Source organism: Juglans regia, chromosome 15 (assembly GCF_001411555.2).
Source record: "Juglans regia cultivar Chandler chromosome 15, Walnut 2.0, whole genome shotgun sequence".
NCBI classification, from domain to species: domain Eukaryota; kingdom Viridiplantae; phylum Streptophyta; class Magnoliopsida; order Fagales; family Juglandaceae; genus Juglans; species Juglans regia.
In genome coordinates this window covers 491,979-561,280 of record NC_049915.1, presented here as the reverse complement: position 1 = coordinate 561,280, position 69,302 = coordinate 491,979, and the positions used below count along the sequence as shown (strand labels likewise).

Sequence of the window (69,302 nt, the reverse complement as noted above, 5' to 3'; positions counted from 1 at the left end):
GATATCTGCAGATTTTTCTGTAGGCTCTTATATATTCAGTGGACAAAGATATTTATATATGTGATTCCTTCCACTTGCAGCATCAATTAAACCTTGAGCACAACAGAGATTTTACCCAACAAGGTTACAAACCAAGAAAATAATGGAAAAATGAATCACCCAAATCAAATTCAGGCATAAAGTCCACAAAAAAGTGAGGGGAGGCCAGGGTGTCTCCGGCCTCCACTCATGTCCCCACTAGGTTTTTATCGAGCCCATATTTTTATATAATAAGATAAAAATGAGACGGGAATATCATATATTTAATAACATAACTATTTTTGTATACTTTAGAATGAATTATATATAATGTCTTGGATGATAAGTTTAATAATAAGTCAATGTAGCACAACATATTACACTTTCAATACAAGACATTATTTACTTTTATGAGAATTGCTATGCGGGAAATGCTTCGGGACCTAAAGTGTGTCCCGAATGTAATTTTTTTTAAAAATATTTTTTAATGATATTATGATTTTTTTATTTTTTTAAAAAATGTTTATGATGATTAAAAAAATACATAAAAAAAAGAACAAAATAAAAAGCCTATTCGGGACACAAAATGGGTCCCGAATTCGGGACCCATAGTAGTTCCCTTGCTATGCATCAGTAACTATTTTCCATCACACACTGCACACGACCTTTTTTATTGTTTTAAATGTAAGGCCTCATCACCCAATCCAACCCCTCTCTCATTTACGTCTCCCTCTTCAATTTCTCTCTCCAATCTCTCTCTCATCAAGTTCTTTCTCTTATATCTCTCTTTCCTCAAGCGCTCTCTCTCTCATCAAGCTGTCTGTTGATTGAATGAGAAGGAAAAAATCAAAATGCAAAATTGATTGACACGTGGAGTGTGGGATCTAATACTGTGACTGATGAAAAAATTTTCTCTCTTATAAAATGCTAGATTATACAAATTCTAAATAAAAAAAATTCTATGTAAATCTTTTGTTAAAAAAAAATAGATTTCCTAAAATGAAGATGGAATCAACTTTAAAAATTTATCTATTTAAAATTTATAAAAAATCATATATTTTTCTTGTGTAGGTCTAATCAAGGAGTAAGCAGAAAGAACACAGCAAAAGAACTTGCACATGATCAAGAAGCTATTATCGAAGAAAACAAGGTGCAAGCAGCACAATTCTAGACCTTTCGTACTTAAGTCGATCAGTGATCAATAAATACAGCCAAAACCGCAGGCCACAACACTGTCAAATCAAAAACTCTATAAGAAAAAGAAAAAAAACTCAACGGACCCGTCAATTCCAACCCTTTTTTATCATGTTTCTTGTCAAAATCCTCAATCCGGTCGTTTTCCTGACTAACTAGCTAGCATGCAGCATACGTATAATTTGGTACGATAATTATTTCTAATTTTTGTAAATTTCTCGAAATAAGAATATTTATTTTATTAAATTTTTTAAATATTATGTTTATTTATTTATTATTATATATTTTTAAAATACACAAAAAATTGCTTTAAAAAGAAAAAAATAAAAAAATAAAAACGTTTAACACAAAAAAAAAAATTGAGATTTGTATTAAGATATAAAAAAAATCATACTAGATATATAATTTTGTATTAAGATTTGTAGAAGTCATGAGTAAATAAAATTAAACTCCCTGCTTGCCAAGAACAAAATAAAAAAATTAAATTAAATTAAACTCCTGTACGCATTAAGTATTAGTAGTGGTAGTACAGTTTCTACTTTATGTTGTGGCGGTGACCTATGCTAAATAAATTATTTCTAGGAGGAGAGAGAGTCAATATATCCTACAATAATTTTTTAAATGTTTTAGAATTTTAATTTTTTATTAAAAAATTTAATTATATGGGAAGATTCATATGTACGTACGTAAGTTGATTTTGATGTAGATGTTGGGTTACATTCATTCAATTACATGGAATAATTTGAAAGAAATAACATGACAATATAAATGTTATAGTCGTAAAGAGATTTTATAAAAATAAATCTATAAATTGATATGATTTATATAATACGTTAGACTTATTTTATAATAAAAATAATTTTATAATTTACCATACAACATCAAATTATATCAATTTATGCGATATTTTTATAATTAAAGCATATTATCTCATCTCATCTAATCTCATTTTATTTAATTTTAATTAATAATTTTATTGTTATTCATAAATCATCTCATCTCATCTTACTATCCAAACGGACTGATAGGCATTCAATGGTTCTTTGAATTCAACTTAGTTAATGATGAGTTCTAATGAAAATAGGAAATAAAGAAACTACGTTTGAAAAAAGTTAATTAAGTTTAGCCGTTTCAATAAAAAGTTAAGTTTTTTCAAATAATTGTTAATTCCAAGATTCAATCAAAGTTTTCAAGAAAGAAGCTCTTCAATTCCTTGTAACGTCTTTCAAATTTCGATAGTCATGTACTATTTAGAAATAAAAAAAAAGGGAAAAAATGAACACAACAACAAAGGAATCATGTGGCCAAAATAAGTGGACACTTGTAAAGATGCCAAGTGCCAAATTTTCTCCATTCACAAAAGGCAATTACCTTTTGGATGGGAAACCCCACACCAATGTTAGAAGATTACGACTTCCCCATTTCAACTTTTAAGTAAGGGAAGAAGGACTTTTAAAAACATTGGCATTATTATTGTTGAGAAATATAACCAACATTTTCTCAAGAAAATGCGGCTTAAGCGAGAAAGATCGGATAGTTGCATGAAGTGAGTTTTACAATATTTATTATTTATCGTCTATATAAATTTATTAAACAGTATTAAAACTGGCTCGATAAATACTGTAAGATCTACTTTACGTATTTATCAATCTTCTACATTTTAATCTTTTAAATAATTTGGAAAAAAGTTTTAAGAAGAGATAATATATATATATGATATGGTCTTTCCACCTTTCTCAATTAGCAAGCACTAGTGCACGTACGTACGTCCTCAACCATATATATATATATAAACTAAAACCCCACTTTGTACCTCTTGTTTGGCACTTCAAATGAGTGAAAGACACCATCATTTTATCCAAAGAAATGGATGTCCGAGAAGGACGGGTTGGACTCAACTTTTGTGACAAAGGTTGCTGCATTTTCAACCATGAAAACATGAAATATCAGTAAAGTACTCTTGTATGTGGGAAGAGATTGTCCCAAAACAACATTTATATATATATATATATATATAAACAACATTTAACAATGCACTAAGTGTGAAAGATAGATTAAGAAGAGTGGGCATTTCCCTTGTATCTAGGTGTGATTACTGTGCAAAAGGGGCTTATGAAGATCTGAACCATGTACTAGTTTCAGGGGAGGTGGCTAAGTCCATTTGGAGGAGATGTGCTAGTCAATTAGGGATGTTGAGATCTGGATTTGGGTCTTGGGTTGAGACGGTGAATGCATGGTATCACAGAGCAACAAAGAGGTCAACCTGAGGCCTATTATTTGGCATAATTCTTGCTATTGTAACCTGGATTCTATGGACTAGGAGGTGTAGTGCTAGGATTGAAGGTAGAATAGAGTCGGTTGAAGAGATGTGGCGTAAAATCAAATTTTGGATTGTAAAAATAAGTCAGAAGGCTCGTGGCCACCAGATGTCCTCTTGTCAAGATGAGATGCTGCTAGTTGATTTAAATATCCAACTGAGATCTGTATATAGAAAGCGAATGAAACCTGTTTATTGGCGTCGACCATAGCAAGACTGGATTAAACTAAGCACTAATGGAAGTAGTAGGGGCAACCTAGGGATAGCTGGGGCAAGGGGTATTTTAAGGGATGAAAATGATAATTTGATAAAAGCTTTCTCCTTTCCACTTGGTCATGGCAGAATTTATGGGTTTACTCATTGGGGTGAGAACTTTCTGTTTACTTGGGTTGAATTATGTGGAAATAGAGTTGGACTCAATGATAGCAATAAAATGGCTTCGTTTGGCTAAGTGCCATGTGTGGTATCTCGAGGACTATTGGGATGAACTTATGGAATTGCTTAGAGGTAAATGCTTTACCAGGTCACATCTATAGCCAAGATAATGTTCCGGCAGATTATCTGGCTCGACTTGCGTCGGATGATGGTGTTATAATGTCTTCATGGAGTAATTTGGAATTGGTTCCTCCTCTGCTGAGAGGACTTCTAAGAACCGATAAAACTGGTCTTTCTTATATTAGACAGTACGAATTTTCTATAGTAGGTTGTGGTTTGCATTGTTGGTTTGGTTGGAAGTCGTTTTGTTTTTTTACTTAGTTGGTCATGTAACCACGATTTTCCTCCGCTACAAAGTGAGGACTTTTTGAATATATTCGGGGACGGGTGACTATTGAACATGTAATCCGGACTATTATAAAAATATATATATATATACACACACACATACAAATATATATAATGCTTGGTAGCCAGATAGATTTTTGGCAAGGAAAAAAAATGAGCAAAATTGGTTTGGAATAATACTGCATTAATTAGAGCTAAATTACTAACGTCGACATTACAACAAAAATAATTATTTGTGATGCATTATTTATAATAAAAATTGACTCATTTTAATAAAAAAATGATTATTTTTATATCAAATAATAACAATATATCAATTAAGCATTTTTCTTATAACGTGCGAAATTACTCTATTCTTTCCACATTTTTTTATTTAATTATATATACCCAAAGCCTTATAATGAGTATAAAGTAGAAAGTGGATTCTCAAATTCTTGTTACTATTTTGGTCTAAAGCCATTCTTTTTGAAAGAGTAAAAAATAAAATCTAAACTCTAAAGCCATGAACTATTTTTTATTTTCCATTTTCCCTAATAAAATAGAGATACGTAGAGACGATATTGGTGGACCTTGACACAATCAATCCAGAATAATAAATCATAACTAGTCTTATAGATGATGATTCTCTCAATCTCATATAAATCCGAGATGATAAAACCTATGAAAGATATTAAATTTTAAATAATAAAATAGAAACGATCAAGTATATATATACATGTTGTCACTTATTTATTGTAGAGTTAATTCAACATATATGTAGAGAGTGTAGCTAATTGCTAACTTCCAAGTCCCTTCTCTCTAAAACCTTACCCAAAAACGAAACCAATTTGAGGGGGGTGGGAGCTTCGGCTCCTCCCTCTCTCTCTGCCCAGATGTTGTTTTCTTGTTTTTTATTTATGTTTTGTGTGTTTTTTCAAGTCAAAAAAGGGAGAAATGCCGATATGGCATTTTCCAGCGATCAAAAGACTACACACACTCCATCAAGGTGTTCCTCAGTTGTTGATCTTCCAGTCTATTGAACGCAATGCCAAAAGGAACGGTGCGTAGCACGCACATGCGGGTTGAAGGTGCGCGCATGGCTTCCATGCACCACTGCGAGAAGCTTTCTGCCGACGCCACGCACGGTTTTTCTGGGGCCAGTGATGCTGGATTTTCAAGATCGACAGTCGGGCTAACTGCTAGAGTGGCGCGTGTCCGTCACGTGCCATTATAGCCCTTTGCCCAGTGTTTTTGTTCAGTCCAATGTTTTTGTTTGAAGATCTATTTTTTTCAATTTTTTCATTTGTATTTTATGTTCTGTCTTTTGTTGTTAGTTAAAAATAAAAAGAAATAGACTATTTGACTTGGTGTCCATAGCAGAAGAGTACCTCACCTCTTTTGGAGGATGAAGGGTGATAGTTACCTCGCCTCATTTGGAGGAAGAGAATTGTTTAGTTCTATTTTTACAGAGTTTTTTTTTTTTTTTTTCACGTTTGTCAGGAGAGAGTTTATAAAAGTTAAGACAATGTCTGCCATAAAGAAATTTGTGGGCGGGGAGTCCCAACAGATGAGTAGTTTGGTTGGTAATCTGGGTTTTTCTTATATTGATTAGTCACAATTGTAACTTCGAATTCATTGAAAGAAATAAAATCTATTTCTATAAAAAAAAAAAATTCAACATATATGTCGGTTTATAATATATTTTCTATTTTTATAATTCACTTAATAGGCTAAGTATTTATCTGAAATAACCAAATTTTAACTAAACAGAAAGTGAGATATAAATAAAATAAGTCTTGCGATATTCATAACTTTTTTGTGCATTTTTCTACGCAACCCATTTTATGTATTTATTTATATTTCCTTAAATCTTAAAATTCAAAAGAGAAATGCTATAGTTATAAAAATATTTTATAAAAATAAATCTATAAACTGACATAATTTTATATGATATTTTAGATTTACTTTATATTAAAAATAATTTTCTAATTTAACATATCATATAAAAATATGTTAATTTATCAGTTTACTATTATGAGACCTGTATTTGACTAAAACATTTATTAATGAGAAGTGTTACTTTCATAAAAAGATCTTATAAAAGTAAACATTTTCATTTCTTAATTCGAAAATAAGTTCTAGTAAAGAGGAATGCTATGTATCAATTATTATTTATTTTTATATTTTATATTTATAATTTTTTTTTTATAAGATATGATGTGTTTTTTATAAGATGTAGAGAATAGAATGATGAATAATAACTTGATGAGAAGAATTATTTTTAGTAAATGATGATCATAGCAGAATGGAATAAAAGAAAGAAATAAGGGCGATACAGCAGAGAAAGCAATGTGAACTCAAGTCCAAGTCCAACCATACCATAAAAGCCGTTTAAGAAAAAAGAAAAAGAAAAGATCCGATTTTGACGAATTGAGAAGAAAGGAGACCGAATCTGACGTGGCAAGACTGTGGGGCCACATAACATTTTTTTATTTTTATTTTTTATTTTGGTTTTGACCAACAAAAAAAACATTTTCTTTGAAAGAGAGGAACGGGGAGTGGTGGTCCCTTGCTAGTCACGTCATTTTCCACGATATAGCGCGCAAGTAGTTTTGACTGCGTTCGGGCAACGGTCAGCACCGTTTCGGGCAGCTCCCCCCGTCTCTGTGTTTGTGCACGCTTCACTCTAAAAAAAAAACTTATAAAAAGAATATGGAAAAAAAATAGAAAAAAAAAAAAAACAGATAGATTGGCAATCCCACACACTTGACACTCTCGCACAGAGTGAGAGTGAGAGAGAGACAGAGAGAGAGAGGGGGGGAGAGACCGAGAGAGCTAAAAGGGAAAGTTCTTTTCTTTCAAAAAGGGAGAGCATAAAATGTTTTGAAAATGATTTTTTATTTTATAAATTTTTTATAGTGTGGTAATGTTAATGGGTTGCTGGCTTTCGGGGCACTCTGTTGAGCGTTCCGGATGAGATCGGGCTTTTGATTGAGATTCTTTGTGGGCGTAACTTTGTTGTGTATTTTGTCTTTGGGAAAATTACAATGTTGGACGTCGTTATGTGAGATTTGGGTGCAAGGTTTTTTGTTGAGGTTGTTTCTGATGGTGGGTTTTGTGGGTGTGGCATATTTTTTGGATCTGACATAGATTTACTGACAGATGGAGGTGAAGGATATTTGGGTGTCTGTTTTGCTCTGGTTGATCTTGGTGGTTCGTCCATTATGCTTAATTTCAGCTAACATGGAAGGTTTGTTTGAATATACTTGCTCTCTTGTTCTTTCAGTGGATTTTTTAACACTTTTGATCTTTTTTTTTGTGTGCAATATTTATCGAGTTTTGTAATTTTGGAGAAAGAGAGAATTTTTAATACAATTATGCTGGTGGGGGGGTGGGTATGTTTGAATAAGTTTAGTTATTCATATTATAATTGATATTGATGTTGTTTCTAAAGTTTGATTATTTTTTCTTTTTATTGATTGCTTTGTGTTAATCGGTTTCCATTGAAAGTTCGAGTGGATGGGTGCTGATCTTTAAGTGCTGCCGAGGGTATTATGCCGGATATGATCTGCAGTGTGGTATTTACTGTTAAAACAGTTTTATTGATACTTGAAAATTAATTTCTAAAGGCAATTCGTTCTTTTCTGGATGCCCTTACCAGCTGCTTCTGATATGCTTCATGGTAGCCGCATGCAGTAGTGTTCATTGAGTAATGAGAGTGGATGATACTGTGAGCAGTAGCACTGTTAGACAACTTGAGTAGCCAGCAAACCAAATATTTGCTGCAAAGGGATCCATTTGTCCCTATTATTGATCAAATGGGGATCCACTAATTTAACCGAGGCACACATTATTTCTTTTTAACATTCAGTTTTAGTTCTCTTCAAGTTGAGAAGCATATGTCTCCTGAAATCTGCAAGTTTCAATGTATTACATTGACCAACATTATGCTAAATCCTGAATTATTTAAGAGATGTAGTGCTGTCTATGGCAATTTGCGATGAGTTTACTTTCTCATTATGTCTTTTCAGGTTCAAGGTCTCTAATTGTGTTTTCTTGCAACTCGAAACAGGTGATGCTTTACACAGCCTAAGAATCAGCTTATCAGATCCTAACAATGTCCTGCAGAGTTGGGATCCTACCCTTGTTAACCCATGCACATGGTTTCATGTCACCTGCAACAATGATAATAGTGTCATAAGAGTGTAAGCTGTCTGCCTCTTTGTGGCTTTTTTATTTATTTATAAATAATTCAAATTTCATTAGTAGTGTAAAGCTGCAACTCAAGTACACATTGTGTATACAATGGAAAACACACGATTAGGAAGGAGAAAAACAATAACTATGAGGGCCAGAACCACTCTCAGCCAATATCCTTACTGGAGTGATTTTAGAACTAAGGAATTAAGCTCGTCCATTGTCTTCTTGCAATATTCAAAATCTTGTACATTGTGCGCATTTCATTAATAGTCTTCTTGCTGTATTCAATTTGAGAAAGGTGTAATAGATGTTTCCTTGGTCGGTGGAAATTGACGTGGTGGACTTCTCTGGACTTTGCTGAATGATTTTAACATCATTTGCTTTCTGTCTTCTAAGTGCATGCATATGATGTTACTTTACTTTTTCGTTTTAATGTAACTTATATAAAGTGCTTTGTATCACATTTTGCATAGACATATTTTTATGCTAATTTTAATGTGTTATTGCAGTGATCTTGGAAATGCAGCTTTGTCTGGTCAACTTGTCCCACAGCTTGGCCTACTCAGGAATCTACAGTATTTGTATGTCATTCTTGGTTGCTTCAAAATCATTTAGCTGTTTTTGTCATTTGAAATTGTGTATTAATATATCTAAAAAACCGAAACACAATACTTATAAAAAAAATCAGAAACACTCTCCTTTAAACTCTCTTTGTTCCTATGCTAAATGATATTGTCAGTAATCTAAAAAGCTGAAACACAATACTTATAAAGAAAAAATCAGAAACACTATCCTTTAAATTTTCTTCCTATGCTAAATTATATTTTCAGTAGGATGTAAACTTTTCCTTTGACTGCTGCTATAGGCTTCAAATGGGCTTAACTTTCATGAGTTTCTTATATCTTTTTCTACTCCTAGATAGGTGTTTCTTTTGTACACATCCCATGTACTTGGGTTGCAACTTTTAGGCTTTTTAATAAATTTTCAGGTTCACGTTCGTTATATTACTTTATTTACTTGTGAATGTTGTCCGGAGCTGTATCCCATTTAATGGCTGAAGGGATGTTCTCTTAGTACAAATTATGGTTAAAGGGACTCTTTCGGTGATTTAACTAGATGCTAGTATTTTTATGTTTTTGTCAATATTGTGTGCTACTTTAAACCTTTTATTGCACATCATTTTTCTAATTTTTATGACAGGGAGCTTTACAGTAACAACATAAGTGGACAGATTCCCAGTGAGCTAGGGAATCTTACTAGCTTGGTGAGCTTGGATCTTTACTTGAACAGTTTTACAGGTCCCATCCCAGACACATTGGGCAGGCTGTCTAAGCTAAGGTTCCTGTGAGTATACTTGTCTTTGATTTGCTTTCCATGTTGTGTGTGCGCATGTAAAATTATGTCTCATATTGTGTCAGTCGTGTATTCTCCATATCATGCTTTATCTAGTGTTGGGGCTGGAGATAAGTTTAGAATTCTTTTTGAAAGGAAATCCCGAATCAATTTTCTGGGAATCTACTAGGCTCAAGGCCTAACAAAGAGTACAAAGGTCCAATAACTGCAATGAGCACCTTGAGAAACAAAGATTTGGGTAGTGAGGTGATCTCAGATGATTTGTGGTGAAAAAGTAATGATAATAGTCGTGAATAGTAGTAAAAAGTAGTGAAAAATAATGATAAAATATTGAATAGTAGTCCACTACCCAAACACAGCCTTAACATAATAGACCACCTTCTATGCTTCAGGTTTAAGGGTTTTTTTTATTTTTTATTTTATTACAGCCTGATGAAATACACTTTTTTTTTTTGTTTACTTTAATGGCCAAGATTTCCATGCTTTCCTCATTTCCAATGTTCCTACTTAGCTAGGACATTCTTTGTACTGAACATGGCTTTTGCCTATTCTTTTATTAATATACTTACAATTATAAAAAAAAAGAAATACACTTTTTTTTTTTGGGGGGGGGGGGGGGTTTAAAGTATGAACATATTTTTTGATAAATATTTGCATAACTCAGGAGCTTTTACATTTTAAAATTACAAGAGAGAGCTTTTTTTTTTGATAAGTAAATATTATATATATCAATAGGAGTAACCAAGTACATTGGACATATATAAAAAAACACTTAGCCCATGCTAGATAGCTCCTAATGACCCAAAACACTTGTGAAAAACTACCCAAAATACACCAAACCCGAATTGGAATATGTTGTGCTACGTGCGGCAATTATGATGAATAGTACGAAAATAGAAAGCAAGAAAAACACACAGATTTAACGTGGTTCGGCAATGTGCCTACATCCATAGGAGCAGGAGCTGAATTTTCACTAAATATCAAATTAGGGTTACATCACTTGACAGCCTTTGTCTCCTACAAGAGAGAATTTTTAATTGTTGGTATCCTTGAATTGCTCAAATCTTTTTATTTGCATCCAAATAGGATAATGCGAGTTCAACTTTTATATATCCCACGTGGCACAAATGCATAAAAAAGGGTACTTAGGTTTCTAGATAGATTCCTTTTGACGTTTTACGATCCCTATTCATTTTGATTCTATCTTAGTAGCATCCCCTGGATTGTTTTGGTTTTCAGATCTTAACATTATGTTTGCTTGTATGTATGAGGATAGCCGGCTTAACAACAACAGCCTGACGGGTCCAATTCCTATGTCATTGACTAATATCTCATCACTGCAAGTTCTGTGAGTATCAAGATTATCTCAATTCTCTCTCTCTCTCTCTTCCCCCCTCTCTCCCCATCATTTGTGTGTGTGTGTGTGTTTGGGGGGGGGCATTATCTGATTGCAAGAACTTTCTGTTACAACATTTGCAATTCCTGAATGCAGGGATCTGTCTAATAACCGCCTCTCTGGGGCAGTTCCAGACAATGGATCCTTTTCATTATTCACTCCAATCAGGTTTCCTTGCTACTTATGTGAACTGAATTGTCTCCACTGACTGATTTTGAAGAGTATGCTGATAGCTTTTTTTTCCTATTTGCAGTTTTGCTAACAACCAAGGTCTATGTGGTCCAGTTACTGGCCACCCTTGCCCAGGATCTCCTCCATTTTCACCCCCTCCTCCTTTTGTACCACCACCACCGATTTCTGTACCAGGTGATCTTTTTGTTAATTAGGATTTGTTGCTAATATGGTGCTTGTTGCTATATTTTCTCTCAGTATGTCTGATTCTGTGGAGTTGGGCACTGTGCCTGGGGATAATGTTGTTCCCCTGGTTTCTCTTCCTCCGATCAACGATACAACGGGTTCAACATCGGATTGGATTCTGAATAAAGATAACGAGTTTCTATAAATCCTGGGACTTTTATATGGAGAACAGGGAGAATATGAAGACCAATTTAAAACACTACTCACTTCAATCGAGGCGAGCCACGCGCTTGAAACCAAATCTAAGTTTAAGAAAAGCAGGGAGTTGAAGAATCTTTCATGGGCAATTAACTACGATGCTAAGGGAGGTAGCTCAAGTCGAGGGAAGGGTAAAGGGAGGGCTTTGTGATGTTCGGGTTGAGGATTAGTTTTAAGGAATATAGGGGAAGGGTTTGGGGAGGTGTAATGATAGTTTTTCAATTCGGGTTTAGTGTGTTTTGGGTCATTATGGGCTTTCTTGTATGGGCTAGGTGTTTTTTTTGTATACGTCCAGTATACTTGGTTACTCCTATTGATATATATATAATATTTTTACTTATAAAAAAAAAGTATGTCTGATTCTGTGGTCATGATTGTCAGTCTTTCAAATCTGATATGCCTTTTTGTTTACAGTGTGTTCCATTGATCATCTGTTGTCAATAACATTTTAAATTTCATTTAAGAATTAGTCTTAACGGAACATTCATTATATAGCAGCCAAGCATTTTACTTCCCTTTTTTTTTTTCTAATTTTTAATTTTACTCTTCCATTTGCAGGTCAATTTCATTGCATCTTGCACAGTCAAACCTCTTTTTTTTCTACAATGCTATCTTTTTTCAGTACCCTTTTTTTTGCAAGTAATTTGGTTAGGAAAATGCTACATACTACATCCTCATCCCACTTTTATCCTACTATGATAAGGTAACATTACTCACCAATCTTTGAATTTTCTTTTAAAAAGTATAAAGGATGATCCAAGGGTGATGAGAAGTGACACATCTACATAGTGAGATAAAAGTGAGATAAGAGTGTAGTATATGGCATTACTCATTTGGTCAATAGAGTTGAACTCCACCTCCAAACAATTTTTTTTTTTTTTTTTATATGTAAATAAGGTATATTACTCCAAGAATAGGCCTAGCCCAGTATATACAAAGAACCAAACAATTTCTTTGTGCATTGACAAGTAAGAAGATTTTCTGTTAATTACATCTAGTTTTTATACATGCTTTTATATTTTAGGCTGCTGCTATGTACATGAAGGCATATCAGAAAGTGGATATGACATTTCTGAATGTTCTAACTTTTTCCTCCTCATCACATTTTAGGTGGGAATAGTGCCACTGGGGCGATTGCTGGAGGAGTTGCTGCAGGTGCTGCTTTACTATTTGCTGCCCCTGCAATTGCATTTGCTTGGTGGCGTCGAAGGAAACCTCAAGAATTTTTCTTTGATGTACCTGGTTAGTGATTTAACCAAGAAAATAACTTCTATCAAGACCTGATGAAAACCAAGTCATTCATATCATCCAATACCCTCTTTTAACTTCTATTCTGATGGACTGGAGAGTCAAAAAAATGGTCACACAATTATCTATTTAAAATAAAAAGATAAAACAAAACAGATCCTAAAAAAGGCATGGCTGATCACCGCTTGGAGGTCTGGTCCGACCACCCTAAGAGGACTGGTTAGGGTGAGCTGACCACCCCATCCACTCCCATGGGTGGCCAACCACCACCTTTGGAGTAGGCCGACCACCACGTGAGGTGAGTCTCACCCCTCAGCGTGGGGGTGACAAGATCCTCTCTGTGTTGGGTGGATGCACAGCCACTCCACACAGGGTGGCGAGAACCACTCCGGGGTGGCTGAACTCATCCCAAATTGAGTGGATGACCACCCGTTATTCTTTTAAGTTTTTGAATTGTCAAAAAACAATTTGATTGGGAATGATTTAGTATATCTTTGCTTTTTAAGAAAAACATATAGTGCTGATTTGTCTGCCTTCCATTAGATGCTGTAAAGCTGAGCTTTATATCAGTTTGTGGCCGTTGATGCTCTCTTTAAGTAAATGCTGAATTGGTTTTATTTGTTTGATCGATAGATTATCACTTCTTTACATCTCTTGCAGCCGAGGAGGACCCAGAGGTCCATCTGGGGCAGCTTAAAAGGTTTTCACTGCGAGAACTACAAGTTGCAACAGATAGTTTTAGCAACAAAAACATTCTGGGTAGAGGTGGATTTGGCAAGGTTTACAAAGGACGTCTGGCAGATGGTTCACTGGTAGCTGTAAAAAGACTGAAAGAAGAGCGTACACCTGGTGGTGAGCTGCAGTTTCAAACAGAAGTAGAGATGATCAGTATGGCCGTGCATCGAAACCTCCTCCGATTACGAGGATTCTGTATGACACCAACTGAGAGGCTACTTGTTTATCCCTATATGGCTAATGGAAGTGTTGCATCATGTTTAAGAGGTATAGCGTGTTATCATTTTCTAAATTTTGTATACTGCTTCCTTGTAGATTTGTGTGCCTGTTATCAGCTTTCGACTTTTGATGCCTGCATACTATTTTTTCCTTCTTTCATGATTTCGTGCATATTCCATAAAATAAAAAATGAAGTCATATAAGGAGTGAGATTTGTGAACTACCCTATTGACCCAGGAATGGCCTTTGTAATCATCAACTAATCTACTCATGATATTTGTATTCCTCTAGAACGCCCACCATCTCAACCACCCCTGGATTGGCCAACACGTAAGCGGATTGCGTTGGGGTCTGCAAGGGGTCTTTCTTATCTGCATGATCATTGTGACCCCAAGATCATACACCGGGATGTGAAAGCTGCAAACATTTTGTTGGACGAGGAGTTTGAGGCTGTTGTCGGCGACTTTGGGTTGGCTAAACTTATGGACTACAAGGATACCCATGTTACAACTGCTGTACGAGGCACAATTGGGCATATAGCTCCAGAGTACCTCTCTACAGGGAAGTCATCTGAGAAGACTGATGTTTTTGGTTATGGGATCATGCTTCTGGAACTAATCACTGGACAGAGAGCTTTTGATCTTGCCAGGCTTGCAAATGATGATGATGTTATGTTGCTTGATTGGGTATATATTCTTTGTATCTATTAATCTCTGCTTATTTATTCAATTCACTTTCCGTTCCATTTTATTTTATTAGCTGACACCCACTATGCAATAACTTCTGTGAGTTCATCATATTGCATTTCCTTTTTCTTTGGACCGTCATAACTTTTTTACGGGGTCCTAGACCGAGTGTTATTTTTAACATGTATAATTTCTGAGAGCTCTTAGCAACCCGTGTTGTGAGAACCAGATCTCCAAGTATTGACTCAGTGCTTCCAATCAAGACCTTCCAGTTTTGAAAGCCTTGTTTATGCTTGTTGGTCTAGTGCTTGTATCTTACCCTTTTAGGCCTGCTGCGTCTTGCATAGCTGTTACTCTTTCCGAGGCAAACAGATGAAACATTAAAATACCTATGGGTGTATTATTCTGCACTAGTCGTCTTTCTTTCTTGGCCTTCAAGTGTTCTACAGTCATCAATGTTTCAATATCTAATACAACTGAATAATTTTTCAGGTTAAAGGACTTCTGAAAGAGAAGAAACTTGAAATGCTAGTTGATCCTGATCTCCAGAAAAATTACATAGAAGCAGAGGTAGAGCAACTAATACAGGTTGCACTGCTTTGTACACAAGGCTCTCCAATGGACCGGCCAAAGATGTCGGATGTGGTGAGGATGCTTGAAGGTGATGGCTTGGCGGAGAGATGGGATGAGTGGCAAAAGGTAGAGGTTCTTCGTGAAGAAGTGGAACTCGCTCCCCATCCTAACTCTGATTGGATTGTTGACTCCACAGAAAATTTACATGCAGTCGAGTTATCTGGTCCAAGGTGACCCTGGCGTAGAAGTAAAGAAAGAAATCAATATAAATTTTTATTCCCTTTTTTTTTTCTTAATGACAATTTTCTGATGATGTCTCCTGTAAGTCCACTCTGCATTGTATTCATTACATTTGTGCATATGAGTCGGCTTTGTCAAGGTGCAATTTGTATCCTTCGCCGCAGTTTGACGAAGTCTAGATGATTTTGGCTAGATGAAGCTGTGGCAGTTAAATCTTCTGTGCACTGCAGGTTTATGCACCCAACTTCATTGTTATTCTAATTTGATTATGATATGGGAGGGGAATTAATGTTAGAAACCTTTTATAGTGGAACTTCCCCTGTGGCCACTGAAGCATTTACGCCCACATTGGTGGATGAAATGATTAATTCTAATGGATCATTTGCAGATGGAATCTTTAGGTTTCCATGAGATGCATGTTTACTTGTTTGAATTCAAGCTTTAGTTCTGTGGCTTCAGCACTTCAAATCCATCCCATTCTAAAATATGTGCTTTTGTCACCTTTTTCTATCTGGTTTGGTGTCATAAAGGAACGTGGCAGTACCTGTCAGTATCCATAACATCTCCTGTTTGAAAAAATCTCTTGAAACAAATAATATTACATATAGTTGTAGAGTGTGCAAGTATCGTGTAGTTATTTTGAAAAAGAGTAAGGTTTACTATTAAAAAAATTAATTTTTTTTCATGTGGGTCTCGTATATATTCACTTTTTTTTAAAATGATTGCACGATGCTTGCGTATTTAACTGCAATTATCATTTTTCATATAAAAAGTATATGTGCTTTGATTTTCTTGTTCAATATATATTATAATAGGTCTCTTAATAAGTGCTATGTTTACTTATAAAAAAAAAAAAGTAATAGAACTCTTTTTAAAACTAAGTCAACAACAATGACCTATGAAACCTCATCACACAACCAATAACTAAGTTTAAAACAAGAACCAGAAACCCACATCCCCGAGGCTCCACAACCAGTCTCCCAATAAGATTAACAGTGGGGAAAACTTCATAGGATTGGCCTTTAAAATTCCCCCTAATAGCCACCAAATTGAAGTCCCCCAATTTAATGGAGTGCAGGGGATATTATATTTGACATGCAATGGAAACCATATCCTTTCTGCAAAAGGGTAATTTAAAAAACAAACGATCAATATTTTCCTTCCCAAAAATTGCATCTAGCTTGCTGAACAACACCAAGATTAGACAGCCTATCTTGCCTACTGAATCTTCCTCAGATTGCAAACCAAAGAAAGCATGTTGAGGAATCCTGCCTTTTAAATCATTTTAAGTTTGTAACAATTGGTTTAACGCCTCCACCGCACTCTTAATGGATAATATACCGCCAGACCCCTGCATCCATCTTCTCTTCAGCCACCCACTGCATATTGGAATCCATCAGGAGCTGCTCTCCAACACTTGAAATGACTCGAAAAATGGAATAGATTTCCTTACAGAGGGAGCCATATCAAAGTAATAGATTGCAGATGCTCCAGAGTCAAAAGCTAACTGCAAAATGTAACTGTATAAAAGAATGGCAGTTGCTTCTCCCTTGTATGGCTAATCATGCTTCCTTTATTCAGTGTCATTTAACCAGCGAGTGACCTCCATTCTTGACTGCTTGGGCATGCCCAAAAACGAAAAAAACATCTAATTAACCCATTTGAGTCGGCCTTTACACATGAACAACCAGATGTCACTATGGCATGGCAATAAATGCTTGTTCACATAAACAAACAAAAGCAATACATGTTTGTACACTCAACAAACTGTAGCATCAGCCATCAAGGATGGCTTCTCAACTACAAAAGCAGAGTTTAATACTGTTGATGCTTCTCGTTCATGGATAAAGAGATTTGAAGCAAATTACACACTTCTAATACCTAATAACTGCACTTTTTACAATAAATAATAATAGAATGAAAACCATAAGCCAATATGTAACATTGACTTTCCAGCACGACGTTGCAACAAAGCTGAGCAAAGGCCTATAGGTAGATAAAATTCAACTTAGAGCTCATTGGAGAATCGGGAATTGTCTGTGGAAGAATGTGCAGCAGGATTCTGCGATGTAAACAAATTTGGGTATGAGAAGTATGGATCTTCATCCATTGAAGTCAATCTCTGGGGCTGGTGAGAAGCAAGTTCATTTCCACAACCCTGATCAATGGGAGGAGAGGAATCAAAATCCATTTTGGGCGTGCCAAATGCAGGAAGACTTGAGGCCTCTGTTCTCTGGCAGTCTTCAAGGTCTTGATTAGGTTCTGGAGAATCTATAACATCATCTGCATTGCCAACCAAGTTTCGATGATCAAAATGTGGATTTTCTTCGGTAGCTGACTGGTTAGCCACATCCTTGTAAAATGGATTCTCGGAGCTATTTTCAGGGAATTGATCACTATTTTTCCTAGTGAGCTCATTAATTCTGAGCTGTGCAAGACTAGCTGCAGAGCGAGCTGCAGCAGCTGCACGTTCAGCAGTTTCTACAGCAGCCCGAGCAGCAGTTACGACATCCTGCAAATCCACATTAGCCTCACTTTTTGATCTTGAGGGAGAGGTTTCTGATTTACTTGGTGCCGCAGAAAATGATGCAGAAGATAGCGATGAAGGAGAAATAAAAGGCACGAATTGTATATCTTGCACACCACCAACTGGAACACTAGGCTGTTCATTTTTTATAGCAGCAGATCTTTCTTGCACCATTTTCTCAGGTTCCAACTCTGGCTGCTCTGATGGATTTTCAATGACCCTAGAATGCTTTGATGACTCATGATCAATATTAGGGTGTGGAGCAGCTTGTAGAGATGAGACCATCACTGGAACTGAAGCAACATTTGCATTTGGCCATAGTGATTCTTTAGGAACTTCAGGAAGATCAAATGAATCAACGCCAGGATCAGAATCTGGCTGTTCTTTGTGGGGTTGTTCAGAGGCAGAAAACAATGTTTCATCATGTTTTTCTCTTGGAAGGGGCAATTTAGATTCTCTATCAAACTGTGTTGGACCATTCTGAGAAGAAAATAATACATGCAGGGCAGGGAGATAAATTAAAAATGGCTAGAAAACAGATAGAGCAAGGCACAGGGAAGTTTTTCACATACCAACAAATCATCCTGAGGTTTGAAAAACTCCACTTCAGAGGCTGTTGGATCCCAATCTAACCCATGCTCCTCAGCTATTTCTTTCAGAAGCTTTAATTTCTTTTCAGGTGAAGGAGCGCGAACTGATAAAAGTTCTATTAACTGCAGCATATTTCAGAGGAAATGTCATCAAAACATGGAGGAAATATTACTTATCCTAACAATTAAGTCACACTGAGGAAAAAGTGACTGGAAAAACAAAAAATAAAGTTACACCATGTGGCCAAAGGGCTGCGGATCATATGGCACTTCCCCCATCCTCAGGGATGGCGGGGGCCTTATGTTAGGGTTAAATTCCCTGACTACCTGGGGACCATGGATCCCATAAAAAGTGTCCTAGAAAAAATTCACACCATATAATAGAATCTCAAAAAACCTGGCGATTAACACCACAATCTGGCATGAGCTCTGTTGCAGCTGATACAAATTCCTTTCCATATTTGGACGCAAATAGCAATTGAACATGCAGCAACTCTTGTAGATCTGCACATCTTGGTGCTGCAAAGCACACACTGGATATTGCCTCCTTCAAATCAAGAGGACATTCCCTGGGAAACATTTAGGTTTTAAATAATCAGTAGGGTGATTCTCAAAAGTAACTAGAAAGCTTCTAATGACTATCACATCTCTAGTTTAAGGCCCAAGAAATTTTTTATCACTAAGGCTCACAAGAAATTAAATGCTAAATCTAAAACAGTGCAGCATGCATATAAGTATATAGACATTCATGGCATCAGCGGGACCAACTGGTTGGTATATTGTGAGGCATACAAAAATTGATGGCATGAGCTACTGTACAGCTCCAAGAAATACAAAGGCCACCAATGACCTTTTGCTCACAGATTATCATAAACTTAAATGCTGACTTAAACATTGAAGTGCCTGATGTAAATGGCATTATGACAACTAGAGGGAATATCGGGAAACACAGAAAAATCAACATGAACTACTGTAAAGCTCTATTACGACCAAAGATAGCTGAATGGGCCAATTGCAAGCTTCTTTAATCAGCATAACACAATAAGGGCTCGTTTGCATACTAAGGATATCTCATAATATCTGTGAATAGTAGTGAAATTGATTGTGAATAGTAGTGAAATAGTTTGAGTTAAGATATTTTATAAGGTTTTGGAAAAAGAGAGAAACATTTGAATAAAAATATTATAAAGTTAAAATATTGTTTGAATATAAATTTTTAATATTATTTTTGTTTGGAATTTTGGGAAAGTTGTATAGGATTTTGTGTTTTGCTTGAGAGTTCGAGAAAGTTGTAATGACTAGATAATGATTAAATGAAAAAGTTGAAGATTTGAAATTGAAAAGTGTTGTATTTGAGTGATGTTTGGAAAGGAAATATTTAAGAATACCTAAGAACAGTTATGTTCCCAAACGGGAAATCTGTAAATCTTCTCACAAACAATGGCATTGGTGAGCACGTTGTATACAACAATCCAGGCAGTGAAGAAACATTGAGTTATTCTTTTTCTGTCAGGGCTGGTTTGGATTCAGAGATGAGATGAGATGATTTTAAATGAAAGTTAAAAAAAATATTGTTAGAATATTATTATTGTTTTGGAATTTGAAAAAATTGAATTGAAATTTTAAAAAATGTATGAGAATTTGAGAAAATTGTAATGATGAGATGAGATGAGATGAAACACTTTCCGAATCCAAACGGAGCTATGGAGTGGCCATTCTTTAAACCCACAAGGTAACAACCACTAGTAAAGTCCCATTATGACCAAGGATAACTCTTTTCCATTTTGGGTCTAGAGAGTGTCACGCCATCACAAAGAATGGTAGTATTATATCCAAGCCATCTCTCCAAAGAACCCACTTAAGTCAGACCAGCACTGGTTGAGATTTAAGAGTTCACCGAACTTCCAAATATATAACTGAAGTTTCTTACTTCCACATTAATCAAACTTTCGAGCCACTTAGCAAAATACTTGTATTTCTCACTATAGCCCCACAAGTTGACTCTGACACTTTGTGATTAAATTCCTTTTATAGCCGGGCCACACTTTTTTTGCTAATTTAACAAAACAAGAATCAGAACGAGAGTCCCACATGCCAAAATGCACAAAAAAACATAGTACAAGACAAGTATAGTAATTAGATTTTTTTTTTTTTTTTTGAGTAAGTGTAGTAATTAGAATCATAAAAGTTTTAACCTTTGAGTTTCAATAATCGGAAGGCGGACAACAATAAGTTCACAGAACAGCTCAATGATCTCCTGAGCAGCCATCATATTCTCTTCCCTAACAATATGCTCGACCTGAAAGGGAAATCTCAACAACTCGTTACAACCTGTCATGCAAGCAACGGCCTCACTTTGTCCTTTCTAATTAGGGTAAGGGGTTCGCCAAAAAGGTAAAAAGTAGTAGCGAAAGATAGCTCAATTAATGAGAATATCATACCCGAATGCGAGCGGTGGCTTCTTGACCCGTCTCAAGAAGCTTGGCAATGTCTCGACGCATCTGCTTTATCTGAAGCTCTCTCCTATTCCTCAGCAGCTTTATCCGCGGAATCGTCAGTTTAAGCAGCGTTTTACTGTCACACACATATCAAAACATATACCAGGAATTACACTTTAATCTTCCAAACCCAGAAAACTACGAAAGATCCAATTTTTTAATCATTTAGGAAACATAGATGATTAAAACAGCCCGTAATCCCTCCGCTTGGTAGTCAAGAAAATAACAAACAAAGGAAACTCCAACTATACATGGCCCAATGGTTGTAAACGAAGTAAAGGTTTAAAAAAATGGTAGTCGAGTAGTACACCAAATGGGACCAAGCAAATCAATCTGAAATAAAAGAGAAAACTTCAAGGATTGAGAGAGAGAGAGAGAGAGAGAGAGAGAGAGAGAGAGAACCATTTGGCAGCTTTGAAGCCCTTGTTGAAGAAGGAATCGAGCATCGACATGATCCAATCCTTCGAGATCACAATCAGACCCTTTATTCCAAAAAACACAATACGGGGTTGAAAACGGAAACTGAATTATCGATATGAGAGGAAGACTATGGTAAACGAAAGAAAGGGAAAGGAATAGAGGCTTTAGAGAGGATGGGGGAAATAAGAGTGAGAAAATTAACCTGCTCCACTATAATACCAACGGTTTAGGCTTATGGACGAGACGAGTACTTCCAAGAAATAGAACCGAAGGCGTTTGCTTACGAGAGAAGGCAACAAAACAAAAACACGATCGATGTGAACACGCGGGACTCTTTCCCTTCTCTCTGCGGATTGCTCCGAGGTCTCAGTTTTGGTGGGGACAGAAAGGGAGCTTCTGGCGAAGCTGGCAAGGCCTAGGCTTGTGCCACAATTGGGCCTCGGTTTTGTTTTAAACTTAAAAAAAAAAAGGTTTTGCTATACACCGCACATCATATATGTTTTATTTATTTTTAATTTTAATTTTATTAAATTAATTAAATTTTTTTACCCATCATTTATATATTATATATTTATTAAGAAAAAAAATAAACTAAGTATGTAATATAAATATGCTGAATAAATTTTTTTTTCGTATATACTATTACACATGAAATTTTTTTTTTTGAAGTGTAGGTATGTACTTATATTTTTACTAACAATTTTACTTACAAAACTCATTTTATTAATTTTCTTTTGAAATTTCAATTTTAAATTTTAAATTTCATAATTTTTAGAATAAGTTTTTTTTTTAAGTACATTTAGCATTTTTTTATATGTTAAAAATAGTTTGAACTTGTTTATATTATGCTGGAATACAATTTGTTTAACAATTGAGTCGCAATATAAATCCAAAATCGTGATGGCATAAAAGATTGATAAATGAATATTTGCAATTTTAGAATGCACAAGTCTTACGTAATAATTTTGAAAAAAATTAGATAAATTGTATGAAAAAATCATTTTCTAATGATGAAGGTGACTTTTTTCAAAAGAAGTGCGCAAAACTTGCATGTTCTATCTAATATTACTCTAAAAGATTACATCATTACATCGTTACATCAATACCATGTGACTCTTGAATTATGAACAATGAAGCTGGCATGAGTAATATACTCGTGTTTTGTTCTTTATTTTTTTTATCTTCTTTCTCACTATCAATGAACGATCCTTGTAGAAAGTACGTGATTTTACGAGGCAGCTTATCAAAAGTTAGTTTTATTCGGCCTGGATAATGTAATTTTGAGTTTGATGAAATAGCATAGTTTAACGATAATTGAACACCTGTTCTTCACAGAACCATCAGAATCAATACATCCGAGGAATTGTTGTCTTTACTTCTGTTAAGATGTTAAACTTCCGGTACTAGCAGATTGCCTGGTTTGAATAGAGATATGCTTTCATTTTATCTCAATATCTAAACACCACAAACACAAACACAAACACTTTTCAAGAAAAAGTCTAGACAGCTATTATGCCAAAAAATGGAGATAGGGTTTTGTGGAGATTAACTAGCCTGATATGACTTATCAAAAAAAGAACTAGCCTGATATGAAATCAGCAAACCAACTGCACAATTTGCCCAACCAAACTTAGGAAGATCAATCTGCTACCTCTCTCACAGCCACCACTACAGAACTCAAACATCCCAGAATCACTATGAGCAGTAGCTAAATCTGCAGCACCGCTAAATACCAGCAGTCCACCATAAGCCAGACAAGCCAACATATCCATACACCAGACAGCTAACACCATGGACAGGACAAGCCAACGTCTCCATACCAAATAGCCAACAAGCCAGCCAAGCAACCATATCCATTCCAATGCAGATGACACAGCACCAGCCACACCATCCATAATCAAGAAACGCAAAACAACCAACATATCCGCACCACTGCAGCAGCCAAGAAAATACACACCAAACCAAAGCATAGAACTGAGTAGCAGAGAAAGCATAGAAATACAGGTACCAACCAAACATAGCCAACGGACACCTACAGGTACATACAGCCCAGCAGCCATGACCATACAGCAGCAGCAGCAGCAATGGAGTTTTCAATTGCCGCTCCTCTGCCCTCAAAAACTGCTTCTGAGAATCCCCACTTTCGGATGGGGCAACAGTTTCCGAGTGGCTGGAGCCTGGACGCCATGCAAAAAATCAACTCAGGATATAATATGGAAGCTAATCTCCATCAATAGATGAATCAACTTCCTAGCATCCCCACCATAAAAACCCCACATTTATTTTCTTCCATAAAGGAATACACTATGGCAGCCAGCTTTTGCTTCACAATAGTGCGGTGAAAAGAGTAACCCGTTACCCCACATAAGGGCTTGTTTGGATTCGCAAGTCATCTCAGCTCATCTCAACTCATCTCAACTCATCTCATTACTATTCATTACTATTCAGCAACTTTAACTCACAAATCTCATTACTATTCACAACTCATTTCATTACTATTCATAATCCATCTTAACTCATCTCAGCTCATCTCAAATCATCTTCGAATCCAAACATCTCCAAGTCTCTACCTTCGCTTGGTCAGTGGCAAATTGCACCCATCCCCTAAGATGCACCAGATTCGATGGGCAAAAGGGCATAGGAAAATAAGTGGGTCAGGTCATCCTCACTAGCCCCACAAAGCATGCACTTTACCACATTACCCATGTACCTAGTCTACCTCTGATGGCAATCCGAAGGACAAAAAAGCACGGCAGGTAACCATTTTCCTAAAACTGTACAAGCTCGTGCCACTTCACTACCAGACCTCTAATTCAAGTAACTTCAAGTGCACTCTTTTTTTTTTTTTTTTGATCGGTATACTTCAAGTGCACTCCTAACAGAGAAGGTACCTTTGGAGTCCATTATATAGCTTTGGCCCTGCTTTTTGGATCTTGCAGCAAGGGAAAATGAAAAAGACGAAACAGAACTCAGGCAAACTCCTATTGTATATACATTCCATCAGAATATGCCTCGGTCCATAGGCAATAGCATCAGAAAAATGTGCATCCTACTTTTAAGCACCCACAATCTAACTGCTTGAAACTGATTGTAATAAAAAGCAGCCGAGACCCGTTTTCCAAAACCACTTAACACAGTGGAAGGAGCAGAAGATCAAACTCTGATTTCCTTGTCTAGGAAACAGAAAACCAAGCTTTCCAAAAAACATAACGAGCACATCTTTCAATTTCAAGTACACAAAGAAAATGGAGGTAACCGAACAAAAGGACAAGAAAAAGGTACAGCTTTCCTCGCAACTTGAAGCTTGCAACTAAGATCACCACAGCTTAAACTTCATTAATAACAAATTCTATAGATCTCCAATACCATTAAGTTGAAGCAAAATGGAGAGAGGAATTGGATAATTGAATTGATATATCAATTAACAGTGAAATTAGTTACCGGGTCTTGTATGTCACCGCATCGAGCAATCCTTAGAACTAAATAATATCCCTAACTGTAAGTATACATGGTGAATACAGAGATGAACGCCAAGAAGTATACTAAAGCAAAAAGAAAGCCATAAACAGAATTCAATCTCCCTGAAAACCGAAGTCATCTGAATTTGATTCATTGATTTATCAAAGAGAAACAGTGCGTCTGTAAAGAACTTCATCATCACTCTCATCATCCTCATCTGACACAATCTCATTGCCAGGTAGCTCTAACTTCCCACCCATACAAAATGTTGGGCCTATACTCTCTGTTTCAATATAATTACCCTGCAATCTTTCTTCAAATCTCAGGTCACTACAGTTGAGAAGCCAATTCAAGGAAGACCTGATCCCCCTGCTTTTTAATCTCTGGTACCTGGGTTTAATCCTGGACTCCAAGCTATAAGTAAAATATTCCGGGAATTCCACAAGTTCTTTTAAAGGTCTCCCCATCTCAGTCTTAAAAAAGTAGTAACTATTCTTCAATAGCTCAACTCGCAAGGCAACCAATTGGGGACATTTGACAACCATCTTAGCAACATCCTCAGATGGTATCCCCCGCCCCAAGAGGAACTCAACAGGTTTCATAATCACATTTTGATTAAGGCTAACTATCTGTGGCATTTTCTCTATCACTTGTGAAAACCCTTCGGGATCAATTTTGAGCTTCAAATTGAAAAAGTACTGCTGCACAGACAACTTAGCTTTCAGAGGCAGCCCAATAATTTGTGTGTATTGAGCAATAATGAAAGGAAGCGCTTCCCTTCTAATCCCAAAACTAAGCAAACATTCCACATTTGGTTTCACAGTCTCTTCAAGATCATAACCAAGTATATAAGCCCGCTTTTCCAACATCCTAGCCAAAATCTTCTTGGGTAAGCCCAATGAAACCAGATAATCCACGAGCGGTTTGATCATAGTCCCAACTCTCATCCCCAAAAAGTAAGGATACTGGGTAACCATCGGACCAATATCTCTAGGACATACACCAATACTAACAAGATAAGCAACCGAAGTACTCATTGTCCCCTCAAGCTTAAACCCAAGAAGCTCAGGATACTTCTGCAACACATACCCAATATCCTGCTTCTCCACATCAACGCCACGAAGGAACTTAACAACCGGCGCAAGCTCGACGACCACGCTAGCGTGCAACACTTGAGGGTAATTCTTCACAAACTCGCCCATCTTCGACCTCTGAATCCCGATTTTCTCCAAGTAACCCAAAACAGGTATCATATTCTTGCGCACACTACATCCTATCATTAACGGGTACTCGTTAATATCATCAATGGTCAAGCCTAGCTTCTGTAGGAACTCGACGCGCTCCCTCATGACCTCGACTGTCGAGGGCAGCTCCAGGTGTTCCAGTTCCTCAGGGACTATGCCTAAAGTCTTCAAGAAATCGCATACGATTACCCGGGAAACAAGCTTTTCTCTCCGGCCCTGTACGACACCCCAGGTGACCGTAGGCATCTCGTACTCGGGGAATTTGGAGGACGACTGGGTCGAAACTGTGACAAACTGCAAAACCCTTAAAGGGTTTAGGTTTTGGGGTTGCGGGGGACATTGGTTTTGATGGGGTTGGGTTGAGATTGGGGTTTGAGTGAGATTGTGAGGGATCTGTGCAGGGTTTAGGAAGGCTTTGATGGATTTTGTTCTTCGAATGAGTGAGGTCATTGCAAAGAGAGATTGGAGTCGGTGAAAGGAAAATGGAAAGTGCGTGTATGATTGGTATCAAGGAAGCTGAATTCAGAAAATGGGATATTATAGACTTGCGTGGTTGAGAACAAAGGTATGGTTTTGGCTTCCCAGAATTACGAGGAAGGAAGGGGGCGTCTAGAGCTTCGAGGCAGTGAGCGAAAAGACAGCAGGGGACAGGGAGGCGGCAACAGAGGGAGAGGTAGGGCTCCAATCCAGCGGGCCGGCAGAGTGTCTAGTGTTAAAAGCTCGCTACTTTAATTCAATGTTTATTACAAAAAACAATTGATTAATTATTTGATCAATTTTTTTAATAACAAATTTGAAAGTTATGAATAATGCAATATTAATAAAATAAAATTAGAATTAAAGTGTAATATATATATATATATATATATATTTTTTATGGAAATAGTATGATTCATTAGACATTGTTGATTATATATTCGTGATTAAACAGAATATCGCAAATATAGACAAGATATATAATTTTTCTCTGTTAATTTATATATAAAAAAAAACTGTAAATAAAGTAAGAATATTATGTGTTTATAAATACAAACGATATGTTTAATAATAGTTGATTTATTGAAACTTTATATATTTTCATGAATTGGTAATAATCAAGTTATGATTATGTAAGGAGAAAATACACATGATTTCCTCAAACTACTCTCTAAACTGTTAATTTTAACAATCATCTATCCTAAACTAATACAAAATTACAATTATTCTCTCTTTTTTTTTTTCCTTTAAAATTTTAAATTATCTCAAACAATTTTCAAGAGGAGAATGTATTGGACAGGGGATCCATTGGTTCAGAGGCTAAGCTAGGCTCAAAGCAGGTTGATAAGCTATTCTATTGGGACGAAAATGCAGCTTATTTTTTTAAGAAAAATTCTTCTCATCGGCTACTGTTTATCATTCCACACCCAACACCAAAATACTCATACATCTTATAAAAAATAACTCAACGTCCTGTAAAAAGTTATAGGTGTGGAGTGTATAACGTGAACAGTAACTGATTTGCTGCAAAACTCTTATTCTTTCAATTATTTTATAATTCTGTTTTATAGAAATGTAATTTATTTAAAAACGAAGTTGTAAAAGGAGCTATATTTCTATCATTTTAAAAAAAAAATAATTATGCCAATAAGAGTATTGAGAAATGAGAGAATGACCACTTTGTGAAATCAATGTTTTTTCTTTTAGATTAAAGATGCACCATACGTTGAACTCGAAGTCGAAGTCGAAGGTGTCTGCTTGCTCTAATTTCTGTGGCTTAAGTATTGCTCATTTCTGTTTGTGGAAACCGTGCAAAGGCCCGTTCTCCTTGAACATGCTTCAGGCTGATCTATTGTTGATCATGTAAAAGCGAATTTGAGGCCAAAAATTAGTTTGGTTAAAGTGATTTTGGTAGAAGAAAAAGGGGCCCGAAAATGGCTTTCTCAGCCAGAAGAAGAAGAAGAAGAAGATATATACATGGGCGAAACAGGAAACAGACGAACCACCCCAATAAATATGCAGAAGTGGAACCATAATACCCTTCATCCGCATAGAAAAAAGAATGGAATGAACAAAGTTTATTTAAGCTTCATTTAAGCCAAAGACCTGAACTTCACGTTAATGGCAGAGCCCTTCTTCAATTCCCCTTTGGACAGTTCATATCTCTCGTATTATAGTACTTATCTGCATATACACGTGAACTTCCTCCTGTCTTCTTCCCCGCTTATTTTGTCATTTTCCCCACCATTCATCTGTGTGTTCAGTTCCATTCCTCAACAGTCATTAAATCTAGACCCATCTGACCCAGTGGATCAATGAATAGGTGATCCGGCACCTGCACCGAAGTTTTGATAATTATACTCTGCAACCTCTATTTATGTAACTATTTATGACCAAATAACGTAGGGAGTTTGAATATTCGAGCTAGTTCCTTCCTATAGGGGTTTGCTCAAGTAGTAAATGCCTTAGTCTTGTTAATTAGAGTTCTCAACTTGATCCGTCTAATTACCTGTGCACTAATGTTTTGAAATGAATCATAATATGCTTTTGTCCCAGAACACTGAAACTGCATGATATTGCTTCTTACTATCTTAACTTGCTGGCCTCTATTACATTTCAAAGCCTAGCTTAGGAATCTACTTCGAAATTTGAGGTTGCAAAACATGAGGTTCCAAACCTTTCTGTACTCATATCCATGCCTTCACTCATGTAAAGCTTTAATGATCTTGGGTTTCTTTTCTGGCGACTGAACAAAACATGTGAAACTTTCAAAAGATGGCCGTGGATCATGTGAAGTGCCCCTGGCATGTACCTCTTTCTACATTTAAAACCTTCTTCCTTTCCTTCTTTATATATTGTTATCCAGTTCCTCATTGAAGACTCCCCAGGCGCTTCTCATGGTTTTTCATTAGCTCCGAGCATTTCCCTCTGGAATGAAACATCCCTTGAGCTAGCTTTCTTCAGATTCAGTGTATTTGCTAGGACATAGAAACATGAAGAACTTGTCTCTCGGAGCCCACACTTCTTTCCTATTTTTATCTTTCTTCCTGATACTTATAACTAGTAGTACAAGCCTTCGAGTGACTAATCGTTGTAAGTGCATCTCCCTCCTTTACTCTTCGAAAAGAAAACTGTCATCATTAATCAAGCATTATTCTCAAATGTATATTACAGCTATGTCAGTTTAATCCTAATGTTGCTAATTTTTTTCATCATTTTCACTTTCTGCTAGATTTTTCAGTCAGTTTCAACGAAGAGGCCACCAACTTTGGAGATCAAGGTCACATCTCCCCCAAGGTAAACTGCTCTTCATAACTGCATATATGTACAGTTTCTAAGAAGAAAATACTGCACAGCACAATATATTCCTGAGGATATAAACAATGAGATTGATATGTGTAGGAAGATGCAAAAGAAGAACATGGGATGGAACTATACCCAACAGGTTCAAGCTTGCCGGACTGTTCTCATGCCTGTGGACCATGCTTTCCATGCAAGAGGGTGATGGTTAGCTTCAAGTGCTCCACAGAGTCATGCCCCATTGTTTACAGATGCATGTGTAAAGGAAAATTCTACCATGTTCCTTCCAATTGATTCAATACAAACTCAACATGCAACGAAAGGGATGGTTTTGATTTTTCATTAAGATCTGAGTACTGAGTATGCCTGCCAAATTTTTGCATGGGTGCGGATTTTAGGTAGTACTGTTTGTTAGCTTGTATCAGTTGTGTGGACCCTGGTTTTACAAAACCATGATTCATCATTCCACATATCCTACTTAAGCAAGTACTCTCTCTCTCTCTAGTTTTTTGGGTAGATAGGCATATGGTCTTCTCCATGCCATTAACTCATTTATAAGCAAAAAGAGGTAGCAGTAGGGTAAAAGATTGCAGGCAAAAAAGATTGTAAATAGCACAATGAGTTTTTGGTAGTTAGAAGGACTAGCTTTTGATTATCTTGTTCGGATAAATTGATTTTGCTGTCTGTTTCTGTTGTTCTCTGCAATCTTAATTTTTGCTTGTGCACGTTTGGGAAATTGCCAATATAATTTCTTAATATCAAGATGAACCATCTCTTATTTTTCCTGAAAAATGTAATTCAATTGATGGCAAAAGTATTTATTAAAAAAAAATTATATATAATATGTAGAGATGCATGCAAGAAGAGTTCTGGTGCAAGTAAATGAGCTAGAGGTGTAAATGGTACTATTTTGATTATGGTGCATATCAAAAGATATTTATAGATTAAAAAAAGATATTTGTAATTGTGAATTGTGCGATTATCGCGTAATCGTTTTGAAAAAAATAAAAAAAATATAATATAAATATAAAAAAAATTAATTTTTTAACAATAAATTCTATTTTTTTTTAAATGATTATGTGATGTTTACAAATTTTATAATTAAATATAAAATTACTCATATAAATTTAATCTAAAATAAAAAGAAAAATTATGTCAATTCAATAAGAGAGAGCTTACTTTACTGTAACAATTAATAAGATATTCCAACAAAAAGGAATTCTTCATTTCCCACCATATTCAATCCTCCTGTACTTGGTTTAAAGCATTTACTTCAGCACTTATGGCAAGTGACAGATGGCATCCTCCACCGACGGGTAGATATTCAATTAGTAAAAATTTATGAAAATTTCTAGACGCAGTCCCAGTTGGGCCTGTGTGCGCACGAAGTGAAACGCTTCGTTTCATTAAAGTAAAAAATGCATAGAAGTAAAAACCCGTCGTTTAACTTGGCTACTGTTTTAATTATTCAAGCTCCTTCTCCCGAGTCAAATCGCACCCCTCTTCACCCTGATATCTCAAGAGGAAGAATCCCATGAATATTATCTATAGAAAAGATTGAAATGATTCTTTTACGGATGAACAATCAAAATTTGTCTCGTTGGAGACTAAAATTTCAGAAAGAAATTCAACTGGATCCATCTTTAAAATGATCTGTTTTTAAGATCTGTATTTAGAGGATGAGATCTATTTTCAGAGCACTTTTACAAATGAACAATCAAAATTTTTCTCGCAGAGTGGTTTGGATTCAGAGATGAGTTGAGATGGATTGAGATGGTTTGTAAACAGTAGAATAAAAGTTGAATTATTTATTATTTTTGTGTAGAAATTTCGAAAAATTATTTTGAAATTTAAAAAAATTAAATTGTTTATTATATTTTATGTGAGAATTTGATAAAGTTATAATGATGAGATGAGTTGAGGTGGATTAAGATGAGTTACGAATATAAAAAATTTCGAAAAGAAATTCAACTAGATCCATCTTTGAAGTGGTCTGTTTTTAAGCATCTGTTCTTGGAGGAAGAGATCTATTTTAATGCACTCAAATGCTTTGAATAAGACTATACATGCCGACGGTGGTGAAGGAGATGCAGAGGAACTCAAACGGTAGAGATCTATTTTCAAACACTTAAACGCAAGACCACTTTACTTTGAATTGACGTGTCTGGCCCGTGTTTTGAGAAGAGATATAAGAATGAAAGTGCAGAGTTATGTCACATTGCTTGAGGGGGAAGATAAAGTGGAGAGTATTTTTGACATTTGACTAAAATTATAGAGAAAATGACATAAGTATCCATTTCGTGCGCACACAAGCCCCCAATGGGAACTATACGGTAACACAACTCAAAATTTATAATACTTTACTTAAAATAAATAAATTTATTAGAGAAATGATTTGTATAAATTCTAAATAGATAAATTTTATATAAGTCCTTATAAAAAAATAGATCTTACTTTAAAAAAATATAAAAAAATTATCATTTATTAAAAGAACCCATTATTTTATAAAAAATTTGTATAAAACTTATTGCTTGTATCTAACATTAACTAATTTATAATATTTCTTTTCTTTTCTGTACTAAAAAAAACAAAATGCTTTCTTACATATTTCGTGGCATTGGCTGCAGGTCTAGCTGCTTTTATGAGTGTCCTGTTAGGATTCTCCAGAATTTTGTCTTTTTGGAATGCAATTATTTCTTTCAACATTACAATCCTAGTTGTCGTCTAAGGTTTTTTTTTTTTTTTTTTTTTTTTTAGGAAAAAAATCCAATGGGTATAACATGATATCATCATGGTTGACGTGTCAGATTAGAAAAAACAAAAATTCAAGATTTTTAAAATTTTTTTACTTGTTATTCGTAAAAATAAATTTATAAATTAATATAAATTCATGTAATACATTATATTTATGTTACAATAAAAATAATTTTATAATATAACGTCATATCAAATCACCTCAATTCATAAATTTGCTTACGTGAAATTCTTTCTTTTTAACTAATCTAAAAGAGAGTTTGGATGTTGAAGTGAGTTGAGTTGAGTTGAGTTGAGTTGAGATGATAAAATATTGTTAGAATATTATTTTTTAATATTATTATTATTTTAGGATTTGAAAAAGTTGAATTGTTTATTATATTTTTTGTTGAAATTTAAAAAAGTTGTAATTGTTTATTATATTTTTTGTTGGAATTTAAAAAAGTTGTAATGATAAATTGAGATGAGTTGAGATAGGTTGATGATCCAAACTCACCCTAAGTCATGTTTAGTTTGAGGAGCCAACTCCGCCTATATAAGATTTGGAATGTTTGTCGGGCGAGAAGATATGAAAGACATTCCTTCTCTTTTCAATTTGAATGGCAAAGCATAAAACCTTCCCTTAAACCAAAGGCAAAAGCAAGAGCCAAAAAAGCGTAGGGACAGGATAGCTTGTCCCCCTAACCAGAACAAAGAATCTCCCAACTCTTCCATGCTAAGATGCTACTATAAACTTTCCTCCTTTAGCCATGACTCTGCATAGCATAGCATAGCCTCCCTCCTCCAAGATGGACGACACCTCCATCCGCCTAGACTTAATTGAAAGCCATGAAAGCGAAGATGATTATTTCTACCTAAAGGATGATGGGGCCGATGAACAACATTGCATATCTGTTATCAACGCAATCCTAAGTGGCACTGCACGTCTAAACGTTCTCTTACCCACAGCCACCATCCTTGCCTTCACCATTCTAACTCCTCTCTTGACCAATGATGGTGAATGCACGAGCTTGAACCGCTGGCTAATGTGCAGCTTCTTGGCCCTTTCAGCAGCCTCTTGCATTTTCTTTTCATTCACAGACAGCTTTCGGACGGCCACCGGTAGGTTGTACTATGGGGTGGCAACATTTAAAGGGATATGGACTTTCAATGGGGGCCGGAAGAAACCACTTGTTCCATCTGATTATAGACTGAGATTGGCTGATCTCTTCCACGCCTCACTTTCATTAACTGCATTTCTTACCTTTGCGGCGCTACACGGTGATGTGGTGCTATGCTATTATCCAGAAATGCCCAGGAAAGTGACCAACACCGTTCCTCTTGTTGTTGGCTTTGTGATAAGTGTCTTCTTTGTAGTTTTTCCTTCCAAGAGAAGGGGTATTGGGTATCCTTTCTTGCTGCAGAGAGACGCTCTGTACTCGAGAAGTTGAGAAACAATCTGTTTTCTGTATGCATAATTTTCACAAATAATGTGTCTCAAAATCATCTAAGAACAGGTAGATTCCGGGAAGGCAGAGTGAACAAGACTTCCATTCATATCGAAATGGTCAACCCAGATATTACCGAATTATAAAAGATAGAAACTCTTAGGAAAGAAGAACATCAGCAAGTTCTTTAGTATCATAACAGTTTTCTTTTGGGTGCCATGATTTAGTATCACAACATTCAACGAAAATGGAAGAGGTTAGAAATAGTAATCGCTTGAATATTGGAATGATGTTATCACGACAGAAGCAACAGAATAAAGCAAAAAATATTATTATTTTGCTAAGTCAGAATAAACAAAAAATTATAACTGTCATTTCAAGTACAATGGCAACGAAGTGGTATTGATGCACCTGGTGGTTTTCTATTCTCTCTAACAATGGCTTCCTTAATCATGGGCAATTTCTGGTGAACCTTCTGCCATATGTGATTCACAGCACCATCCGCAGGAATCGGTCCAATACCACCTGGATACCCATTGTCATACTTAAAAATTGGCTGAATGCGAGACATATTTTGTCGATATTTGTCCTTCTGCTCTTTGGAAAGGCTTCGGAGATAACCCACTAGCCAATTCGGCCTTAATGCATCATTTACCGCCACAAAAACTGAAAACTCTGAATAATCTACCATACCTTCAAATGGGAGCTCAATGTTATCACTGACAATAACAGGAATACAGAGACTTTGAATGGCATCAAATAGTCGGCATGAAGTGGGGGTGTCCCCAGCTGGGTGCAAGCAGAACTCTGATGTTCTCATCCCTTTAATTGACTGCTCCCTCCCAGTGGCATTTGGGAAGCCTTCTTCCATGATAACGCCAGGCTCATTAACCAACAAGTCCCACAATTTCTCTCGAACTACACCGCCCTGTTAACGGAACAAGATAATTTAAGTTACATGCACAGCTGGGAATTCAGGATTATTTATAATTCAAAAACATAGCAGATCTGGAGAACCATTTGTAACAATATTGTATGTAAGTACCCATTATCTTATATGACACAGTAAAAATGATCCAAAGAGATAAATGAGTACTTTTATCTAGATATAAAGTCAGAATAAAAAATTCTCATCAAATATATGCACAGTCACCTGTGGGAAATTTAACATGCCTTCACACCATGTGCTGTGTTTCATAAAATACTTAAAAATCAACAAATGAAAATAAAGTGATCGCATCCATGATTAGAAGAGATGCCATAACCGTCTACATTGAAATGTCCCAAGCAAAATAGAAACTTTATTAACGAAGAGCTACGGGTGCACGACAAATCAGGCAAGACCACAAGGTGCAGCACTGTTATATTTTTACCACAGAGAGAGAGAGAGAGAGAGAGTTGTCAGTAGAGAAAGGAATGACCCACAACTAATTTATATCTGATGAAAGATCGTTAAAGGCAGGAGGGATTTATCTTCAACTGACAGTCCACCTGTTGAGTCAAATGTGGAGATTGAAAAAGGCTGTTTTGAAGTTCAGCTAAATGCAAAAAGTTGGATATCAAAGCAGAATAGAAAACCAACAACTATAGCATACTAATCTGCAATGAAAAATAAAGCCATGCCTAGTCCATGAAAGAGATTTAGATGTGTCACTGACCCGGTGCCTATGTTTAGCCCCTTTAAAATAAAGAAGCATTTGCCGTCTCTGGTCTTCTGACAAGTGTAATCTGGGTAGTAGATGCGTGTAAGGCACAATTACATCTTTGAGTAGCGAAACTTGGGTGTGTTGAATCATATCTGGTGAGCTACCATTGGATGATTTCGAGTCAAGCCGGTACCATCCACCAAAATCTACCACAAGGAGAATAGCTGGGGCTATCTCAGCTCTGACATGCCACATTGCAACTGGGTCTGCCAAAGAATGCTTCAAGTTTAACATAACCTGACAATCCAGAGACTAAATTATAAGCTGCTAAAACATACAATATTTTTTCTTCTTTCATTTCCTTCTCCCTCTCAGATAGTGTGATATGGCAAAAAATGCCATAAGGGAAACTCATGGACAGAACCCTTTACATGAAAGATTGTACTTAGTCCTACAGATTCTTTTGCCGGAATAATACTCATCATATTATAGGTGAACATCCATAGAAATAAAATATCAAATTTGATTATTTTCCTAAGTGGCACTTTGATGACCCAACAACAACAACGAGGCTTATAATTTGCAAGACTAAAAGCCTCAAAGTAAGTGGTTCAGAAAATCTCTTAGAAAGTGACTAAGCACCCATCAGATTCTGTCAGATTGTAGGAAACTCACACAGCACCCAGGATCCAACCCATGTACATGAATCAGAGAAATTTCATTCTTTTTCTATTGCAGGGCGGGACTCAAGTAGGCCACTAAGATATTTTAACAGGATGTATGGATGTGGCTCGCATATATAGAGGTAATAAGTTGCTGAAATAGTAATCACAAGCAATTATTGTTGTATTTATTAGGACTGGGTCAATCATCTGCTTAACATCAGTCTTGACATTCTATTTCAAATCTGGCACTCTTCTTATACTGAATGCCATCCAATCAACGATGCTGGATACAATTTTAGGCGTTTGGGATTCATATGGTCTTTTATTACGGCATAAAAGAAAAGATAAACACAGAGAGAGAGAGAGAGAGAGTTATTTAACTGTTACATACTTTGAGATTGGGTCATTACTCATTAACATAGAGATGAACAGAAAGGAGCATAAATATGCTCCACACCCCTATATATAGATCTTAGGAAAGCATGAACAGAATCAAAGTAAAAGGATTCAAATTTAGAATTGTCTATAAGAGGTCCTTGAGAAAAACAATAACTTCCCTCCACAGATTTTAATACAGTAATTGAAGCAAATTTTAAAAAAATTTCTACAAGGAAAGCAGCGTACTCCTAAATCATAAATTCATTTCGTTTCTTATTTTATTCCCATTTCTCGGTAACCCAACAGAGTATATTCAGAAACAAGTTCAACAATTTCACAAAACTCATTGAACATTAATAGAACACTGATAATTTACCCAAAGAATTTAATAACCATGAGGAGAGGTCGATTGTGAAAAGGAGAGGTCGATTGTGAAAAACGCTAACAATCAAAACTGCAATAGAACTGAAACGAACAAAAAAAAAAAAGAACAATGTACCAGTCAAAACAAAGACGTGGTCCCGCCCTCCGGAGCGCTTCCAAGCCGGAGTTTTCCTCACCAAATCCACAACCTCCCTCTGCCTCTCATAGTCCTCGTTTCTCACCTTCTTATTAAACTCTCCTTTCGCCGTTCCCAGCTGCAACTCCGCGCTCAAAGTTGCGAAGAAGGGCACGAAAACGACGTCCGCTTCGTCTACGTCGTAGACCCGCTGAGCAAAAGACCCGGTCCGCAAGTAATCCGGGGTCATGAGGTCCCCCAAGATCCAGTACTCGGCGCTGTACTGCTTGATCAATGGGTTCTCCGGATAGGGAGGGAATTTGAGGTTTTTGGGGAGGTGGGTAGAAGTGATCTGACGGTCGGAGTCGAAGGATATGCGAGCGTCGGGGACGGAGGAGGACCAGTACTTTTCAAGGAGGCCATAATTGAAGGATCTGGGGAGGTCGGCCACCAAGACTTTGATGGAATTGAGGGATTGTAGATGGGTTGTTCTGGGAATTAATTGGGTGTCGGGGCGAGAGAAGAGGAAGAAAAAGGTAAGGGAGAGAGTCGAGATGAGGGAGGTCAATGCGAGGAATAGAACGGGAACTGAGCATGGAAAAGAAAAATGGCGGTGGTGATGGTGCTGTTCTTGAGAGCCATGTTTGGGTGAACTTCGCATTTGTTGTTTTCTGCTCTATATGCGATCCTCGGCAGCTGTCTCAAGTGGATCAGAACTTTGCCTAAAACAAGTTTCAGGCTTTATTTGTATTAAAATTTCTGCTTAAGATGTTCTCTTAGAAAAAAAAAAAAAATTATGCCAAAATGAATTGTAATGGTTTTTCTTTTCCTTTTAACTTTGCACTCCCGGAATATAATTGCTTTTAATTAGTAATATAACACATGAATGCGTGCATGGTTTTTTCTTTTTATTTTTATGAGTAATATATTATCGTACGTTTTCCTAGTTTTCAAGTGGATCTTGGGTTCGCCTACATGAATATTTGATACCTAGCTAGCATTTAAAACAACATTAGAAATTTAAGATAATAAAAATAGGGCTGAGCATGACCAAGCCGGAGTCGGATTCAGCTTTTTTCCGACTAGGGTACGTTTGGGTAGTGAGAAGTGTTGAGAAGTATTGAGAATGTTTGTGAATAGTAATAAAAAAGTAATGAAAAAGTAATAATAAAATATTGAATAGTAGTAAAAAGTAGGTAAAAAGTAATGAATAGTAAAAAAGTATATAAAAAATAATAATAAAGTAAAGAATAGTAATGAGAGTACTTGATGTACTCTCACTTGCCAAACATACCCCGTCCAATATTGAACTAGTCCGACTTCACATCTGACAAGTGCAAGATCCAATCCGACTCCGTTAAAATGGAGTAGAGTCGGATCGGATGTCGGATTTGGAAAACAAAATTGGATCATACTGTTTTGGGGCTTTTTTTAGTAGACTCTATTTTAAACAAAATATGATCTAACCAGTTTTTTAACTCTATTTTTTGAGCTAATGTCTTGAAGTATTTGAAGCCTACATGGTTTTAAGCCCATATTTTTGGGTTCATGCAATGATCAGCTCTATATAAGAGTACTGGGCTTAAGTCTTAGCAAGATAGGAACAAGAGTAAATTTATTTTTTACGGTGCAAGTAATGATATAACAATTTGAAAATAAACACTCTTACCATCACCTGTCAGATTTTAAAGTAAAAATTGAAAAAATAAACAAAGGCTCCAAATATAAAGAAAATGCTAAAATACTTTTTTTTTTTTTTTCTTTTATACATTAGGAAAGGAGATCGAATCCATAATCTCCATTTTAAAGATGTGGATCTTGTGCTATCAGGCTACAGAGAGTTGACACAAAATAAAAATACTCAACAAAATTACATAAACAAACAAAAAAACCACTATGCAGGCATTCCATACATAACATAAAGAAAAAGTAATTACATGAACCACAATCTAGTATGCACCATAAACATGAAAAAGACAAAACCGTGTTTTGGGCTTTTTTTCTCTAAACCCTAATTTAATTTTAGGAGTGATTTGAATTCAGAGATAAATTGAAATGGTTAGTGAATAGTAGAATAAAAGTTAAATTATTTATTATATTTTATGTGGTAATTTAGAAAAATTATTTTGAGATTTGAAAAGTTAAATTATTTATTATATTTTGTCTGAAAATTTGAGGAAGTTGTAATGATGAGATGAGATAAATTGATGTGAGTTTTGAATTCAAACGATATCTTAATCTTTGTTTTAACCTTAAGTTTTTTTATTTATTAGTTTTATAATTTTTTTCAAACACTTAATTTAATTGTTAGTATAGATTATTAACAATTATTAATTTTGCTAGTGTCTAGTATTGACTCATTGAGTTAATTTGAGTATATCTAATTACTAATTATGTGATGTTTAATTACACACCATTTTTCAGCTGAACTCAATCTAATTTTAAGTTGAGTCTAACATCCAAACACCTAATTCTTAAATTACTAAACTCATCTCAACTCAAAATCTCCTTATACGTGGGACCTACAACATTTTTTAATTTAACACATCCTTATACGTGGAACACACAACCTTTTTTAATTTTTCATAAAAAGTACTAAATTCATCTTAACATCTAAACGCACTTTAAACTCAGTTTAGATGAGTCTCACATAACTCTCTCCACTACTCAATTCATTACTATTCATAAAAAATTGAGTTCAGCTCAATATCCAAACGCAACCATATGTTATTATATAGAGTAATGTTATATGTACTTACAATTTTACTCGCACTTTTACTTAAAAGACTCGTTTTGTTAGTTTTATTTTAAAATTCAAATTTTGAATTTCAAATTTTATGATTTTCAACATATCAATAATTAACATGTGGAGAAGTAAGTTTTTTGTAAATTTTTCTTAAGTACATTTAGCATTTTTCTATTATATATACTAGATTATTAGTCTATTTATATTATGATATAAATATAGTATTCTATAATAACTAACAAATACTAGTATAATATTAAATTTAACAATATAAGTTATAGACTTCCAATATGAGTATATATGATCACTCTATAAATAATACATATTTTTATAACTTGTGTAGTATACTTAGATCAGAGTTAGAGGTATGAGTCAAAGGTGAATGCCGATGCGGAGTTGGAATCAGAGTCGGTGTCAGTGTCGACGTCGGCATCGACGTCGGTCAAAAAACAGATCTAACTTTGACTCCGATTTTATATATATATATATATATAAATAATTACAATCATAAAAAAATTAAAAAACAAAAAAACCCTCCGACTATATTTAAAATTGGATTTTCGAAAATCAATTTTCTCACTCCATCTTTTCTAGTCATAAATGATAGGGAAAAAAAATTAATAAACAAAAAAAAACCAAAACAAAGATTTGGATTTTATATATGAGTCGGTTAATTACCTAGGTGGGGCCATGTTTGGCAGTTAGTCGTTTGGAGATCTCCGAGTCTGTTTAGGAGTACTAATTGTTTTTTAGTCCGTTTAGGATTAGAGATCAATTGGTATGCATGCAGTCCTTCTAGGATTAGGATTAGTAATTTTTTGCTTTTCAGAGTCCCTTTAGGATTAGAGATTCACTGTGTCTCTTTCTCTCTATAATTTTTATTATTTATACACGATCGATCTGCCATGCATGCCAGCTGCCTGCATATATCTGATCAGCACCCACTACTTTTATCGTCGATCTTTCATTTCTCGCTCTCATCAATGGCGGGTAGTACCAACAATGTATATCTTCATTTATCGGAAGCAACTGCTCAATCCAGCGAAGCTGATCTAACTGTGGGCAGGGTCGAAGTTCGATTTGCCGACGCTGGCTTCCAAAACTTATGGCGAAGCATCATGAATCGCGACGGTGTCTTAGATCCATTCGATTATCACATGAGCCCTAGTCCGACCTCTACGTTTGTCATCCAAGTTCCTGCCCACTTGTTCCCGTACCCGGACCAGCACAGTCAATACCTTCAGACTGAGATCTCGTCGAGTCTCATCGACCTTATCGGTCCTGAGAATCCGAATCACCTCAACGTGGCCCGGAACATAGCGTCCTTCGCAATGCGCCATTTTGAGGATAGCGCCGAAGCTAGCGCTCGAGGGTCCCGGTCGGGGTATTCCATCGTGGCTGAGGTGCGTATGTTGCAGTCAGAAGTATGGTTCGATGAAATATTTGATGCGGCTGATCGGGAATCGGCGATCGAAAAGTTGATCGACAAAGGGAGATTGGTTGCGAGCAAGGTCAACGATGAGGATCATGAACTGGGTACGTGCGGAATATGTATCGAGGATTTTTCATCATCGATCGGCGCTGAGCTTCTTCGCATGGATTGCTCTCATATTTATCATCGAGATTGTATAATCCTATGGTTGGCCAAGTCCAATACGTGTCCAACATGTCGAGCCAAACTGTATTGATCTTATATCACTCTCAATAAATTTTTCGTCCTGTTATTTAAAATACATTATTAAAATTTATTTTTTTATTTTAAATATTAACTTTTACAATATATCATACATCAGTTTTTTTTTTTCATAGCATTTAAATATGAGCAATGCTAAGTACAATTCTCTTATGATCAGTATAAATCTCGCACTTTTCACCATAAAGATAATGTCTCCATATCTTCAAGGCAAAAACCACTGCTGCAAGTTCCAGATCATGGGTCGGGTAATTCTGCTCATAACTCTTTAGTTGTCGGGAAGCGTATGAAATAACCTTCCCATTCTGCATTAAAACACAACCTAAACCCTTTAGTGAAGCATTACTGTATATAACAAATCCTCCATCTCCCGAAGGAACTGCAAGAACTGGTGTTGTCACTAATCTTTTCTTCAATTCTTGGAAACTGTCTTCACACTCATCTGTCCATATGAACTTCTCATCCTTTCTTGTCAACTTTGTCATCGGAGCTGCAATACTTGAAAAGCCCTCTATAAATCTTCTATAGTAACCAGCGAGGCCTAAGAAACTTCGAACCTCACTGACATTACTAGGCTTAACCCACTTTACCACTGCCTCAACCTTTGCTGGGTCCACTGAAATTCCTTTTGCTGATACCACGTGTCCCAAAAAGGAAATCTCGTGCAACCAAAACTCGCATTTCTTAAATTTTGCATACAACTTCTTTTCTCTTAGTGTTTGAAGGGCAATCCTCAAATGTTCTTCATGCTCAGCACTACTCCGAGAATAAATGAGAATATCGTCGATAAAAACTATCACAAACTGGTCCAAATAATTCTTGAATACCCTATTCATAAGATCCATGAAAGCTGCGGGGGCATTAGTTAGACCAAACGGCATAACAAGAAATTCGTAGTGACCATAGCGTGTTCGAAAAGCCGTCTTCTGCACATCTGTCTCTTTAACTTTCAACTGGTGGTAACCGGATCGCAAGTCTATCTTAGAAAAGACTTGGGCTCCCTGAAGTTGATCAAATAAGTCGTCTATCTGAGGTAGAGGGTATCTGTTCTTGATAGTTACTTTATTTAACTCCCTGTAATCAATACATAAACGCATAGTCCCATCCTTCTTCTTCACGAAAAGTACAGGTGCACCCCATGGAGAAACACTGGGGCGTATGAAACCTTTCTCTAGTAACTCTTGTAATTGATCCTTGAGTTCTCTTAACTCAACTGGAGCCATGCGGTAGGGTGCCTTAGATATAGGCGCCGTTCCCGGAGTGAGATCAATCACGAACTCAACTTCTCTATCCTGAGGTACTCCTGGAAGATCTTCAGGAAACACATCTTTAAAACCTCTAACTACTTTTATGTCTTCAATCTTGAGTCCATCTTCTGGTGGTAAAATCAAACTCGCCAGGAATCTCATGCACCCTTGTCTCAAAAGTCTGGTGGCCTGCAAAGCTGAGATTACACGAGGAGGGGAAGTTTCTCGTACAGACTGAAAACTAAACTCCTCCCCATCTGTGCATTTCTCTTATTAAAGCAATCCACACAGGCATGGTTCTGGGATAACCAGTCCATTCCCAGAATCACGTCAAATCCGGACATATCAAATACGATTAAGTCCGCAGGTAGAATTCTCCCTTGAATCTCTATCGGACAACCAATTAGCACAGAATCACAAATAATATGATCTCCTGAGGGCGTAGCAACAGACATACTAGGTTCTAGCGGTTCAGGTATCTTCTCAGCCAAATGTGCATAATGATTAGAAATGAAAGAATGAGTAGCACCATAGTCGAATAAAATGGAGGCATGACGTGAAAACAACGATAATGTGCCTATATGAATGACATAACAACTTAAAGCTATCAGGATCATGTAATATGTTTATCGTTCTAAAAAGATATCTAAATTTAGGAAAGCGAAAGGTACCTGTGACTACATCATTTGATGCTTCAGCATCAATAGGGGTAAGGGCATAAACTCTCGCTGTAGCATGCGTCTTCTGTCCTCCGTTCCTACCCGGTTCCCCAGGTTTCTTAACTGGGCAGTCCCGAGCTAGATGGTTTGGCTTCCCGCACTTGAAACACACGTTCTGGCCAAACATGCACCTTCCCAAATGTCGTTTCCCACATGTTGCACACGTGGGGTAAGTTTGCCCTGCTGGTGGTTGACCTTGACGATTCATAATGTGAGGCCTCTTGTCCTTATGCGACACTGCTTGGGGTTGTTGCTGTTGCTGGCGCTTCCTTTGATTGTTGTACTCGATGTTCTCTTGGAGGTCTTCTTCAGCAATGGTAGCTCGGGTGACTAGCTCTGTGAAACTCCGAATCCTGAGAGTACGGACACGTTCTCGAATCCTACGATCCAGTCCACGCTCAAATTTTTCAGCCTTCTTTTCCTCATCCGGAATTAAGTAAATAGCAAAACGAGAAAGCTCCATGAACGTTGTAGCATACTGCGCTACCGTCATAGATCCTTGAGTAAGATCCATAAACTGGCGAGCTCTCGACTCCTGAAGAGTTTGTGGAAAGAAGTGGTCCAAAAAGATTTTCTTGAAATGCTCCCAAGTAATGGGGACTGCTTCCCCTAGTTCCAGCTGAACCAAAGCCCGGGTTGACTTCCACCACTTGTTTGCCATATCAGTCAAGTGGTACGTGGCGTATTTCACCTTCTATCAGTCAAGAGCTCTACTTCAAAAATCTGCTCTATACGATCGATCCAGCTTTCCGCATCCATGGAATTCAATCTGCCATCAAACGTAGGAGGATGCTGACGAGAAAATTGCTCCAAAGTACAACCGGCTTGTGGAGCTCTAGGCGCCATAAATTGGCCGCTAACCATAGATTGAAAGAATTGGGTAGCAGCTGCGACCAGATGGTCCGGGTTATCATTCTGGTTAGAACCAGAAGATCCCTCTCGTGTTGGGTGATTTCTAGTACCGGGGGCCATGATCTACGTCAAACGTCATAATAACAATTATCTAGTAAGAACGTAAAAACAATGACAATGAAACAAACTATACTGATTGTTCTAACTAGTAAAAACTATAAAGTATTCAACCCTAAACAAACCTTGATTACTCGCGAGCAGGCTAGGAGCATCCTAGGTAACTTTAACTAAAAAATTTTACAAAAAGTTTTTTTTTTTTTTTTGAAAAGTCTACAGAATCGACCGGCTCTGATACCAAATTGTAACACCCCCTTCCCGTAGGCTAGGTGTGTCACGTATTTTTTTCATGAAAAATAAACCCGGCAAGCGATTCTCTAATTTCACAATTTAAAAATAAACTGAAATAATTTATTATGAAATAAAAGGTCTAATAAAAATGTCTTCCCAAAAACATTAAAGAAATAACTGAATAAATTCGTCATAAGAGACACATTTTATTTTAGAAAAGTCTGAACAAAACTAAAATGCTCCTTCTACTCCTGGCCTGCCTGCTCGTAATCATCATCTTCACCTGGGTAATTAAAAACATGAAAATAAACTAAAATGAGTCGATGACTCAGTAAGAAATCTATCATAACGAAAACATAATAAACATAACATTTTCATAAGAACTTTCATGCTGAACTTAAAATTCATGACTGTTCATGCTAATGCTTATGCTATGTATGACTGAATTATCTGAACTAACTGACTGATTTATCTTACTTATCTGACTGGCCAACACACTTAACCCTGTGTGCAAGGTTGTGCACCAGCCCCACATCCCGCTGCAGCAAGGGGAACTGCTGATAGTATTCTAGCATACTATGGTGGACCACGACTGAGTTCGTGGCTTGCACACCACCCTGAAACTGAACTGCATTGGTACCATGCATCTGAATGGCCATCTTATTAACTGATCTGAACTTATCTTACACTTAAAATTAAGATGGCTTATGTGTCTTATACACATGAGATGCATGACATAATACATACATAACTATAATTTCTGAAACTGAAACATGATGCAAAATGACATGATCATATGCTATGCTGGATGACATGCTTGTACATGAGCGGTTCATAAATAATGGCTATCAAAGAACTGGCTTGAATAATACATACATATAAGCTAACTGTGATGATCCTAATTTATGATCAAATTTACTTACCTCGATGCGTTTCTTCTTGAATAATACTTCGTAACTTGAGACCTAAATTCAATAAATAACTATCACTAAATTGTTTGGAACTAAAATAAATGCTAATATCTTACTTAACTAAATTCGGAATTCTAAAACATAGTCAAACCAATATTTGGTTAACACTAAAATCAACAATTCCTAGTATTTAAATTACTTAAAATACTAATTTATAATTTAGTAGAAATACTCGAGCTATTTTTAAATAATTCACAAAAACTTAAATTCTTAAACTAAGTTTCATTTCTTAACGTAATTATTAAATCTTATAAGAAACTTAATAAATTCCATTAAATTCTTAACATAGAAATCTTATTAAAATCTTTACTAAATTGACAAAAGAAATATTAACTCAAATATTAGACTTAAAAATTATACTTTAAAACATCTTTCCAATTCTTTAAACATTTATTAAAAAGAACCTTTAACTAAATATATTTATTTAATAAACTCAACTAGTAATATTAAACTCAATATAAATCACTAAAGCAATTATTGAAGTAAAATGAGATCAAGTCTAACTTAAAATATAAGCTCAAATAAATATCACTATAATCTGTAAAAAGGGTTAAAAACTCTGGCCCATGAAAATAACATTATTACAGGAGCCCAAACCAAATAAATAAACCCATCCCAACCTCATACGGGCCTAAGGCCCAAGGCCCAACAAAAGAAACCCACGGGTTCTTCAAGAACCCGAGTACTCGGCAACCAAAACAGAGTAGAGAGAAAGGGTCTGCGATGGTGGAACTCACCGAGAGAGGGTAGAGGGCGATGGCGGCGCTGAGTGGTTGGAGTGACTGGCGACGCGATGGGGTCTCTGGGAAAGGTGGTGCGACGCCGTGACACAGAGAGAGAGAGAGAACCGTTAGTCCGAAAACATCCCGAAAACTACCGAGAGAGAAAGAGAGCTGATGGCGGTCGAGGCCTTACCGGAAAAGAGGTGGCTGAGCTAGGGCTGGGCTGGTCGGCACCGTCTGTGACGCCGGAAGGGAGTCCCGCGTCTCTGAGTGGCGTGGAGTTACTGCGAGAAGAAGTGGGTGGCTGCGGGTCAGAGAAGAGAACTCCAAAACAAGTGAGTTTTCTTTGTATTTTTCTTGTGTTTGAATCAGATATTCTTAGATGGATTTATAAAGACGATAGAAAGGCTATCTGATAGGGTTTTTCTAATGAGAGTTAGACTCCTACTAGGACTCGAATTTACACACTACGGGATGAGAAAGAGTATGAGATCAGGGTTTCAAATTTGAAACAAAGTGGATGAACTTACTGATTGGTGATTTGAATTTGTCAAACAGCGGCTAACAAGGTGATGAGGTTCGGAGACTAGAAAATTTAAACTTTAATTTCAAAACACACATCGCAGTGAACGTAATCTGAAACACTTTAAAAATCCTTATTAAAACAAAACTCTAACAAATCATAAATAGCAACTATAATAGAAAATATAGAGATAAAATAAATACAAATTCTGATAAAACTATACTCATAAAAATATAAATTCTAAAATAAAAGTTTACTAGAAAATATTACTAATATACCCTAACACCAAAACTGGTATGTCACATTAGGAGAGGTTTAGATGAGTCGTTAAGAGCCCGCAAAAGAGGATCAATGCATGGGAATTGTAAATGCTCCCCCAAGATAATTTGAGTTGTAGTCTCACCTCAACCCCACCAAGAAGAGAGTAACATAGTGATATATTGATATCTAGCTGATGAGCATAAGGTTCATCTCCTTGTCATTGTGTCTATGAATACTCGAATCCATGACCTTTAAATCCATCAAAGCCATGTTGGGGACTCGGGAGTAAGGCCTCTTACCATTAAGTGAACAGTACTCTTGATGGTTTTCATACTCTGTCTCATCAATTTAAAGGATTCAAATCGGATTCCATTTCAAGGACTTCAAATTTCACCTTTGGCGAGATGCTTTCAACATGACAAGGTTTATATATATATATATATATATATATATATATATATATATTTTTTTTTTTCTTATTTTTATTAGGCTGATGGACATACGATCGAAGACTTTATTTGGATGATTCCATGGCTAATCGTAGGTGCATGTGTGTAGGAGAGTCGGGGTCATATGTACTTAAATTGATAGCTAGCAACTGACATCCATCCGAAGCCATGAATGCTGAAATACAAAGAGGGATTATCCCTCTTCTCTTCTTTTTGTTGCATGTCCAATTTCTTGAACCAGGAACCTAGCTTTGAGGTGTTGTTGCTATACAATTTTGTTCTCTTTTGATTCTCAATGATGGTCATCTCATAACAGTTATAACACATAATTCTTCAAATTTAGAAATCATAGAGACAGCGCTGAGATTGCTGGTGCTGCTCACACTACACGATGTTCATAGCCTAGTGGACAGGCGGCCAATCAATCCTCGTAATCCCTTGTAGCATCTGTACCACTTTCCCTATCCTTGGCCTCCTCGAAGGTTGCTCCTGTATGCACAAAAAACTCACTTGAATTGCCCTCACCACTTCCTCCATATCCACCTCCATTTCATGATGATGATTACCCATCAACCTTCCATCCAAAACTCCATTCACATTACCCTTCTCAAATTCCTCATAAGCCCACAAGGAGAACCTTTTCCAATTCGTTTCTGCAGATACTTCAAAGTTCCTTCTCCCACTCACTATTTCCAACAAAACCATGCCAAAACTATAAACATCGGATTTTGTTGTTAATGGAAGATTTGCCAGCCATTCTGGTGCCAAGTATCCTCTAGTGCCTATGACGCTTGTCATGGTTCTATGCATATGATGGTCTAGCTTTGCAAGACCAAAGTCTGAGACTTTTGCAGTATAGTTCTCATCCAAGAGAATGTTTTCTGGTTTTATATTGCAATGGACAGTGCAATCTCGACACTCATCGTGAAGGTATGTGATTCCCCTCGCAATGCCAAGAGCAATGTTGAATCGAGACTCCCAACTCAACAATTTACTTTCCAACTTTTCATCCCCAGTTTGGAAAAGGCAAGTATCTAGAGACTTGTTTTGCATGAACTCGTATACTAAAAGCCTGTGGCGCCCTTCACAGCAAAAACCAATCAATCTCACCAAATTTAGATGATGGGTGCTACTTATAGTTGCAACCTGCATCCTAAATTGTCTCTCTCCCTGCTGCTCCATTTCTTCAAGTCGCTTTACTGCAACCACCATTCTGTTAGCAAGAGTTCCTCTGTATACAGCTCCAAATCCTCCACTTCCAAGCTTGTCCGAGAACCCCTTGGTCGAGCGCTGGAGTTCCCTGTACGAGAACTGGATTGGAGCACAAGATGCATACTCGAGAAGAGCATGTTTACCTGACAATCGCCCAACTTTGGTGCTGCTCCACCACCACCATAATGTATGCACCAAGGCAAGCCAACCTAAGACCGAACCTAGAAGCACAGTAGACACTGCCCGAGCCTGCATTCGACCGTCGCCCTTCCTGACGACCTTCTGTACATAAGGCAATGGGTTCTGAACCGCCGGCGAGCAAACCTTGACATAGGAAGTGCTAGGGAGCGCCGGATTATAATACCCAGTTATAAAACCCGGTATCTTATAGTAACACATCCCCGTCCCATCCGACAATATTGTCGAAGCATCACAAATAGGATTGACAAGGCAATTCGAATTACAGGCGGATATGCCCACAAAAAAAACTTGAGAACCTTCGACAGCAAATATGCTTTGAGGTGGGTATGTTAAGAACAGCGTATGCTCCATAACCAGCATGGTCAGATTCCCTGGACAATCTTCAGTCTTCAGCTTTCTCTGACACCCTTTCCTGCTATCTTTTGGATCAACCTGCTCGAAATTCTCAGATGGACAAGTGCAAATTGGATTCGTACCATTATAACTGCATATCCCCATATCCCCACAGTATCCAAAGACTCTACATTGATCCTCGACAGCTACCCATCTCACTGTTAGAGTCCCACTTCCTCTAGCAGTACTATAAATCCTCAAGTTGCCATCATTATCTAACCTCAAAAACCTTAGCATATCACTGCCCTCATCATGGTCATTACTATAAGCAATTATAGCCATGCCAGGAATTGAGCGATCGAAAACCGACAATGTTCCATTAGACAATAATCCCAAACTCGGGGAAGTTAAATTTTCGCCATGCGAGGAACCCAAACGTCGACTCCAATACACAGTAGTATCATCCCACTTAAGCGTAATATTACCATATTCAAGAAGACCAAACGAGAACAACCCATTTCGCAAAGAGTTTCGGGTAGAAAAATTCTGCCACGGCACGATTGTGTCGGTGGGGTGGTCGAATGAAGACCAGACTGGGAAGGCTCCATTCCTCATGAGGACAAGGTTGCCATGGTCATCGAGGGAGGCAGAGGAGACACCGAGGCCAACGGTGGAGGAGTTCCAGACGGTATGGCCAGAACCGTTGACGAGTCGGAGGTCACCTGCAGTGGGATGGAACTGAAAGTAGCCTGCAGAGTCGACGGGGGTGGTGCCTGCGGACCAGATCGGGATGCCTCCAGAGTAGACAATGGCAGCCAGGAATGGAGGGGAGTTGGGGGGGTTGAGGGGTATGAAGCCGAAGGAGAAGGTGTTGTTTGGGGAGGACCAGATTTGGCTTGTGTTGGAAGCATAAAGAGTTGAGCCTGGAGAGATTGTGGTCACTGCTAATAAAATGGTGGGAAGGAAGAGGATGACGATGGAGAGTAATTGTAGTAGTAATAGGCTTTGGATTTGGAGTGTCATTTCTTTTTCTGTCTGGGGATGTTTATTTGGTTTATTTCATCAGTTTCTAGGGACATGGGAGGCTGCTTTGTCGATCAATTCGTGGAGATCAAATACAGAGAAATCTGTGGAAGGTTCAAACTTCAAAGGGCTGACTGTTAAGTCGGTAGGAAATACAGAGAAATCTGTGGAAGGTTCAAACTTCAAAGGGCTGACTGTTAAGTCGGTAGGAAATACAGAGAAATCGTGTAGAAGGTTCAAACTTCAAACTTCAAAGGGCTGATGCTTACTTTTGGTCCTTTAATTGAAGGAGACAGGAGGCTTTTTCTCCATCAATGAATTGCATTATCCAATTACCTGAGTTTCGTAATCAATAAGTGATAATTTTTCTTTCCAACTGAAAAGTTCAACGCACGCCGTATAATTTTTACATTTTATTTTATTTTTGTTCTTCTGGCAGCTTATTTCCATGCCAACGGGGTCAAAAGTCATTCACGGGTCACGACTTCTCAACTTTCTAACGGAGACAATATGTATTTCCTTTCCCTCTCACTGCCCCCGTTTAGACTCAGAAATTGAGAGAGTAGTTGAGATTATTTTAGATAAATTAAATAAAATATTATTAAAATATTATTTTTAATATTATTATTATTTTAAAATTTAAAAAAATTATAATAATGAGATGAGTTGAAATGAGTTTTCAACTTGAATCGCATGTTTAACATACGAGAATAATTAAATAGGTAAGAAAAAGAAAGAAAGGAAAATTGCACGTCAAAACTCAGAATGACCTAAAAGCCATGACTGTATATAACATTACACTTTTATAATTTTCTCTCTTCTCCAATTTGCTTTATGGTTCAATTCATAAGTTGCTGTTTATTTAGAAGACCAGCATAAATTTTACCAATTCTAGGGGCATCAGACAGACTGACCCAACTGGAAGCATTGAATTGGCTTGGTAGCAAAATAAAAAACATAATATATTAAATCCATGAATCAAATATAAAGTACTTTCATCGAAAGGAACTGAGTTGAATTAATTTCTTTGCTGTTGCTTTGTACAACGAAAACAGGACTTATGTTGACAATACACAACACATATTACAACTAGGTACTAACTACAAAATGAATTAGTCATAGAGTGCTGCAACTGATTATAAAATCCTACAAGTATGTAAGTAGGAAAGAAAACTTGCTAGTAACTAAAATAAGAACAAGACATATTTTCCTCCACAATTCACTGTTTAATGTCACGCCGCCAAGTGAAGCACTAAAAAGAATATGGAATCCAGCAATACCAGGGTATGCAAAAATATAAGCAGATTTTTTGCACCAATGCCCTATACAGCCTTCAGTAGGCTGTAAGAGATGCAGTATGGATATGCCTGGATATTTTCCCATCTTATTTGAAATGGTCTTGCTTAATAATTGCATCAAAATCAGGGCACAGTTCATCATCAGCATTCTGCTTCCAAATTTCACCATTTTCATGGACAAACCATGATACTTGAGGAGACAGTGATGCATAGATATCTGCATATATTCAATATAGGCGCTCATTACTCCAATGTCATTTGAGAACATTGTTTCTAGGTGGCTAGAAATCACTAGTGATTCATTCACTCGATCAAAGGGAGGCTGGCAACAAAACATAGCTTAAGAGCATTTGATCAATGGTATAACTAATCCTGATTAACCACGACTATTACTAGATTTTAATAATATCACTGGAGAAGTGCATATGGAATTCTCCAGAAGTGGATTCTTGGTTTAGAAAGTTGGCTCAATTATCAGGATCACATGATAAAATTGCTATATATTTCTAACTGGAAATCAATATCACATGGACGAGCTTATATTATTATCCTTATGTGGGCACAGAGAATTGGAGGCAGTTTTCGTTCAAGAGGAACAACTCATAAGCTAACTTCAGCAAGAAGTTTCTATGTCATTAGTTCAGCCTATGTTAAAAATGTGTTTCATCAAGGTGGCATCATCAGTACTACCTTCTCACACGTACACAAAGACAGACGAAAAAGACAACTTAAAGTTAGAGGTAGTACACATATATAATACTTCCTTAGATATCCTTGCAAAAGGAAAGCAAAGAACATCAAATATTTCAAACTTAGATTTCCTAGCTAAGCAAATATTCCATATTTATATTTTCTAACTAGTATACTATGCTGAATTCATATTTTTATTGTTTCTAAAAATAAATGGTCTTTCCTTTTCCAGTGTATCAAAATTGAATTGTAACATCAAATGAGACTCAGTAGAGCTGACAAATATCGGATACATGTCATAAAGGAAAAAGGCCATATGTCCAAAGACTTGTAATGAACCAATCACATCGTGTTGGCAGGGTTCTAACAAATTTTCTTCATGCCAATGAAGTTGAAAGGATCGTACCAAGGCTTAATGGCCTGGTAAATAAGTTAAAAAACACGTGAAATTTAGATGGAGACTAGTAGGCTCTGAGTCGTTTAAAGAGATGTATGCAAATCAGATTATGGAATTATATCTATACTGAACTAAATATTATGTGCAAAAAAAATGAAAAAGAAGAAGTCAATGGTAGACTCATGACACATGGTGGGGGGAGCGATTGGTAGCTTACAACTAATGTCACAAGAGGGGGCAGAGCCCTAAGTTACCATGCTCTGGTGGAGCATAAGCATGGTCAGCTTACATGTGTTACACATCTTTTAACGTTCAGGGGAGGCTGCTTTGACATCTGCCTTTGTCTTTTTTCTAAAAAAACGTATACGACTTTGACATCTGCCTTTGTCTTTTTTCTAAAAAAACGTATACGACAATTACATTACCTACTGTCACAAGCCTGGCTATTGATAGATTTATTTATTTTTTTAATAAGTGGCTATTTATAGATTTGTGAACAGGTCATCTGTTCAGAATTTCAAGGGGTATGCTTGTGTGCAATAAGTGGTGCCTAGGCTATCAACCAACATGCCAATTGATGATGGATGTTTCTATTCTAGCCTGGTCACCCCACCTTGGCATGAATATGCTAGGGAAGGTCCAAACGAAATCAAACACTAAAATCACAAGAGTAAATTGCATGTCATATGCATCCATCTACTCAGCGTATATGCATGGATGTATGTTGATATGTTTGGCTGGGCTCACCTGCAACAGAAGTTGGATCCCGGTCACTTGTACTATGCAATACCAAAGTTCCAGAAAGCACAGTTATGAATCCACAAAGCACTGAGACAATACTGCTAGCACTCTGACCAGACCAGTCCTAGAACAGAAAAAGAAAATTCAGATCACACTCTCAATTGCAAATTGCAGAATTGCTTCCAAGAATGAATCAAAGATACCTTGAACATTATGGCACTGGCAAAAATTGTGAGTGATGTGAACAAAGCATAATAGATTGGAGAAACAACCGTTGTCTTGAATGTGTCCAAAGCCTGGGTCATTGATGCACATTATTTTCTAAATCAAAACTGGACAGACAAATGACACAAATTATCAACAACAACGAAATATATCTACAGCAAAAATTTTGAACTCAGTTACAACTTTCTAACGATTTATGAAAACCAAAGATATGATTTGGGTGTTGTGTACTAGATTAAAGACATAGGCTCTTCTCTCATCTTATACATTCATATTAGGAACAAGCCACAGAAACACTGAAGTCATGGCCAAAATAATCTTCAGTAACCATGGCAATGATTTTTTTTATTAATCTCAAAGATGATGATGATGAGTAGCTAGAGAGGAGAGGAGACCATGTCATTTCATGTTAAAAGCATTCCTCAATCTCTATAGAAAGAACCTTGGGTATTTATAAAATCTAAGCATACCTAAACTTGGATAAGAAAAAAAGGGAACATAAGACTTTATTCACTCAAACTATTACTCCTCTTGCCATATGACAACCAAACTACCAAAGTTATTATAAGGTCGAATTGCATTGAGGGGGTAAATTGTATCTTAAATTTTAGGGGGGGGGGGGGTTTAAGTGACAAATTTAGTAGTTGGGTGGTCATAGTGCAAAAGGAGTTGTAGTTTGAAAAAGGTAAAATGTGATTTCCCGAAATTAAATGTATAAAGCATAAATGGCGAAAATAAATCAAGTTACCTAAGAGAAAGTTATAGATCTATATCTAACTAAAATCGTAACACACACACACACACACATATTCCTGAGCAATTTCTTACTTCTTTTTTTGTAAGGAGGCCTCTATACAATGCTACACTGATATATATACACCATAGTTAATCTTATGATTATTATAGTCACAAGACTCACATATGGATAGCAGAGGATTATTATTCTAACACTAGAGTAGTTGCAGTGTGAACCACATTAGCCAACATAGATCATCCCTCATATATCGGAAGATGAGTTAACAGATCTCAACAAAAAGGCACATGGGACAATACATGCCGAGTGACTATCAACACACTAAGCACCAACAAATTGGAAAGCACCTGATTCTGAAATCACCCTTCTCAGAGTCTGAATCTTTTCTACATTTTTTATATGCACCAAAAAAAAAAAATACAAGCAGGCACCCCTCTGTAGCACAACTTCATCACGTTCACAGGTGCACCCTGCCGTACGTTGTCATTTCAATATTTTTCATATTTCAAGAAACCAAAAAAGGAGAGGGAAGAAGGGAGATGGAACCAAAAGAGGAATAAATTAAAGCACTGACCTTGTTCAAATAATTCAGCTGAGTGATAATACACGTAATTGCAACCATTACAAAAACCCATGTTTGGAAGCTTCCTGCCTGGCTTGAACCCTCCAATGTGAGTTTTATAGCAATGCCTACAGCTTTAATACTCATAACCTGCAGAAGAAATATAAAATCAATTGTGTGAATATTTTCTAACAGAGAACAGACATCATATGCCCAAGGGATACGATGAATGGAACAAAGCGGGAGGACGTTCTAATTAGAAAAAAGAAAACAACGGTAGAAGAACTATGATACCTTCTGTCATTAGTATCAGATTAAAAGAATTTTTTTCAGCAATTTAAAAGAGTAACTGAGGAATGCTAACCGTCAATGATCCAATTATGGAACATACGCCAATATAGACCAGTATGTTTGTCTGCCCAAAACGTGGTTCACAATACAATATCAGCACCAAAACTACCGCTATTGCTGAGGCTGTGTATAAAAGAAAAACTGGACCAAAAACATGAATACAATCAAGAGAAAAACTAAACATAGAACAGCACTCAATGTTCAAAAGCTTTACCTGGTTGAGTTGCTAATTCCCAAATTTCCTCCACTGAACTCAGACTAAGTTCACTGGGTGCATGAAGCACAATCAATGTAGAACCCACTATGCATAAGACACACCCCACTATTCCCATTTTCCGCAATTTTTCCTTCAAGAAGAAGTGTGCTAGAACAGCACTTGCAACAAAATAAACAACGACAAAGTCAAAAACATAAAATTATTCATCTGACACACAAAGGTTGCATTTTGTTACAAGGATATGAGGCATCACGAGTACAGCAGGAGCAAACCAGGAGTTTGAATTCCGAGTTGGAATTTCATGTAAAATCTGGTTCTAGCAACCAAGTGTAACAGCACTAGAATTTAAATTAAGGGTGGAAAATTCACCTAACGATTATACTCAAAGCTCCAAGTGGTGTCACAAGTACCGCAGGAGCAAACATGTAAGCGACAAAATTGGCAAGTTCACCGACGATCACTGCTCATTTAAAAGTGGGAAAAATAAATCACTGGTTCATATTTCTTCACAGTTCTCAAAAATCATTACATCCACAAATCAACAAAGCAAAACTTACTTGTCACCATGCCAACCCACCAAAACGGCTCCTTCAGATACCCGTATCCACCAGAACCTTTATTTCATTAGCCAGGCAAACCACAATCACAATGATATCATGTAATTGAACTCAAATTACAATTTCTATTTTAAAAAGTAAATCAATTACCATGAGAGAAATAGAAAAAAACGCCTGTCAGCTCAAAGAACAAGATCAAGATCCTATACTAATATACATCACGATAAGCCATAGCAAGGTTCTAATAAGTAGCTGAGTCTATATATTTTTACGAAATTCGGAAAATCTTGAAAACGTATTGACTTGAGAAAGGAATATTGAAGTCGTATGAACTTCTTTTAAGTTAAAGATTGAACTCTTTATCCTCCTTATGGCATTAGAACGTCTAATTAACTAACTTCAATTCTTTTGAAATTGAAAATGAACCCACGTGTAAAAGATAAAACAAAATCAGTAAATTGAATGGGGGAAGGAATGCTTACTGGCTCGAGGGCCCGAGGCGCCAGCACGTTGGAGACCCAACTTCTTGATGATGAAGCTGGACCCGATGAAAGCACTAGAAACCAGGGCGAGAATAAACCCTTTAAGATTATCAGCAAAGGAGGTAGACACGGATGCTTCAATCACCAAAGACGCGGCCATGGGACATTGGTGGGTACAATTCTCATCTGAATAACCAGATGGAAAGGTACAGAGATACTTGCCGAGAAAAGCGAACGTGCAGCTATTGAAGAAAAGAAGCAAAGGATCCAACTTCAAGAGGAATGAAAAGTTCTTCACCTGTCAGTCCAAGCGGATGTATGTATTCGTATTCGTATTCGTATTCGTATCGCTGTATGTATTGGGTAGAGAGCTTCGATGGGCTTACTGCTTTGGGCAGGCAGATACGAATTAGATAGCCTCGTTTACTTGGACTGTGGGCTTCGGCCCAATCTTCCAAATCTCTACGTTCCCGTGGGTGTGGCTGAAAAGGCAAACATAAGGGGAAATATTTGGATTCTTTGTTCTATGCTTTTGGGGATTCTCTTCCCGTCCGTTTGAATTGTTTGATAAAAAATTTTAGACAATTTAAAAATTTAGATAATTGTTGTAACCAAATTTTTGATAAAAAATTTAGACATTTGTTTGAGAAATTTTTTTTAAATAATTCTACATATAACCGTAAAGTGCGTAAACGCCGCATAATCACTTTAAAAAATAGTAGAGTCTACTATTAAAAAATTAATTTTTTTCATGTGAATCTCATATTTTATTTATTCTTTTTAAAACGATTACTCAGCAGTTGTACAATTCACAGTTGTAAATATCTTTTCTCTAAAATTTTACCCTTAGGAAGAGCAAGATCGTGTCCAACATACTGCTTCACTTGGCATAAATTGTATCTTACAATTTAAGTTCCAGCTTAATACACCATGTTTGGGATCTGCGTGCGCGCGCTCATCTTAATTTATTTTCTGGCAGTAAACAAATTTGTTATGGGAAGCATCCTCATTGAATTTCAACAGGCACTGAAACTTCTGATTAGCAATCTTTATACCCTTCATCCCTCACATAGAATACAACCTTTACCAGAAAAGAACAAGCTTCAGGAAGAAAAGGGGAGAGGGAGGAGGCATTAACAATTAAAAAAAGAAAACAAAAAGAAGAAGAAGGTGTTGGGCAATATAAGAAGAGCTCTAGATGCCTCATGTGCAACAAGATTAAGCATTTAGCCACGACCCTGAAAGAAGCAATTCACAATTGAATTGACTTACCAGTCACCATGATTTCTTCCACTTGCATCCTGCAAAGCTCACCTAGTATCCACCAATACTTCGCTGTACTTCAGGAATTCTGTTTTGCCCAAAAAATGGCTTCTCAGATAGCATAAGCTTCTGCTTGCTTTGCTGAAGTCACCGAAATTGAAACTCCTCTCATGTGAACCAGCTCCCTTTCTTTAAGATGACCGTGCCAGTAACTGCCTGATCTGATCACCATTTACTTCAGGAAAGCTGTAAAAAGCTTAAATGATCACCACCAACCAATAAGAGTCATTTCAAAAGAGTAGTTTAAACAAAAGTGGTCACAAATAACACATCGGAGTAGATACCGTAATAAGGTCAACATTGGTGCAACAAAGTCATTGACGCATGATTTTATTTTTTATTTTATTGGCACCAGGTGTTTAGGAACAACGTCCCGACTAATCCCGGAGGTGTACAAACCATCGGCAAAGAGTTTCTTACAAGTACACATCGGATAATTTAATGAGAAAATCCTCCAGTCCGATAGCCCCTAGAGATTGTTTGCATCTAAAGAGATTTGAACCTTAGACTTGAGGGGAGCAAACCCCCAAGCCCAAGGCCTTTACCACTTGAGTCAATCCCTAGGGATTAAAGTCATCGACACATGATATGTCAAGGTTTCATCTTAGGAAAAGAAAAACAAAAAAAAAATAGAATTGACCAAATCAATGCTTTTACTTGATAGGATACCCCATCGCTGTTTCATATCAGCACATGCTAGTACTGAGACAAACACAAATCATTCAGTAATTTTAAGCAAAATGTTTATGCCCAACCGTAATAACTTAGAAAAAGGTCAAATAAACAATTCATTAAACCAACCGACATAATTTCAACCTCGCAAGGGGGGTTTAAAAGTCCAATTTTCATTTTCAATCACCGATAGATCATGGAGATATTTAAAGAGTAATCAGGAATATTTGAATCAAACCAAAAACCTTCAAATTCTTCTCTCCAATCCTTGACAAGCCATTAGCGCAGATCCTTGCCCTTTTTATATATAATTTACTAGTATCCCACAGAAGCTCGCCTTGGATTCCCTCAATTGGCAGCAACATTGTAGGTCTCATGCCAATGTTGCTGCCACCCTTTCCTAACAATTTCTTCATACCTTAGACATATTATAAAAACTATTGACCAGATTTATTGCCCACTTTCTTGAAAAATGAAGTAATAAGAGAGACATCAAATACTTCATGAACATACCAATACCATGTGACTCTTGAAAAGAAAACAGTTCCTTTACTACTGCCCAGAAATGCTGAAATAAAGCCATAGTGAACCCATGCAGACTAGAAGCTTATCCCATCCCGTGTCCCTCAAAGCTCCAGTCTCTTCTCCCTCTCAATATTGATAAGAGGTAAGCCCTCCACACAGTCTCTAACCCATTGTTCCTCTATAAAGACTCCTATACAACTCGAACTATCTGTTTGTTCACCTTTACTTCTTTAGTGAAAAGATCAACTTCCACTTCTAATCTCGTTAAAATCTTCAATGGGAATTACACTCCTCCATTCGAGGTACAATTTTCAACTTAGATTTATGTTCTCTCCTAGTTCGTTCCTCTTTATACAAATCTACAGCCTCCTTTAAATCCAACTATTGAATCTTATCAACACCCTTACCTGTCTAGCTCCTACATCTCCAAAAGCCATATGTACTGAGACTTAGATGCGCACTCCCCTTCTCAAATTTCCATAAATTACCAAAATAGAAAAATGGCTATCGATATGTCTTCAGAATAAGCAGTGCGAAGAATTTGCCAGATATTCCAAATTTTTAATAATTCGTGAGTTTCCAAAATGTTCCTTCTATCTCAGAAAAGCTAGAATGCAAGACAGCAACTATTAGACCAAGTAATCGAGCCACCTTTCAATGGAAATACCACAAAAGTCCGTTCCAAAATGAACAGAAATTCAATCATCCCAGTTGGGAATCTATCATATCCTCTTCCCTTGGGACAAAAAGGAAAAAGAAGAATAACATCAAGATTGTGCACTTTACACCTTGCTCCTCCTCACAAACTCACAAACTCATTTCAAAGCTCACAAACCAGGTGGGAGCAACACCCATGTACAATCAATCAATAAAATCAATAAGAAAAGGAAAAAAAACTATGCAAAAGCGCTCGTTTAAACCTCAAATATGCACAACCTGCCTTTTCTAATGTCAATAAACCCTTGAAAGCTGGTAAACTCCTCCCATCATGATAGACTTTAGAAGCCTCCATTGCTTTTCTCATTGTTGACTTCTGATTTGCTCACACTTTCTCCATCTCCACATGATGTCCTTTTCTGATATATTTCCAGAGGTAAATCCTGTGGATTATCCATTACTTCTAGAGAGTCCTTGATGAAGACAAGGAATTTATTGGTGATACCAGAAGCTTAATTGCATATTCCAGGATTCGAGCGGGCCGAAAGAAGTACCCAGATTAACAATCAAGGCATGCTGTCTATGTCTCGTTCTCGCACTGATCAGCCTTGTGCTTCAGTAGAGTGGAAAGACTAATTTACTAATTCTGTGCAACAAGCACTTCCTACGACTTGTCTATGACCATTCTGCTATTGTAAAGGATTTCGTTGGCTTTGAGGAGAGAAAAGAGCCCTTTTAGATTCGAGAACACATGGCCTTAGAAGGCAGGTTTCCCGAGAAAGTGAGGAACAGAGTGAAATGTTTTGGGGGATGTAGGGCTCAAACCCATTTAAAATCGTTTGAATCTCACAAATACGAGAGCCATGACATTTTTTTTAAGTAATCAAAAGATAGCCATAACATGGGAAGGCATATTACATCAGTACAACATTTCAGCACAAATGGGTGTGTAGAATGCACCTTTTACTGCAAGAAAACTTCTATCATTCCTACTACAGATATGACAATCTAACTCAAATTTGCAAACTCGCAACAAAGGAGATCATGAACATGCAGCAAACCTGCTGATATATTGTTGCATCAAATAATATGAATCTTTACTGAGTAAAAGTCCTCTTGTCTGGCAATGACCTCTCTCTGCTTTTAGGTAAAATTGATCGTTCTCGTGAACTGCCCCGGACATTATTACTACCATGCATCTTTGCCCTTCTATGAACTTTCGATGGAGCTTTTTCCCTTGTCTTAACAGGTTGTTTTCCAACTGCCCTTTTGCTCTCAGATTTTCTCCATGGTCCCTTCTCACCCAATATTGTTTTCCTGCCTTTCTTTCCTCTGTTATCCACAACATGTTTTTGAAAACCTCTGCGACTCTCATTTTCATCCTCTTCATCGCGATCATCATTATCGTATTCATGTTCACTAGCATCCTCAACCTCAGCATCCGATGAATCATCCAGCTCCTGTTCATCCTCCTCTCCACTTTTGTCATCATTCTCTTCCTCCTCTTTTCCCTTCTCATCATGACCTGTCTGCTTTTTCTTTCGACTATTTCCAGCCGGTATATTAATCTGTTTGCTATCTTCCTTCACCGTGTTCATAAGGTGAATATACCGATTCCTCATAATCATCAATGGATGATTTTCAACTAGCAGGCCCCTCTTGTAACCCTCCTTCAAAACCACAGTGTAGGTTCCAATCTTACTCGACAAATAGAATATACCCGGGTGATGAAGCAGTGCTCTCTTAAACCTCGACCGAAGCCCCAAATACTCTCCAAGGTGCAGTATATTGTCCTTCTCAGTCTTCTTAGAAACGAGAATATGAAGAAGCTCGTGCAAAACCGCAACAGCCCACTTATCCGATTCGTCGCTCTTTGGCAGCAAGTGAGACGCATTCTCGTATGGAGAAATGTAAGGCAACTTCTGCCACTCATCCTCCCACTTCTTCAACTTCTTGTCCATCTCAAAACCTCTCGAAAATTGCAAAGGGAACGCTATAGCCATTCCCTTTTCATAATCCAATTTCCCTTTCGTTGCCATTTTCTCCATAACCGAAGTCGCAAGCTCATTGCTCCAACAAACGAGCTCCAAAACACGCCTATCCTCCGACCCTTTTGAAGAATCTCTGTCACCTACGATTTGAAAATAGTCCGGGAACTCGGGGAAGATAGTTTTTTCATAATCTCGAGGAAGACCCAGATCCCATTTCAAGCGATCGACAATACTCAGCGGTATTTTGTTGGCCCTGGATATCATCAAGAGCTTCAAAACCCGGTCGGCGGCCTGTTTCTTATAAGTCTCGCTCTGATAAACCAACTGCTCTTCGGCGTCGAGGTTAAGGACTTCGGGAGTAAGCCGGATGTGGGGGTGGATGCCGATGCCGCCAGGGAGGAATTCTTCGAAAACGGAAGGGTATTTGCGGATGAAGTCGATTGAGCGGACGGGGATCTGGAGGGAGTCGCGGTTCTGCGTGATGATGGAGACGGGGACGGACTTAGAGGGCTCGGATTTGATGAAGTTTTTGAGGTTGAGCAAAGGCCTGAGGTTCTTCTCTCTCTCCACGACGTGGTCGAGGCCGCGGTCTCGGGCCCATTTGAAAGTGGTATCCACGAAAGTCCGGCGGCGGTCGAAGTGGGACACAGAGAATCGCTCTGGGAGAGAGCGGAAGATGAATTGCATTTGGTTGGACTTAGTCCGCTTTTGCTTTCGAAATTCGAAGAGCTTCCCCTATTTTGATTTTGTAAGCTGTGCTCTGCACGGTGGGCGTGTTGTTTGGGCAGGGCGAGGGTTTTAGGAGGGTTTTGACATTTTGTTGTGCACCACTGCCACTTCACAGAATCACAGCTTTACCCCATGGGTCCTTCTACTGCGACCGCTTTACTCCTTGGGTCGGGATAGAGGATGTATACCAATGAAATGCACCGATAAAAAAAGAATAAATATAAATAGAAGTTACTATTGAGGGTATCAATTTTATATACATGATGTAGCATCATTTAGATCACACATCTCTTTAAGTGAGTGTTAGAAACAATTAAATAGAAGTAGTCACGCAGTGAGTACAAAGTGTACACTACTATAGTGATTTCTTTATAGCATTACTCATAAAAAAATGTACTAACGCACGTCATTTGCGTTAGGGTTGTAGGGTGATTAGATTATTTGAATTGATTTTGTTAATAATAATATTTTATAGATCATATTAAAATATATTTAAATATAAATAGGTGGATATGTGTGTTTAAATGTATAAAGTAGAGATTAGTTTAATTTTTTATAAAAAATTAAAAAAATAGTAAGTCTCATCAATAATTAATTTAAGATCAATTTCTCGATATCTTATTCCTCCAAGAGACCAAATTGAGGGCAATAGCTATGGGGCCATGTAAGTATCATATTGGTTTTGTTGACTGTCTTTCATTAGATTGTGATGGTAGAAGTGGAGGTATTGCATTATCGTGGAAGAGAGAAATTAACTTATCTATAATTAATTTATCTATGCCTTAAGAGAGAGAAAACTCTAAGGCATCCAAACCCGCCACCACCCTTCACCCATCCTAGACCAGCAAGTGACACCTCACCACCATCACAGACAAGGCCGATGGGCCACAACGACTTCATTGAGGGCTATATGGCGTAAGTCCTCCCTTTAGCAACTGGGACTTTCGCAAGATTCTCTCTCTGTCTCTCTCAGAGGCGACATCGACAATCGAACATGTGCCTCCGCCACCACCATAGACAAGATCGACAGGCTATAGCAACTCCATTGAGGGCCCTCCAACGTCAGTCCCCCTCCGACAACCGGGATTTTGATTTGCATTTTATTTTCATTGATGCAAATATGGTGTAGTACCTATTCTGATCTGCATTTTATTTTCGTATAACATATATTTTCCTTGAGATGACAAAGCGAGATGATCTTGGGAGTGATCTTGTGATTTGGGATTAGACCATGACGATGCGCAACATGGATTCGTCTTAGATGGAAGGTGAGAGGTGGTTGAAGGTGAAATAAAAAAACTTTCGTTTTTATGAAAGAGGTAGGAAATAATTTTCGCATCTCTAAATGTAATAAAAGAATGGCTAAGTTCATGTGTCTAGGTGGGACAACAGCTTCATGAGTGGCTAAAGGGATAGAGGATTGTTTATAACTCAATTGTCATGAAGAATTCTTCAGGGAGTTAAGGATGGACAATTAAGTTGTCATCATTCAACATCATCTTAATGCAAGGGACAACTTTCAGCAACTCTCATAATTTTGAAATGGAATGAGGAAATTTTTGTTGGCAATTACGGAAGGTGCAGATGACATTGCATTGAAAGATTTTATGTAGTCCATTCGAAGCGTTATTGGGTCCAAAGCCACTATTCTAAAGCATGCAAACATATGGGAGCTTGTTGATGGAAAGACAGTGGAAAGACATTCTTCGATCAAAGGTGCCTCGTATGCTTCGGCGTTGAGGTCACTAACGGGTAGTCCAGCCGAGAATAGCTCCATGAGAGAAGGAAAGGGTAAGACACTTGTAGGAGACAGAGGCTATCAGGTGGCATTGGGAGAAGTGGAATGGGTCGTATGGGCTGCCAAAGCTCAATTGACGGGAATTATAGAGTATGTGAGAGATCTCATGATTAAAGTGGATAAAGGGTTGGACCTAATTGTGGGTTGGGTGATGGGTCAAAAATGGACGAGGGGGAGCGGGGGGTAGATCCTACGGGTTTGAAGGTCTCAAGTGTGCAGACAAAGGGCGTTTCGACACCGTTACAAATAGGGTCGTTGGACACCGGCATCACTGTTCACACCGGTGTCACTCAGGACATCGGTAGCTTGTCGTCTGACTGCCCTCAATCACTAGTTGCAAATGGGGTTGGTGCTTTTTTGAGGTTCACTTTCAGTTGAAGATGGGGTCCTTTCAGCGTCTTAAGTACTTTGGAAGAAACAGACGAGCCTCTTTTAGAAGATGGAAATTAGGTAACAAAAGGTAGTGCTTCCCCTACCTATTTTGTGCCTTATGAAGGAGTAGTAGGGTCTGAAAAAGTGACACAAAAATGATCATCAGGGGGTGGAACACATACAAGCAATGTCCTCGTTGATGGAAGGGAGGAACCTGTAATGGTGACAGCAACAATGGACAGCAACCATATAGCTGTTGAGGAGTTTCGGGATTTGAATGCAAGATATGGCGGGGAGGAAATTATGGGTTTGTTGTTGGTGCCTTGTGAGAATGAATGTCTAGGGTCGGGAGTGCAATTGGGTACTGTGTCTGGGAATAATGTTGTTCCCTTGGTTCTTCTTTCTCTGATAAACACTATAGTGGATTCACCATCATATTGGGTTTTACATAAGGTTAACAAGATTCAACATATTGTGAGGCTTTCACACGGAGGATGTGAAGACCAATTTAAAACACTACTCACTGCGATTGAGGTCAGCCACTCGATTGAAACCAAATCAAGTTTTAAGAAAAACAAAGAGTTAAAGCGTCTTTCTTAGATAATCAACTACGACACTAAGGGTGGTAGCTCAAGTTGAGGAAAGACTAAAATGAAGGCATTATGAAGACATTCTCATAAAAGGAGTTTTGGGTGGAGTATAGTCTTATGGGAAACAAGGGGTTGGGGTTGGAGATGTGTGTTCTATTTCAATTCGGGTTTGGTGTATTTTTGGTAGTTTTTCACGGGCTTTTTGGGTCACTAGGAGCTCTTTCGTATGAGTTATGTGTTTTCTTGTATACGTCCAGTATACTTAGTTACTCCTATTAATATATATAATATTTTTACTTATAAAAAAATCATATTGATGAGTTGATTCAAGATAATGTTGATCACTCAAAAGATTGGTATCTCACAGGTGTTTATGAACATCCTGACATTACTTGTAAAATGCAAACTTGGAATTTAATAAGATCATTGTCACGTATGGATGGGAAAGCATGGTTGATTTTTGGGGATTTCAATGAAATTGTAAATCAATAAAAAAAATGGGGTGGTAGACCTAGACCTAAAAAACAGATGATGGATTTCATATAGGTACTAACTGACTGTGCCTTGATGGATTTGGGTTTTAGAGGTTCTAAATATACATGGTGTAATAGGAGAGAAGACACAAAGAGTATTAGTGAGAGATTAGACAGATTTTTGGCAAATTACTATTGGTGTCAAATTTTTCTACAAGCACTAGTTAATCATGGAACTGCTGCTTACTTAGATCACTAACCTTTATGGATTAATTCTGAAGGTGAGTTTATGGTTGAGAGGAAGAATAAATCTTTTAGATTTTGAGGCAATGTGGGTGGGAGAAGAAAAATATGCACAGATAATTTAAAATTCCTGGAAAGATGAATTTGTTAGGAGTAGTATGTGAAAGGTAGTGAGAATGGTCCAATGTTGTAGTGAGAAACTGGAGATTTGGAACAGAAGTGCATCTGAAAATGTTCATCATCAATCGAACATAGCAAGAAATAGATTAAAAAAGTTGCAAGAAGCAGAACCTTCTGGTGTATAGATTGCTCTTTTAAATTCTGAAAGGGATGATGTTCAAGTTTGGCTAGAAAGGAAGTAATGTGGATGTAAAGATCTAAGACTCTTTGGCTGAAGGAAAGGGATCAGAAATAAAAAAAAGTTCATTCTAAAGTTTCATATAGAATGATAAAGAATTTCATTAGTAAGCTACAAAATGAAATAGGGGACTGACAAGATGGGGAACAAAGAGATAGGTTAGTAATGGACTATTTTAAATCTCTGTTTCAAGCTTCTGAGCAAAGAGGTCAGTTGGATCTTCTACAAAATGTAGAGAACAATGTTTCTAGAGATATGAAAGTAGAGCTCATGAAAGAATTTACAGCTGATGAAGTCACACATGGATTAAACCAAATGCATCCCACAAAAGCTCCTGGACTTGATGGAATGACCCATATCTTCTTTCAAAAATACTGACAAATTATTGGAAAGACTGTCACTACTGTTGTGCTACAAGCTCTTAAAATAGGTGTGTTTCCTAATAATTTTAATCATACGCTAATTAATCTGATTCCAAATAACAAATTACTTGAGATGGTTGCTGATTTTCGTCTAATTAGTCTATGTAGTGTCATTTATAAACTCATATCAAAGGTTATTGCTAATAGACTGAGAAAAGTGTTGACTTGTATTATTTCAGATTCTCAATCTGCTTTTCTCCTTGTGAGGCTAATCACCAATAATGTTCTTGTTGCATATGAGTTAATTCATTTTTTAAGGCATAAGAGAATGGGAAAAATTGGTAATATGTAATTGAAATTAGACATGAGCAAAACCTATGATAGGGTTGAGTGTGGTTTTTTGGAAAGGATAATACAGAAGTTATGGTTTGATCGTGGATTTGTTCAATTGATTATAAAATGTGTTAGAGATCTATTTCATTTTCTATGTTGATAAATGGGATGTCGAATGGTCCTATCATTCCAAGTAGAGGTTTAACACAAAGGGATCCATTATCCATTTACCTGTTTCTGTTGTGTACATGGGGGTTGATTAACTTATTGAAGACAACTGAAAGAGAGGGATCAGTATAGGGTCTTGGAGTATGTAGAGGAGCTCCAAGAATAAACCACATTTTGTTTGATGATGATAGTGTTATTTTCTGCAAAATAGATGCTAATATAAATAGATTTATTCAATCTTTATTGAGAAAGTATGAGCTTGCTTCAGGTCAAAAAATAAATAAAGATAAAATTGTCAAGGTTTTTAGCATAAATGTATCAGAAGAACATAAAAGAGAGATTATGGTATTGTTAGGAGTAAACAACATCCAGCAATATGATAAATATCATTTACCTCCAATGGTTGGTCAATCAAAATCACAAGCTTTGGCTGAGATTAACCTCAGAGTTTGGCAAAAACTTCAGAGTTGGAAGAAAAACTGTTATCATAGAGAGGAAGGAAAATTCTAATAAAAGCAGTGGCTCTCTCTATTCCTACATTTGCAATGAGTTGTTTTAAACTTCCCGGTAGTTTTTGCAATGAATTGAAGAGTATGATGACTAAATTTTGGGGGGAATAGAGAGACAAAAAGAAGAAAAATGCATTGGATCAGTTGTGATAATATGTGTCAGTCTAAATTTAGAGGAGACATGGGCTTTAAAGTTTAGAGGATTTTTAATATGACTCTACTGGCTAAACAAGAGTGGATAATTTTGCAAAATGAAAGTACTTTGCTATATAAAGTTTATAAAGCTAAATACTTTCCAAAAGTCATTTTTTTTTAGTCAAAGTTGGGCACAAATTCCTCATATGCTTGGAGAGGAAAATGAGAAGGAAAAAAAAAAGGTTATTTGAAAGATGTAGATGGAGAGTAAGTGATGGGAAAGAAATGAAAATCTAGTCAGATGCATGGATCCCTGGTCATAAGCCTCTATAGAGGAAAATGAGTCGGATAGAACAAGATCACATGGAAGATACTGTGGATAAGCTCATTGATCAAGATACTAATTGGTGGAAGGTCGACACAATTAGAGCTCTTTTCAATCCAATTGTAGCTACGGATATTTTGAAGATAATTCTTTGCCCAACCCAATATGAAGATAAATGGATCTGGTCACAAGAAAAGAATGGTAATTTCAATGTTCGAAGTGCTTATAAATTTTTTTCAGGAACAAATCAGAAGTAATAAGGGAGAAAGCTCCACAGTTTCTAATCACTCAAAGATGTGGGAAATCTTTTGGAAGATGAAGGTTCCTAATAAAGTCAGGATATTTGCTTGGTGAGCTTGTAAAGAAGGTCTTCCCACTCAATCTAATCTTAAGAAAATGAATATATAGGTTGATGATAACTGTTGGTTCTGCAAATCATGTTTGGAAGATACTAAAAATGCTTTAATTTTCTATCCTATCATTAGAGATCTTTGGAACAATTATCTACCTGCAATGAAGCATATATAAAATGGGATGAACTTCACAAATATAGTAATATATGTGATGGAAAAAGGCAATACATATAATCTGACTATCTTTTTTCTTATAGCTTGGGAATTTTGGTATAGGAGAAACAAAATGCAAGTAGAAAAATATTTACTGGATCCTATAATGGTGATTGACCATGCCTTATCCTTGTAGAGAACTTATAAGGAGCTTTTATCAGTACTAATCACAAAATCAAAGAAAATTTATTGTTGGAAATATCCTCCAACTGGCTATCTTAAATTGAATGTGGATGTAGCAATATTTTTTGATATGCATAAAGCTGATGTAGGTGTAATACTCAGATATGCAAATGAGATTTGGTGATGGCTGCAAGCTAAGTGGAGAATGAAGTGAATGTGATTGTAGGATATTTTGTTAAAATATATGTTTAAAGTAAGGTAGTTGAGATTGATTGGTCATACAAATATGATTAAATATTACACTTTTATAAAATGGACATTGTCTAAAGGGTTGTGAAGTTTATGAGTTAACTTTCTCAAATACTTGCTTATTCTATTACACTTTTATAAAATGGACATTGTCTAAAGGGTTGTGAAGTTTATGAGTTAACTTTCTCAAATACTTGCTTATTCTTTGTCATGGGCTAATGATAGTTTAAATTATGTTGGTATTGATGGCCCAAAATCCCGAGGCCCACTCATCCTTTGCGCCCAAGT

The 69,302-nt window shown here is 36.8% G+C and overlaps 11 protein-coding genes across 16 annotated transcripts; 4 read left to right on the top strand and 7 right to left on the bottom strand.

Annotated features, from left to right (window-relative positions):
* The first annotated feature begins 7,136 nt into the window (after window positions 1-7,136).
* LOC108982541 (somatic embryogenesis receptor kinase 1) lies at window positions 7,137-15,937 on the top strand. Of its 2 annotated transcripts, XM_018953950.2 has the most exons (12): window positions 7,137-7,386; window positions 7,454-7,541; window positions 8,364-8,496; window positions 9,001-9,072; window positions 9,692-9,835; window positions 11,121-11,192; window positions 11,337-11,408; window positions 11,494-11,606; window positions 12,966-13,097; window positions 13,764-14,105; window positions 14,349-14,743; window positions 15,236-15,937. In XM_018953950.2, the coding sequence occupies exons 2-12, from the start codon at window positions 7,454-7,456 to the stop codon at window positions 15,548-15,550; spliced, it is 1,878 nt and encodes a 625-aa protein (XP_018809495.1). In that variant the 5' UTR covers window positions 7,137-7,386; the 3' UTR covers window positions 15,551-15,937. The 2 variants fall into 2 exon arrangements, with proteins under 2 accessions (XP_018809495.1, XP_018809494.1); XM_018953949.2 differs by having other exon boundaries at window positions 7,137-7,541.
* Window positions 15,938-17,261: 1,324 nt separating this feature from the next.
* On the bottom strand, window positions 17,262-22,014 carry LOC108982539 (IST1 homolog). The gene is made up of 7 exons (XM_018953947.2): window positions 21,794-22,014; window positions 21,574-21,653; window positions 21,115-21,247; window positions 20,869-20,972; window positions 19,071-19,242; window positions 18,656-18,796; window positions 17,262-18,563 (listed from the first exon to the last, which is right to left on the bottom strand). The coding sequence occupies exons 2-7, from the start codon at window positions 21,621-21,623 to the stop codon at window positions 17,565-17,567; spliced, it is 1,599 nt and encodes a 532-aa protein (XP_018809492.1). The 5' UTR covers window positions 21,624-21,653; window positions 21,794-22,014; the 3' UTR covers window positions 17,262-17,564.
* Window positions 22,015-24,977: 2,963 nt separating this feature from the next.
* LOC108982543 (transcription termination factor MTERF4, chloroplastic) lies at window positions 24,978-26,979 on the bottom strand. Its single transcript, XM_018953953.2, has one exon. It carries the CDS (start codon window positions 26,742-26,744, stop codon window positions 25,212-25,214), a length of 1,533 nt encoding a protein of 510 aa, XP_018809498.2. The 5' UTR covers window positions 26,745-26,979; the 3' UTR covers window positions 24,978-25,211.
* Window positions 26,980-29,149: 2,170 nt separating this feature from the next.
* On the top strand, window positions 29,150-30,362 carry LOC108982531 (protein EPIDERMAL PATTERNING FACTOR 2). Its single transcript, XM_018953934.2, has 3 exons — window positions 29,150-29,363; window positions 29,503-29,567; window positions 29,673-30,362. Exons 1-3 carry the CDS (start codon window positions 29,264-29,266, stop codon window positions 29,862-29,864), a joined length of 357 nt encoding a protein of 118 aa, XP_018809479.1. The 5' UTR covers window positions 29,150-29,263; the 3' UTR covers window positions 29,865-30,362.
* Window positions 30,363-33,112: 2,750 nt separating this feature from the next.
* LOC108982530 (protein DMP7-like) lies at window positions 33,113-33,754 on the top strand. Its single transcript, XM_018953933.2, has one exon. The coding sequence runs from the start codon at window positions 33,113-33,115 to the stop codon at window positions 33,752-33,754; it is 642 nt and encodes a 213-aa protein (XP_018809478.2).
* Window positions 33,755-34,066: 312 nt separating this feature from the next.
* Window positions 34,067-37,673, bottom strand: LOC108982542 (probable arabinosyltransferase ARAD1). The gene is given in 4 exon segments (XM_018953952.2): window positions 34,067-34,679; window positions 35,410-35,663; window positions 36,940-37,537; window positions 37,540-37,673. Coding segments are annotated over 4 exon segments (1,446 nt in total). The 5' UTR covers window positions 37,582-37,673; the 3' UTR covers window positions 34,067-34,127.
* Window positions 37,674-40,668: 2,995 nt separating this feature from the next.
* LOC108994164 (E3 ubiquitin-protein ligase RNF12-B-like) lies at window positions 40,669-41,373 on the top strand. The gene has a single exon (XM_018969283.2). It carries the CDS (start codon window positions 40,669-40,671, stop codon window positions 41,371-41,373), a length of 705 nt encoding a protein of 234 aa, XP_018824828.2.
* A 1,455-nt stretch (window positions 41,374-42,828) lies between these two features.
* Window positions 42,829-44,005, bottom strand: LOC118344724. The gene is made up of 2 exons (XM_035686039.1): window positions 43,297-44,005; window positions 42,829-43,202 (listed from the first exon to the last, which is right to left on the bottom strand). The coding sequence occupies exons 1-2, from the start codon at window positions 44,003-44,005 to the stop codon at window positions 42,829-42,831; spliced, it is 1,083 nt and encodes a 360-aa protein (XP_035541932.1).
* Window positions 44,006-47,643: 3,638 nt separating this feature from the next.
* Window positions 47,644-50,478, bottom strand: LOC108982529 (G-type lectin S-receptor-like serine/threonine-protein kinase At1g34300). The gene has a single exon (XM_018953932.2). It carries the CDS (start codon window positions 50,237-50,239, stop codon window positions 47,873-47,875), a length of 2,367 nt encoding a protein of 788 aa, XP_018809477.1. The 5' UTR covers window positions 50,240-50,478; the 3' UTR covers window positions 47,644-47,872.
* A 754-nt stretch (window positions 50,479-51,232) lies between these two features.
* LOC108982538 (probable magnesium transporter NIPA6) lies at window positions 51,233-56,796 on the bottom strand. Of its 5 annotated transcripts, XR_001994726.2 has the most exons (10): window positions 56,514-56,796; window positions 56,032-56,088; window positions 55,844-55,934; window positions 55,472-55,632; window positions 55,271-55,398; window positions 54,919-55,056; window positions 54,692-54,814; window positions 53,569-53,697; window positions 53,372-53,489; window positions 51,233-51,754 (listed from the first exon to the last, which is right to left on the bottom strand). XR_001994726.2 is itself a non-coding variant. In XM_018953945.2 (9 exons), exons 1-9 carry the CDS (start codon window positions 56,671-56,673, stop codon window positions 51,624-51,626), a joined length of 1,059 nt encoding a protein of 352 aa, XP_018809490.2. In that variant the 5' UTR covers window positions 56,674-56,791; the 3' UTR covers window positions 51,233-51,623. The 5 variants fall into 5 exon arrangements, 4 of the variants coding, with proteins under 4 accessions (XP_018809490.2, XP_018809489.2, XP_035541799.1 ...); XM_018953945.2 differs by lacking the exon at window positions 54,692-54,814 and having other exon boundaries at window positions 53,569-53,661; window positions 55,271-55,380; window positions 56,514-56,791; XM_018953944.2 differs by lacking the exon at window positions 54,692-54,814 and having other exon boundaries at window positions 53,569-53,661; window positions 56,514-56,789.
* A 743-nt stretch (window positions 56,797-57,539) lies between these two features.
* LOC108982537 (protein WHAT'S THIS FACTOR 9, mitochondrial) lies at window positions 57,540-62,540 on the bottom strand. Its single transcript, XM_018953942.2, has 2 exons — window positions 60,752-62,540; window positions 57,540-58,022 (listed from the first exon to the last, which is right to left on the bottom strand). Exon 1 carries the CDS (start codon window positions 62,366-62,368, stop codon window positions 60,788-60,790), a length of 1,581 nt encoding a protein of 526 aa, XP_018809487.2. The 5' UTR covers window positions 62,369-62,540; the 3' UTR covers window positions 57,540-58,022; window positions 60,752-60,787.
* Between the last annotated feature and the right edge of the window lie 6,762 nt (window positions 62,541-69,302).

Bases quoted from the DNA above. Each gene is read 5' to 3' on its own strand.
- LOC108982541 (XM_018953950.2), top strand. From the start codon at position 7,454: ATGGAGGTGAAGGATATTTGGGTGTCTGTTTTGCTCTGGTTGATCTTG. The intron at 14,106-14,348 runs GTATAGCGTGTT...GTATTCCTCTAG, and splicing joins TGTTGCATCATGTTTAAGAG to AACGCCCACCATCTCAACCA. The intron at 14,744-15,235 runs GTATATATTCTT...ATAATTTTTCAG, and splicing joins ATGTTATGTTGCTTGATTGG to GTTAAAGGACTTCTGAAAGA.
- LOC108982539 (XM_018953947.2), bottom strand. From the start codon at position 21,623: ATGTCGATGCTCGATTCCTTCTTCAACAAGGGCTTCAAAGCTGCCAAA. The intron at 19,243-20,868 runs GTTAAAACTTTT...AATGTTTCCCAG, and splicing joins CCGATTATTGAAACTCAAAG to GGAATGTCCTCTTGATTTGA. The intron at 18,564-18,655 runs GTATGTGAAAAA...TTTTCTTCTCAG, and splicing joins AACCTCAGGATGATTTGTTG to AATGGTCCAACACAGTTTGA.
- LOC108982543 (XM_018953953.2), bottom strand. From the start codon at position 26,744: ATGACCTCACTCATTCGAAGAACAAAATCCATCAAAGCCTTCCTAAAC.
- LOC108982531 (XM_018953934.2), top strand. From the start codon at position 29,264: ATGAAGAACTTGTCTCTCGGAGCCCACACTTCTTTCCTATTTTTATCT. The intron at 29,364-29,502 runs GTAAGTGCATCT...ACTTTCTGCTAG, and splicing joins CCTTCGAGTGACTAATCGTT to ATTTTTCAGTCAGTTTCAAC. The intron at 29,568-29,672 runs GTAAACTGCTCT...TGATATGTGTAG, and splicing joins AAGGTCACATCTCCCCCAAG to GAAGATGCAAAAGAAGAACA.
- LOC108982530 (XM_018953933.2), top strand. From the start codon at position 33,113: ATGGACGACACCTCCATCCGCCTAGACTTAATTGAAAGCCATGAAAGC.
- LOC108994164 (XM_018969283.2), top strand. From the start codon at position 40,669: ATGGCGGGTAGTACCAACAATGTATATCTTCATTTATCGGAAGCAACT.
- LOC118344724 (XM_035686039.1), bottom strand. From the start codon at position 44,005: ATGGCAAACAAGTGGTGGAAGTCAACCCGGGCTTTGGTTCAGCTGGAA. The intron at 43,203-43,296 runs GTACCTTTCGCT...TCATTCATATAG, and splicing joins ATCAAATGATGTAGTCACAG to GCACATTATCGTTGTTTTCA.
- LOC108982529 (XM_018953932.2), bottom strand. From the start codon at position 50,239: ATGACACTCCAAATCCAAAGCCTATTACTACTACAATTACTCTCCATC.
- LOC108982538 (XM_018953944.2), bottom strand. From the start codon at position 56,673: ATGGCCGCGTCTTTGGTGATTGAAGCATCCGTGTCTACCTCCTTTGCT. The intron at 55,057-55,270 runs GTTAGCATTCCT...TTTCTTCTGCAG, and splicing joins CCATAATTGGATCATTGACG to GTTATGAGTATTAAAGCTGT. The intron at 53,662-54,918 runs GTCAGTGCTTTA...TCAATGACCCAG, and splicing joins AGCTGAATTATTTGAACAAG to GCTTTGGACACATTCAAGAC.
- LOC108982537 (XM_018953942.2), bottom strand. From the start codon at position 62,368: ATGCAATTCATCTTCCGCTCTCTCCCAGAGCGATTCTCTGTGTCCCAC.